Below are 72,089 nucleotides of genomic sequence, written 5' to 3'. Positions count from 1 at the left end.
CAAACTAAACAGTATAACATGCAGGTACATGCATTTGAAAATAAAATTTAGTGATTATTTCACATGATTTCTCACTGTGTAAAGCTCAATATCTGACCAATTTCTGTTCGCGCCTGCAGCGCCATTCAATATGATCATGGCTGATCATCCAACTCAGCATCCTGTACCTGCTTTCTCTCCTTACCCCCTGATCCCTTTAGCCACAAGGGCCACATCTAACTCCCTCTTAAATATAGCCAATGAACTGGCCTCAACTACATTCTGTGGCAGAGAATTCCAGAGATTCACCACTCTCTGTGTAAACAAATGTTTTTCTCATCTCAGTCCACATCTGCGCCACGTGCATCGAGATGGGGCTCCTAAGGGACCTTATTAGGAACCTGGAGCAGCAGCTCCATTACCTCTGTCTGGTCAGGGAGAGTGAGGAGGTCATAGAGAGGAGTTATAGGGAGGTGGTCACTCCAAAACCACGGGAGACAGACAAGTGGGTAACGCTTAGGAATGGCACGGGGCAGAGGCAGGGACGAGTGAGTACCCCAGTGTCTGTACACCTTGAAAATAAGTACTCCTGTTTGAGTACGGTTGGGGGAAGGACAGCCTGCCTGGGGGTAACGACAGCGGCCTGGCCACCGGCACATAGACCGGCCCTGTTGCTCAGAAACGTAGGGAAAAGAAGAGGAGGGCAATAGTAATTGGGGACTCTATAGTTAGGGGGTCGGATAGGCGATTCTGTGGACGCAGTCGGGAGATCCGGATGGTAGTCTGCCTCCCTGGTGCAGGGGTCTCGGATGTGTCTCAACGCGTCCAAGATATCATGAAATCAGAGAGAGGGGAGCCTGGCGTCCTGGTACATATAGGTACCAATGACATAGGTAAAAAAGAGAAGAGGTCCTGAAGGGAGAATTTAGGGAGTTGGGAGGAGAGTTAAGGAAAAGGAACAAAAAAGTAACAATCTCAGGATTACTGCCTGTGCCACGCGATAGTGAGAGTAGGAATGGAGCGAGGTGGAGGATAAATGCGTGGCTGAAGGACTGGTGCAGTGGGCAGGGATTCAAGTTTCTGGATCATTGGGACGTCTTTTGGGGAAGGTGTGACCTGTACAGAAAGGACTTGAACCCGAGGGGGATCAATATCCTGGCGGGGAGATTTGCAAAGGCTACTGGGGAGACTTTAAACTAGAATGGTTGGGGGGGACTCAAATAGAGGAAGCTAGTAGACGGAGTGTGAGGCAGGAGGTAGAGAAGGGAAGCACTCGGACCCAAAATCTAGAGGAGAAAGAAGAAAAATAAAATAAACAGAGAATAAGAGGAGGTGGGTTTCTTAAACGTGCATATTTTAATGCTAGGAGCGCTGTAAGAAAGGTGGATGAGCTTAGAGCCTGGATTGACACTTGGAAGTATGATGTTGTGGCGATCAGAGGAACATGGTTGCAGGAGGGCTGTGATTGGAAACAAAAGATTCCAGGATTTCGTTGCTTCAGGTGTGATAGAATTGGAGGGGCAAGAGGTGGATGTGTTGCATTGCTGTCAGATAAGATATTACAGCAGTGCTTTGGCAAGATAGATGAGAGGGCTCGTCTAGAGAGGCTATTTGGGTGGAACTGAGAAGTGGGAAAGGTGTAGCAACACTTATAGGGGTGTATTATAGACCGCCAAATGGGGAGCGAGAATTGGAAGAGCAAATATGTAAGGAGATAGCAGATATTAGTAGTAAGCACAAGGTAGTGATTGCGGGAGATTTCAATTTTCCACACATAGACTGGGGAACCCATTCTGTAAATGGGCTGGATGGTTTGGAGTTTGTAAAATGTGTGCAGGATAGTTTTTTACAGCAATACATAGAGGTACCTACTAGAGAAGGGGCAGTGTTGGACCTCCTGTTAGGAAATGAGAAAGGTCAGGTGGCGGAGGTATGCGTTGGTGAGCACTTCGGATCCAATGATCACAATACCATTGGTTTCAATATAATTATGGAGAGGGTCAGAACTGGACCTAGGGTTGGGATTTGTGATTGGAGAAAGGCTAACTTTGATGCGAAATGATTTAAAAGGAGTGAATTGGGACATTTTGTTTTATGGGAAGGATGTAGAAATGGAGGCCATTTAAAGGAGACATTTTAAGAGTACAGAATCTTTATGTCCCTGTTCGGTTGAAAGGAAATAGTAAAAATTGGAAAGAGCCATGGTTTTCAAGGGAAATTGGACACTTGGTTCGGAAAAAGAGATATATCTACTATAATTATAGGCACTATAGAGTGAATGAGGTGCTTGAGGAATATAAAGAATGTAAAAATAACCTTTAGAAAGAAATAAGAAAAGCCAAAAGATATGAGGTTGCATTGGCAAGTAAGGTGAAATTAAATCCAAAGGGTTTCTACAGCTATATTATAGCAAAAGGATAACGAGGGATAAAATTGGTCCATTAGTGAGACATAGTGGACAGCTATCTGCAGAGCCAAAAGAGATGGGGGAGATATTGAACAATTTCTTTTCTTCGGTATTCACCAAGGAGGAGGATATTGAATTATTTGAGGTAATGGAAACAAGTAGAGTAGCTATGGATACTAAGAGATTCAAAGAAAAAGAAGTACTGACACTTTTGAAAAATATAAAAGTGGATAAGTCTCCAGGTCCTGACAGGATATTCCCTAGGACATTGAGGGAAGTTAGTGTAGAAATAGCAGGGGCTATGACAGAAATATTTCAAATGTCATTAGAAACGGGAATAGTGCCCGAGGATTGGCGTACTGCGCATGTTGTTCCATTAAGAGTAAACCTAGCAATTATAGATCTGTTAGTTTGACTTCAGTGGTGGGCAAATTAATGGAAAAGATACTTAGAGATAATATATATAAGCAGCTGGATAAAGAGGGTCTGATTAGGAACAGTCAACATGGATTTGTGTCTGGAAGGTCATGTTTGACTAATCTTCTTGAATTTTTTTAAGAGTGGGAAATTTAGGGACATTTAGGGAAATTAATGAGGGTAAAGCAGTGGATGTTGTCTATATGGACTTTAGTAAGGCCTTTGAAAAGGTTCCTCATGGAAGGCTGGTTAAGAAGGTTCAATTGTTGGGTATTAATGCAGGAGTAGCAAGATGGATTCAACAGTGGCTGAATGGGAGATGCCAGAGAGTAATGGTGGATGGCTGTTTGTCAGGTTGGAGGCAGGTGACTAGTGGGGTGCCTCAGGGATCTGTGTTGGGTTCACTGTTGTTTGTCATGTACATCAATGATCTGGATGAAGGTGTGGTAAATTGGATTAGTAAGTATGCAGATGATACTAAGATAGGTAAGATAGGGAAGATTCAAACAAGGGGACATGACTTGAGAATTAAGGGACTGAAGTTTAGGGGTAACATGAGGGGGAACTTCTTTACTCAGAGAGTGGTAGCTGTGTGGAATGAGCTTCCAGTGAAGGTGGTGGAGGCAGGTTCGTTTTTATCATTTAAAAATAAATTGGATAGTTATATGGATGGGAAAGGAATGGAGGGTTATGGTCTGAGCGCAGGTATATGGGACTAGGGGAGATTATGTGTTCGGCACGGACTAGAAGGGTCGAGATGGCCTGTTTCCGTGCTGTAATTGTTATATGGTTATAGGTAGTGTTGTGAATAATCACGTAGATTTCCAAAGTCTACAGAGAGATTTAGGCCATTTGGAAGAATGGGCTGAAAGATGGCAGATGGAGTTTAATGCTGAGAAGTGTGAGGTGCTACATCTTGGCAGGACAAATCAAAATAGGACGTACATGGTAAATGGTAGCGAATTGAGGAATGAAGTTGAACAGAGTGATCTAGGAATAACTGCGCATAGTTCCCTGAAGGTGAAATCTCATGTAGATAGGGTGGTAAAGAAAGCTTTGGGTATGCTAGCCTATATAAATCAGAGCATTGAGTATAGGAGTTGGGATGTAATGTTAAAATTGTACAAGGCATTGGTGAGACCAATTCTGGAGTATGGTGTACAATTTTGGTCGCCCAATTATAGGAAGGGGGTCAACAAAATAGAGAGAGTACAGAGGAGATTTACTAGAATGTTGCCTGGGTTTCAGCAACTAAGTTACAGAGAAAGGTTGAATAAGTTAGATCTTTATTCTTTGGAGCGCAGAAGGTTAAGGGGGGACTTGATAGAGGTCTTTAAAATGATGAGAGGGATAGATAGAGTTGACGTGGACAAGCATTTCCCATTGAGAGAATGGAAGGTTCAAACAAATGGACATGACTTCAGAATAAAGGGACAGAAGTTTAGAGGTAACATGAGTGGGAACGTCTTTATTCAGAGAGTGTTAGCTGTGTGGAATGAGCTTCCAGAGGATGTGGTGGAGGCAGGTTCGATTTTATAATTTAAAAATAAATTGGATAGGTATATGGATGGGAAAGGAACGGAGGGTTATGGTCTGAATGCAGGTAGATGGGACTAGGGGAGAATAAGTGTTCGGCACGGACTTGTAGGGACGAGATGACCTGATTCCGTGCTATAATTGTTATATGTTTTTATGGTTATCCTTGAACTGTGAACCCCTTGTTCTGGATTCCCCAATATCGGGAACAATCTTCCTGCATCCAGCCTACCCTTAAGAGTTTTGTAAGTTTCTATGTGATCCCCCCTCAATCTTCTAAATTCTAGTGAGTACAAGGCAAGTCTATCCAGTCTTTCTTCATATAAAAGTCCTGACATCCCAGGAATCAATCTGGTGAACCTTCGCTGTACCCCCTCTATGGCAAGAATGTCCTTCCTCAGATTAGGAGCCCAAACTCTACGCAATATTCCAGGTGTGGTTTCACCAATACCCTGTACAACTGCAGTAGAATCTCCCGGGTCCTATACTCACATCCTTTTGCTATGAATGCAAACATACCATTCGGTTTCTTCACTACCTGCTGCACCTGCGTGCCTACTTTCAATGACTGGTGTACCATGACACCCAGGTCTCGTTGCATCTCCCCTTTTCCAAATCGGCCACCATTCAGATAATAGTCTAGTTTCCTGTTTTGCCACCAAAGTGGATAACCTCACATTTATCCACATTATACTGCATCTGCCATGCATTTGCCCACTCACCCAACCTACCCGTCACCTTGCAGTCTCCGTTTAGAGGGTTTTAAACGGTTTAGAGATGTTTAGAGAGCTTCAGATGGGTTCAGATGTGTTTAGAAGTGTTTTGAAGTGCTTAGAAGTGAATAGAAGGGAACAGAAGTGAATAGAGGGGTTCAGATGGGGTTTAGAGGGGGTTTAGAGGGGGTTTAGAGTCCAGGGGGTCCCAGAGGGGTTTAGAGACGGTATAAGCCCCCCCGTGGGAAATTGTATTTCTCTGAAATTGAAGATAGACATAAAACTGGAGTAACTCAGCAGGACAGGCAGCGCAGCGACTCTGGAGAGAAGACCCTTCTTCAGACTGAACTGAACTCTCGTCGGTGAGAGTACTTGTGATTGTCTCAAGAAGGGTCTCGACCAGAAACGCAACCCTCTACCCAGAGCCCATGCCCGTCCCACTGAGCCACATTCAACTTCAGAGCCAAACAAAAAAACACAGAGTGCTGGAGGAACTCAGCGGGCAAGGCGGCTGCCTCACCCGCTGGGTTTCTCCAGGATTTTTTCCACCGCAAAACGTCAATGATTCCGGGAATGCCGAGGCGACAGGGTGAGAGAGAGGGAGTGGGAGAGCTAGAGAGAGACGAGATGGGGAGCGGGAGAGAGAGCGAGAGAGAGAGAGCAAAACACCGAGAGACACAACGTGGATCGGTAGGTGAATGACTAACCTGCACACCAAGAAGAAGCCCCTTCTCGCGGTCCGGGGCCCTCACTCATGATGGTGAGTTTAATGAAATTCTCAATGTGTCATCGATCTATATTCCTCAGTAAATGTAATTGTGTTTTAAACCAGTATTAATGCCGCCGCGTGAATTTTATTCAAAGGACTACGGCGTCATTAATATTTGTTCAAAACACAATAACATTTACTGAAGAATGTGGATGGATGCATTGATTACTTTGTATAACAACTTGTTAACTACTTGCTGTTAAGAAGTGCTAACAGTACTAGTTAACAGCTCGTTTGTGTCTGATGGCCGTCCAGCGGTTCTTATGCATGTTCGTTCAAAAAAAAATCCGGATGGCGAATTAAAAAAAAACTCTATTTAACAAAGAAAATTCGTATCTCCGTACGAAATACGGAACATTAGTTCGCCCCCCCCCCCCCCCCCTTAGGCGCGGGGCCTAATTGGGAGCAATCGGTCAAATCGGCTTAAGGCCGGCCCTGCTCCCTGCCACAGAGGGAACAGTCATTGGATGGATTTAAGAAAGAGTTAGGTAGAGCTTTAGGGGCTAGTAGAGTCAAGGGATATGGGGAGAAGGCAGGCACGGTTTATTGATAGGGGACGATCAGCCATGATCACAATGAATGGCTGTGCTGGCTCGTAGCGCCGAATGTCGTCTTCCTGCACCTATTTTCTATGTTTCTATGTTTCTATCCCAACTGCTGCTCGAACCGAGCATTGCCGGAAGCAAGTGTTAATATACACGTTATATTGGGGTGGGGTTAGTGATGCTAACTTATTTGTGATTGGTTGACATGCGTAATCAATCTACACCCGCTTTAATTTTTCCTGTTGATAAGGAATTCTTCCGAGAAGGTTGTATAACTTTCGGTGTCATGGAAGGTTGAATGTCTCGTCACAAAGTTTGAATTCTGTGAGACTATTAGAAATCCAAGATGGCGGCGCCCAGCGGGTACATCGGACGATTGGGTGAGTTCCAGCAAAGCCGGGAAACGTTCAGTGCGTATACCGAACGTTTAGAGATGTTTTTTGCTGCTAATAACATTAGAAGCTTCTGATGCGGACTCAAGACGTTTGAATGAAGCAACTCATGCTTGGAAAATAACATTTTTTCTCACTGAAATTGGTGCCGATGTTTATGATATGGTAAAGATTTTTTTTAGCTCCAGCCAAACCAAAGGATACGTCCTTGAAGGATATTCTTAAGAAGTTAACCGAACATTATGACCCGAGGCCCTTAGAAATAGCTAAAAGCTACCGATTTGACACGAGATGCCAACTTCCAGAGTCATTTTATTATGGCACTGAAGAGGTTATCAATTCATTGTAATTTTTGAAATTTCCAAGATCGGACGTTAAGAGACCGTTTCGTGTGTGGACTGCGAAGTGAGCGGATCCAAATTAAGCTGATGGCGGTGTATGACCTGGCATTTGAAACTGCTTTTAAAACTGCTTTGTCGATGGATATGGCAGAGAAGGGTTCCAGAGAAGTCTGGACAACTTCTAGACAACCAGCGGAAGTGTTGAACAAGCTGCAGTCCAGCAAACTAATGACGCAGAAGTCGACAAGGGCGCCAGAGAAAACGTTATCCATGGATAACAAGACCACTGCAAAGTCATGCTATCGCTGTTTGGGCTCACATCTCGCACTTCAAGGCGGAGAATTACTCGTGTCACAAGATGGGACATCTGGCGAAGGCTTGCCACAAGGCTAATGTTTCTGTCCCACTTAGGAAAGCTGACCGGAAACCTCTGTAGACTTTGCGCCCCACCCAATGTTTCCGTGCGGTTCCCGGAGGTTGCTGGTGGTTGCCAGCGGTTGCAGGTAGGGAGACTGACAAAAACCTCCGGGAACCGCACGGAAAACGTGGATGGGGCGCAAGGTCTCCAGTGGTTTCCGTTCAGGTTTCCTAAGTGGGACAGAGGCATATGCAAAGAAAAGGATCAACAACAAGTAAGCACCTTCATTCTGTGGATCAACTGCTGGCAGAGGAAGAGCATCTCGACATATACACCATCTGCAGCAACGACATAGCGAACCGGAAGACAAATAATGTGTCCGTGCAAGTCCAGTTGAATGTAGCTCATGTTAGCATGGAAGGCGACACATGAGCATCTGTGAGCGTGATTCCAAAATCTGTGTATTGGGAGAAGCATAATCTAATTAATTTGGAAGCGAAGCGAATCGAGCTACGTAGTTATTCTGGAGAGATGATTCCAGTGTTAGGATGCGTACAGATACAAGTTAGGCATTAGGAGCAACAAACGGAGTTCCCTCTCGTAGTTGTAAATGGAGATAAGCCTGCTTTGCTAGGTAGGAATTGGTTGTAGATCTTGAAGCTAAACTGGAACGAGATATTCCTCGTTAGCGAAGAATTCAAGCGTCAGGAGGATGTAATTGAGCAACCTCCGAAGGTGTTCAGTGACCAGGGAGAGCCAATCAAGGGGAACAAGGCGAAAGTACGCATGAAGCAGGATGCGACACCAGTGCATTGCAAACCCCAGCTGTGCCGTATGCACGTAAGGACAACCTTGAGAAAGAACTGAAAATAGTAAATGGGCAACACCCATTGTAGTTGTACCTAAGCCTGATGGTAGTGTTAGACATTGTGGGGATTATAAAGTAACCGTAAATCAGGTACTTGTAGGTCGAATACCAACGGCAGATGATTTGTTTAGCACCCTCCAGCCCTTTATCTTCATTTCCAATCTGCTGGGAACGTGTGCTGTCTTTGGGCATGAAGAGGAGGGTTCTCATTGAAATCTTCCGATTAACGAAAGGAAATGAGAGAGTGAATGCGGTGACCATTTCTAATAGTGGGACAGTGTAGACCCAGAGTGCATAGCATCAAAATTAAAGAACGTACATTAGAATGCGGATGAGGAGTCAGACAGTGGTGAACCTGTTGAGTTATTTGCCATACACGGCTGTGGAGGCCCAGTAATTTTGTATTTTTAAGTTAGCGATTGCAAAATTTTGGTTCGTAAGGGCGTAAATATTTATGGATGTAATGCAGGAGAATGTCGTTGAGAGAAAAAACAATGTTTAGCCATGATCCCATGGTGGAGCGGCGTCGACGGACCGAAGGGCTTCATTCTGTTCCTTAGTTTATCGATTGCATGATCAATGATGAGTGGAGATGGGCTGGAATCTAGAAAATAGACTAGGACAGTGCAGGAGCCAGCCGTTCGCCCCACAATACGCGGGCCGAACATGATGCCATATTATACTGGTCACTTCTGCCTGCATATGATCTATATACGCCGAAACATGCACATCTATCAGACTATCTAAAAGGCCCTTAAATGACAATCGTGCAAGTGCTTCCACTAGTATTCCATATAGTCACTACTATCTGTGTAAAAAAACTTGCCCAGCACGTCTTCTTTTAACGTTGTCCTTCTCAATTTAAAACTTTGCCCTCTAGTCAGGAGAAAAGTGCCTGACTGTCTACACCACGTGATTTGAGGATAGCTGGAATTACGACATACAGCGAGGGTTCCAGCACATATAACCATATAACCATATAACCATATAATAATTACAGCACGGAAACAGGCCATCTCGGCCCTTCTAGTCCGTGCCGAACACGTATTCTCCCCTAGTCCCATCTACCTGCACTCAGACCATAACCCTCCATTCCTTTCCCGTCCATATGACTATCCAATTTATTTTTAATGATAAAATCGAACCTGCCTCCACCACCTTCCACTGGAAGCTCATTCCACACAGCTACCACTCTCTGAGTAAAGAAGTTCCCCCTCATGTTACCCCTAAACTTCTGTCCCTTAATTCTCAAGTCATGTCCTCTTGTTTGAATCTTCCCTACTCTCAGTGGGAAAAGCTTATCCACGTCAACTCTGTCTATCCCTCTCATCATTTTAAAGACCTCTATCAAGTCCCCCCCTTAACCTTCTGCGCTCCAAAGAATAAAGCCCTAACTTGTTCAACCTTTCTCTGTAACTTAGTTGCTGAAACCCAGGCAACATTCTAGTAAATCTCCTCTGTACTCTCTCTATTTTGTTGACATCCTTCCTATAATTAGGCGACCAAAATTGTACACCATACTCCAGAATTGGCCTCACCAATGCCTTGTACAATTTTAACATTACATCCCAACTTCTATACTCAATGCTCTGATTTATAAAGGCCAGCACACCAAAAGCTTTCTTTACCACCCTATCTACATGAGATTCCACCTTCAGGGAACTGTGCACAGTTATTCCCAGATCCCTCTGTTCAACTGCATTCCTCAATTCACTACCATTTACCATGTACGTCCTATTTTGATTTGTCCTGCCAAGATGTAGCACCTCACACTTATCAGCATTAAACTCCATCTGCCATCTTTCAGCCCACTCTTCCAACTGGCATAAATCTCTCTGTAGACTTTGAAAATCTACTTTATTATCCACAACACCACCTATCTTCGTATCATCTGCATACTTACTAATACAATTTACCACACCATCATCCAGGTCATTCATGTACATGACAAACAACAGTGGACCCAACACCGATCCCTGTGGCACCCCACTAGTCACTGGCCTCCAACCTGACAAACAGCCATCCACCATTACTCTCTGGCATCTCTCATTCAGCCACTGTTGAATCCATCTTGCTACTCCACCATTAATACCCAACCATTGAACCTTCTTAACCAACCTTCCATGAGGAACCTTGTCAAAGGCCTTACTGAAGTCCATATATACAACCTCCATTGCTTTACCTTCATCAATTTGCCGAGTAACCTCTTCAAAAAATTCAAGAAGATTCGTCAAATATGACCTTCCAGGCACAAATCCATGTTGACTGTTCCTAATAAGACTCTGTTTATCCAGATGCTTATATATATTATCTCTAAGTATCCTTTCCATTAATTTTCCCACCACTGACGTCAAACTAACAGGTCTATAATTGCTAGGTTTACTCTTAGAACCCTTTTTAAACAATGGAACAACATGCGGATTACGCCATCCTCTGGCACTATTCCCGTTTCTAATGACATTTGAAATATTTATGTCATAGCCCCTGCTATGTCTACACTAACTTCCCTCAATGTCCTAGGGAATATCCTGTCCGGACCTGGAGACGTATCCACTTTTATATTTTTCAAAAGTGTCAGTACTTCATAGTTTCCATAGCTACTCTACTTGTTTCCCTTATGGGGCTTTTTCACGGGGCGAGTTGACGCAAGATGTCACCAGAGTGAAGAGGTCGTGGTCCAGCACGAGACTCGCACGATATAACGGAGGTAGATAAAGAGTTCCCACGGTACTCGGCATTTCTGTTATTTGTGCGAGTGACTTGTCCGTTTCCCGAGCTTTCGCGTTAAATCTTGAATGAACATCGTGAACTACACGTGACACAAATGATGTAACTTTTTTTTCACACACTATATATATCCTCCCTTGGTTGAATTGGCTCATTTGGAGACATATTTTACTGTGTATGTGGGAGACACAGATGGACTGAGCACAGTACCTCGGTCTTACTGTGTGTGGGAGAGGGGGAGAAAGAGACGTACACTCACAGAGGCAGAGTCTCTCAGCCTGTGTAAGAGGGAGGGAGAGAGAGAGAGAGGCACACACAAGGTGGATGTGAAATCTCACCTGCCTGTTTCAGTGACAGACACCCGCCGCCAGTAAATGAAGACACCCCCATCTGTCTCCCCCTCCTCTCCCTCGACTCCCCCACCTTTCTCTCCCAACTCCAGTCCCGTCTCGACCCCCAGGGAAACTGAATAGAGCAACAATATAGATATAGAAACTGAAACAATATAGAAACTGAATAGCGCAACATGGCAAAAACATCTCTGACACGCTTTACCCCCTTTCTTTGAGATTTTCTGGGAGTCATCTCTGCAAGTGTTCCTGTTAAAAAGATTATCCAACAATGACAATTAGGTGGGACGTCCTCGAAGGACACATGTTCCCTTGTCGATATTGAGACCACCTGTTTTACTCACCTTCTGTCCCCTCTGTCCAGCTTCCGGGTTTACCGTTCGCAGGAGTTCCCACGCGCTATATCTCTAAAATCTGAATTTAGGTAATGTCTAAAGGAACTGCAGACGCTGGTTAATGCTGGTTAATACGCACAGAAGGACACAAAATGTTGGTGTAACTCAGCAAGTAAGTCAGATCTGGGAAGAAAAACATAAAAAGCTGGAGTAAGTCAGCGGGTCAGTCAGCATCTCTGGAGAAAAAGAATAGGTGACGATTCGAATCGGAGCCCTTCTTCAGACAGCCTAATCGGAATTGAGTCTGAAGATGTGTCTCGTCCCGAAACATCAGCTTTTTTTCTCCAGAGATGCTGCTTGACTCGCTGAGTTACTCCAGCTTTTTGTGTCTGTCTTCGGTTTAAACCAGCATGTGCAGTTCACTCCTTACACGGGTCTCTGTACAACATTGATTGGTAGCGTTCCGGACCCCTGGACCCGAGGACTCCGACCTGTATCGCTCAAAGAAGTACATGTGAAAAATTTCTCACGGACCATAAAAATGCGTAACCTTTCAGTGAAGTCCCTTTTAAAGTCCCTTTTAAAGATTATAGTTATTTTCTTGAATCTCATTAACATAACTCATGAATAAGTTGATGTCCATATGCGGATGCAAATCTTTATTTTTATTTATTTTTTAAATTCAATCCCACAGAAGATAATTTTTACTCACCTTCTGTTCCCTCTGTCCAGCTTCCGGGTTCACCGTTCGCAGTAGTTCCCACGGTACCCGCAAGAGTTATTACGGATATCGCACTGGCCACTACGTTCATATAATGTTGCAATACTCAACCACAAGTGCAAAAGTCAATCTTGGAGAAATTCAAACTTTCTTGAATTTTCTCCCGAGTGACCAAGTTACACGATGACCTGCCGTTAGCGCTACGGTGGTCCACGGTGGTCCACGAATGCCGTACTGTTATCGCACGAGGTTCCCACGATGTTAAACTCCGGTTAACTCTTGCGTCAAGTCGCCCCGTGAAAAGGCCGCTTTACCTCACATAATTCAATATCCTTCTCCTTGGTGAATATCGAAGACAAGACATTGTTCAATATCTCCCCCATCTCTTTTCACTCTGCAGATAGCTGCCCACTCTGACTCTCTAATGGACCAATGTTATCCCTCGTTATCCATTTGCTATTAATATAGCTGTAGAAACCCTTTGGATTTACTTTCACCTTACTTGCCAAAGCAACCTCATATCTTCTTTTAGCTTTTCTAATTTCTTTCTTAAGATTCTTTTTACATCCTTTATACTCCTCAAGCACCTCATTTACTCCATGCTGCCTATCATTATTGTAGTTCTCTCTCTTTTTCCGAAACAAATGTCTAGTTTCCCTTGAAAACCATGGCTCTTTCCATTTTTTCAACCGAACAGGGACATAAAGTTCTGTGCTCTTAAAAGTTCATCTTTAAATGTCCTCCATTTCTCTTCCACATCTTTCCCGTAAAACAAAATGTCGCAATTGACTCCTTTTAAATTCTTTCGCACCTCCTCAACGTTAGCCTTCCTCCAATCAAAAATCTCAACCTTAGGTCCAGTTCTGACCCTCTCCATAATTATATTGAAACTAATGGTATTGTGATCACTGGACCCGAACTGTTCCCCAACACGTACCTCTATCACCTGACCTGACTCATTTCCTAACAGGAGGTCCAGCACCGCCCCTTCTCTAGTAGGCACCTCTATTTATTGCTGCACAAAACTATCCTGCACACATTTTACAAACTCAAAACCATCCAGCCCATTTACAGAATGTGTTTCCCAGTCTATGTGTGGAAAATTGAAATCTCCCACAATCACTACTTTGTGCTTACAACTAATATCTGCGATATCCTTACATATTTGCTCTTCCAATTCTCGCTCCCCATTTGGCGGTCTATAATACACCCCTATAAGTGTTGCTACCCCTTTCCCTTTTCTCAGTTCCACCCAAATAGCCTCCCTAGACGAGCCCTCTAATCTATCCTGCCAAAGCACTGCTGTAATATCTTCCCTGACAAGCAATGCAACACCTCCACCTCTTGCCCCTCCAATTCTATCACACCTGAAGCAACAAAATCCTGGAATATTTAGTTTCCAATCACATCCCTCCTGCAACCATGTTTCACTGGTCGCCACAACATCATATTTCCAGGTGTCAATCCATGTTCTGAGCTCATCCACCTTTCTTACAATGTTCCTAGCATTAAAATATACACATTTTAGAAACTCACCCCTTCTTATTCTCTGTTTACTATTTCTTATTCTTTCTCCCCTACATTTTGGATCCGAGTGCTACCCTTCTCTGCCTCCTGCCTCACACACTGACTGCTAGCTTTCCCTATTTTAGTCTCTCCCCCCAACCGTTCTAGTTTAAAGTCTCCCCAGTAGCCTTTGCAAATCTCCCCGCCATGATATTGGTCCCCCTCATTCTTCTATCTATTATGGGAAATTCGTTCTAAATTCAAAAGTGTCGAAGTAAATTCATAAGGTCATACGTGATAGGTACAGAGTTAGACCATTCGGCCCATCAAATCTACTCATTCAAGCTGATTTATCTCTCCCTCCTAACCTCATTCTCCTGCCTTCTCCCAATAACCCCTGACAACCCGTACTAATCATTAATCCACATATCTCTTTAAGTGCAAGCGTTAACACATTTATCACAACGTCTCGTCTCAATAAGCGATCTAATATGCCTCTTCTTCACTGCCTTCAATTCGGTGCATTCACATTCATGAATGTTGGGGCCCATCATAATCTGGGACGGATTGATGACTGCGGGAATTGATCATTACATGACCGATGAAAATTGGGTGTTGTGACCCAGTCACTGAACGATTCCCGACCTGCTGGCTCCCGGCATAGATGGCAGAGATGATCTATCATGCGCTGCAGTGGTGCCAGAATTGCGACGGCAGTAGATATGCTGATTTTTCAGCGATCGCAGAAGATACGTTGCCTATTGAACATGTAGCCGATAGGTGGCCCCATGACAGATGCGGCGAATATCCGGGATTCAAATCTGCACCTCGTATATTGCAACTGACTTTTGGTTTCGTTTAGGAAACGACTTTATTTATGAACAGAAACAACGAGGTTACAGGATATTTTACAGCGCTTATCATCTGCTCCCTAAACTTGGACTGGGTGACAGCGTAAATAATGGTGTTCGTACAGCAGCTAAGATTCTTTAGCAAAGACCCAACTTGGTGAAAAATGTATTCATAATCGTTTAACTCTGAGCCTGTGATCTGATAATAGAAATACTCTATAACGTTAGTCAGCCACAGGAGGATGAAGCTGCCGGATAGCGTGAGAAGCAAAACTATTGACCTCCGCCTGCTCTCCATCTCCGGATCACTGCAGTTCCCCCCCTTGGACTGACCCCTCAGTCCTTTACGGACCCGACTGGCTACTAAAATGTGCCGGACTGTAAAGGCGTTTAGAAGCTGGATTACAACGAAAGGGATGAGAGGTGTTATAATCCTATCGAAGCTGTCCAATCCCACCCAACCAGGCTCCGTGTAATAACTTGGTTTCAAGTAACAGAACCACGATACGTTGTCGATTATCTGTCCCGCCTGATATGTGAAGGCGAATGGGACGTTTTTCAGACAGAACAGAACGCCGGTGGTTGCGAGAACCGCAGCCGCTGTTTGCCGGGTGCAATATTTTGTTTTCAGCTTCTGGCAACAAATAGCGACATAACGGTCGAAGGTGAAAGTGACGGTGAACCAAACGGAACAGTCCGTGGAGACACGGCGTAGCAGACGGCGTAGAATGCACACGGCGGTGAGGTCCAGGAAATTCACCGGGAAGTAGTGAGAGTGGATCTGGCGTAATATGACCTCAGCGACAATGACTAGCAGATCCGCCGCTGCCATGGCCACCAGGTAGCGAGTCGTGCAGGTGGAGAGACCACATTTCCCCCGCGATAGGATCACGATTGCTATTAAATTGACTAGGTAAAAACAAACACAAGGCATATGGAGATAACTGAACATGTATATTCCGGCGGTAGACACAAAATGCTGGAGTAACTCAGCGGAACAGGCAGCATCTTTCGAGAGATGGAATGGGTGACGTTTCCGCTCGAGACCATTCCTCAGACTGATGTCAAGGGAGTGGGCGGGACAGTGATAGAATGTAGTCGAAGACAAAAATACAATAGACAATAGACAATAGGTGCAGGCGTATGCCATTCGGCCCTCAAGCCGGCACTGGTGGCTCAACTGGGACGGGGAGGGGATGGAGAGAGATGGACAGCAAGGGCTATTTGAAAAATATTCCGGTTCCAGAGAGAGGCTCAAATTTCTCATCTAGAAAATCATTGCAGAGTTGCCTGGCACCAGAGGGGCAGCGCCATTAATGATGATAATATTAGGGGATATTAGGGATAATTATTAGGGGCTCCGCCTATCCAGCATCTAGAGCATAGAACCTAGAAAGGAACAGCGCAGAACATGCCTTTCGGCGACAATGTGTGTGCCGAAGATAACGATGTTACATTTATTTCATCTACCTACATGTCTTACATATCTATCCATCGCAAATTGGAGAAACAACACCTCATATTTGGCTTGGGAAGTTTGCACCGCAGCGGTACGAACATTGACTTATCTAACTTCAGGTAAACATTGCCCTCCCTCTCTCTCTCCATTCCTCCCCTTCCCTGTTCTTCGACAACACAACACAAATTATCTGTCCAAGTTCATGTGAAATTGGATAGCACTCTGGAAAACCGACTCTGCACCCACTCCACTTTCCACCATCCTATAAGAGGGAGACCGGAACTGCATAAAATACTCAAAAGTTAGACGATGTTCTATTACCAGTCCGTTGTACAAAATCTAGATTTTTTTTGTTTGCATGACACAAAAATTAACAAGGTTAATATAAAATATATGAATTGAATTAGGCGGCCAAAGAACCAAATAGTTTAAGCAGCTTACAGGACGACGTTACGCCGTAGCCGCAAACATCAAGAAAAAATGTGTTTATTAGTCCGCTTTTCTGTCAGGAAAAGTATATGAAACATGCTAGAGGGTCCTCTGAGTTACAAACAGGGACCCTTAACAGCCCTGATACTACGTGACGGAGATAAAGTTGCAAAGAAGGCATACGATATGCTTGTCTCCAGAAATTGCGGCGTTGAGTATAAGAGTCAGGCGATCATGTTGCCGCCTTATATGGCATGCGTTTGGTAGCGTTAAAGCATTGTTCATCTATGAGCTTTGGAGAGGGTGCAGTGTTAGTTTACCAGAATGCTCCTGGATTCGAGGATATGAACTATGAAATGAGTTTGGACCTACTTGGAATATTTTCTCTGGAACGTCAGAGGTTGAGGGGAGACCCAATAGAATAATTTACAATGATGCGAGGCAGAGATAGGATAAACAATCAGAACCTATTTCACTGGATGGAAATTTCAAAGACTAGGGTTCATAGCTTTTACGTGAGGGTGGTAACATTTAAATGTTGGGGAGGGGGCATGCTGTTTACTCAGAGAATAGTGGGTGCCTGGCATTCGCTGTCAGGGGTGGTGGAGAAGGCAGATACGACAAGGGGCAAATGAATCAAGAGCACATGAAGCATATACTGTAGATCACAAGGTGGGTGAACAGATCAATTTAACCTCCTCACGTACATTGTGGATCCACGGGAATCCACCGTTGCCGTACCGTTCCACCTTTTAAAGAGCAGTGGGCATTTAACAAAGTTTCCGTTAGGATCGGGTAGGTGACAGGGCATATTGTTAACCGTTCATTCAAGAACAGTGAAGAAGCTTATTATCCGAATGGTGTCAGGTTAAGTAAAGCGGAGGTGCAACGAGAGCTGGATTTCATTGAACATTAGACACTGAAAGTAAGCATACAGGTACAGCAGGCAGTGAGGAAAGCAAATGGCTCATTGGACTTCATCTCGAGAGGATTTGACTATAGGAGCAAGGATGTCCTACTGCATGTGCACATGGCCCTGCCACATCTGGAGTATTGTGTGCACTCTTGGTCTCCTAATTTGAGGAAGGACATTCTTGCTATTGAGGGAATGCAGCACAGGTTCATCAGGTTAATTTCCGGAATGGCGGGACTAAAATATGATGAAATAATGGATCGACTGGATTTGTATTAACTGGAATTTAGAAGGATGAGCGGTAATCGTATATAAACATAAAATTCTTAAGGGATTGGACAGGTTAGATGCAGGAAAATGTTCCCGATGTTGGTGGAGTCCTGGACCAGGAGTCGCAGTTTAAGAACAAGGGGTATGCCTTTAGGACTGAGATGAAGGAAAACGTTTTCACCAAAAGAGTTTAGAATCTGTAGAATTCTCGGCCACAAAAGGCAATGGAGACAAATTCACCGAATGTATTCAAATGAGTTAGTTATCGATCTTAGGCCTAACGGAAGCAAGGGAAATGGAGAGAAAGCATGAAAGCATCGTTTTAGATGATCAGCGGGGTGGGAGATTGCAACCTTCACGTGGTCCGCCATGTTTCGAGGAATGCAATCATCCTGGCGTGCACAATCAAGTAAGATCAAATAGAACAAGTTATCATAGAAACATAGAAACATAGAAAGTAGGTACAGGATGAGACCATTCGGCCCTTCGAGCCAGCACTGCCATTCATTGTGATCATGGTTGATCATCTCCTATCAATAGCCCGTGCCTGCCTTCTCCCCATATCCCTTGATTCCACTAGCCCCTAGAGCTCTATCTACCTCTCTCTTAAATCCATCCAGTGACTTGACCTCCACTGTCCTCTGTGGCAAGGAATTCCATATATTCACAACTCTCTTGGTGAAAACGTTTTTTCTCACCTCAGTCTTAAATGACCTCCCCTTTATTCTCAGACTGTGGCCCCTGGTTCTGGACTCACCCAATATTGGGAACGTTTTTCCTGCATCTAGTTGGCCAGTCCTTTTATAATTGTATATATTTAACATAGGAACCCCCCTCATTCTTCTAAATCCAGTGAATAAGCCTAGTCTTTTCAATCTTTCCTCATATGACAGTCCCCCCATCCCAGGGATCAATCTCGTGAACCTACGCTGCACTGCTTCAATCACAAGGATGTTCTTCTTCAAATGAGGAGACCAAAGCTGTACGCAATACTCCAGGTATGGCCTCACCAGAGCCCTATACAACTGCAGAAGAACCTCTTGACTCCTGTACTGATATCCTCTTGTTATGAATGCCAACATTCCATTAGCTTTCTTCACTGCCTGCTGTACCTGCATGCCAACTCACTCTACCCCCCTCCCCTTACCTAATCTAACCCCATTGAGATAATAATCTGCCCACTTGTTTTTGCCGCCAAAATGGATAACCTCACATTTATCTATATTATACTGCATCTGCCACGCATCTGCCCACTCACTCAACCTGTCCAGGTCACCCTGTAACCTCATAACATCCTCTTCACAGTTCACACTGCCACCCAGCTTTGTGTCATCCGCAAACTTGCTAGTGTTGCTCCTAATTCCCTCTTCCAAATTATTAATATATATGGTAAACTGTTGCGGCCCCAACACCGAGCCTTGCGGCACTCCACTCGGCACTGCCTGCAACTTTAGGCTGTGCATGCCATACACAAAAAGAAGAAGAAGGGATGATCAGCCATGATGATATTGAACGGCGGTGTGGCTCGACAAATCGAATGGCCTACCCCTGAATTTATTTTCTATGTTTCTATTTTTCTATGCTTCTCTGCCACAAAAATGAACAACACCTTCTCTTACAGGGAGTGGATAAATTTGAATCGTCGCCGTCACTTACCGGGTACTCCAATGACCGCAATGATCAGGTACAGTATCTTCTCCACGCTATAATATTTCTCCCGCATTGTCTGTGCCAAACGGAGTGTACACCGGTGTTGCAGGCAAGCGATCGATATTGTGTCGCGCTCATTCACAATCCCAGAGTTTTTGTACCTTATCAGATCTCGACAAGGATAGCGAGTTTGCAACATCTTCCAAAATTAGCAACATGGAAAAAAATTACCGAATATCCTGAGGGATTGATATTGCAAAACTCTGCAAAGATACCTTTTGAAATTTGCGAAGAAAACAACAAATGACGACAGTCCCCCGCAGTCTCTGCTTTGGCTGATTTGTTTTAACTCACAGATTTCATTGAGAGACTCAAATGAATGAAACATCGGACCACACTCCCAAGTGGGAATTATGTGCAGATGGACCAAGGGCACTTCATCCCGGTCATTCCCTCTTAAAGTCATAGAATTATAGTGTGAAACAACGCGGAAACATGCCCTTCGGCCCAACTTGCCCACACTGACCAACATGTCCAAGCTGCGCTCGTCCCACTTGCCCGCGTTTCGGTCCATATCCCTCCAAACCTGTCCGATACATGTACCGGTCTAACTGTTTCTTAAACGTCGCGATAATCTCAGCCTCTACAACCTCCACCGCCAGCTCGTTCCACCAGCCTTTGTGTGAAAAGTTACCCCTCAAATTCCCATCAAATCTTTCCCCTTCTCCTCAAAACTATGGTCCTCGATCTGTTCATCTCATGATTTGAAAAGCGGACTGATTTCAAGTCACAAGTTTGGTTAACAGACTGAAATGATTTAAACATCAGATCACATTCCCAATTGGAAATTATGTGCAGATGATACATGCGGTACTGTAATGTCCGAAACCGAAAGACCCAACTGCTAGCATGTCATGCATAATACTGTATTTCACTGGAGAGCACACAAACAAAAGCGTTTTGCTTTACCTCGGTCTACTTGCCAATTTGCTTTACCTCGGCCTACTTGCCAATACAATAACAGCCAAACTTCATCCGGCTTGGGTAAAGGAGCCAACATAATCAAGTGCACTTCATCCCGATTATCCCCTCTTAGAGTCAAGTTCAAGTGAGTTTATTGTCATGTGTCCCTGATAGGACAATGACATTCTTGCTTTGCTTCAGCACAACAGAACATAGTAAGCATTTAACCATATAACCATATAACCATATAACAATTACAGCACGGAAACAGGCCATCTCGACCCCTCTAGTCCGTGCCGAACACATAATCTCCCCTAGTCCCATATACCTGCGCTCAGACCATAACCCTCCATTCCTTTCCCATCCATATAACTATCCAATTTATTTTTAAATTATAAAAACGAACCTGCCTCCACCACCTTCACTGGAAGCTCATTCCACACAGCTACCACTCTCTGAGTAAAGAAGTTCCCCCTCATTTTACCCCTAAACTTCAGTCCCTTAATTCTCAAGTCATGTCCCCTTGTTTGAATCTTCCCTACTCTCAGTGGGAAAAGCTTTTCCACGTCAACTCTGTCTATCCCTCTCATCATTTTAAAAACCTCTATCAAGTCCCCCCTTAACCTTCTGCGCTCCAAAGAATAAAGCCCTAACTTGTTCAACCTTTCTCTGTAACTTAGTTGCTGAAACCCAGGCAACATTCTAGTAAATCTCCTCTGTACTCTCTCTATTTTGTTGACATCCTTCCTATAATTAGGCGACCAAAATTGTACACCATACTCCAGAATTGGCCTCACCAATGCCTTGTACAATTTTAACATTACATCCCAACTTCTATACTCAATGCTCTGATTTATAAAGGCCAGCACACCAAAAGCTTTATTTACCACCCTATCTACATGAGATTCCACTTTCATGGAACTGTGCACAGTTATTCCCAGATCCCTCTGTTCATCTACATTCTTCAATTCCCTACCATTTACCATGTACGTCCTATTTTGATTTGTCCTGCCAAGATGTAGCACCTCACACTTATCAGCATTAAACTCCATCTGCCATCTTTCAGCCCACTCTTCCAACTGGCATAAATCTCTCTGTAGACTTTGAAACTCTTCTTCATTACCCGCAACCCCACCTATCTTAGTATCATCTGCATACTTACTAATCCAATTTACCACACCATCGTCCAGATCATTGATGTACATGACAAACAACAGTGGACCCAACACAGATCCCTGTGGCACCCCACTCGTCACTGGCCTCCAACCTGACAAACAACCATCCACCATTACTCTCTGGCATCTCCCATTCAGCCACTGTTGAATCCATCTTGCTACTCCACCATTAATACCCAACCATTGAACCTTCTTAACCAACCTTCCATGAGGAACCTTGTCAAAGGCCTTACTGAAGTCCATATACACAACATCCACTGCTTTACCCTCATCAATTTCCCGAGTAACATCTTCAAAAAATTCAAGAAGATTAGTTAAACATGACCTTCCAGGCACAAATCCATGTTGATAACAAAACAGACCAGTGTGTCCATATACCGCAATATAAATATATACACACATGAATAAATAGACTGATAAAGAGCAAATAACAGATAATGGGTGATTCATAATCAGTTTTGTCCGAGCCACGTTTAATAGCCTGTGACGACCTCCAGCCCGTCACAATGAGATATCCCTCACATTTCTATTATCGTCCCATCTCCCATCAACACCGCCCTGGGACTAATAGTTTTATGTCCCTCCGTAGTGAGGGCACGTCTGTGGTACACACCGTTCAGGGACAATCGTCCCATTTCCCTCCACGCTTCAGATCTACATCCTGAACATGGTCCGTGCTGTAAAAACCATCCCCAGAATGATCGTCCGATCTGCCTCTTGGAACTGACCTTCTCTCAAGGACAACTGTCCGATCTCCCTAGTGAGGGTGGTCCACCTTTTGCAACCTCTCCCGACACCGGGCATCGTTGCTTCAACCCTAAGATCTCACACTCGACCTCACACTCCCGACACTTACGCAGCCCCCGTTTCCACATTTAGTGAGTACGCACCCGTCCCCTCTCCGTGCCCACATCCCCACACCTCTCACGCGCCGCGGAACACCAGTACGTCAACAGGGTCTGTAAAATAAATCGGTGGCTGGTGTATCCTGAGCACGAGACTCTGGTTAAAATAAATGTAGTCCAGGTCTTGCGCGAGGCACAGACTTTCTTGTGATTTTATTTCACCCAACTATTGTGAAGAGGGGGAAATTGCGATGAGAAGGGGAGAGGGGGAACGTAGTGATGGGGAGAGAGGGACCGGAATGATGGCGTGGTAGGAGGGAACGGAGTGATGAGCAGCGGGCGTCGAGGCGGAGAGAGACGAAGCGTAGGGATGAAAGATAAGGAATGGCCGGCCCTGTCGCTCAGAAACGTAGGGAAAAGAAGAGGAGGTCAATAGTAATTGGGGACTCTATAGTTAGGGGGTCGGATAGGCGATTCTGTGGACGCAGTCGGGAGATCCGGATGGTAGTCTGCCTCCCTGGTGCAGGGGTCTCGGATGTGTCTCAACGCGTCCAAGATATAATGAAATCAGAGAGAGGGGAGCCTGGCGTCCTGGTACATATAGGTACCAATGACATAGGTAAAAAAGAGAAGAGGTCCTGAAGGGATAATTTAGGGAGTTGGGAGGAGAGTTAAGGAAAAGGAACAAAAAAGTAACAATCTCAGGATTACTGCCTGTGCCACGCGATAGTGAGAGTAGGAATGGAGCGAGGTAGAGGATAAATGCGTGGCTGAAGGACTGATGCAGTGGGCAGGGATTCAAGTTTCTGGATCATTGGGACGTCTTTTGGGGAAGGTGTGACCTGTACAGAAAGGACTCGAACCCGAGGGGGATCAATATCCTGGCGGGGAGATTTGCAATGGCTACTGGGGAGACTTTAAACTAGAATGGTTGGGGGGGACTCAAATAGAGAAAGCTAGTAGACGGAGTGTGAGGCATGAGGTAAAGAAGGGAAGCACTCGGACCCAAAATCTAGAGGAGAAAGAAGAAAAATAAAATAAACAGAGAATAAGAGGAGGTGGGTTTCTTAAACGTGCATATTTTAATGCTAGGAGCGTTGTAAGAAAGGTGGATGAGCTTAGAGCCTGGATTGACACTTGGAAGTATGATGTTGTGGCGATCAGAGAAACATGGTTGCAGGAGGACTGTGATTGGAAACAAAAGATTCCAGGATTTCGTTGCTTCAGGTGTGATAGAATTGGAGGGGCAAGAGGTGGATGTGTTGCATTGCTGTCAGATAAGATATTACAGCAGTGCTTTGGCAAGATAGATGAGAGGGCTCGTCTAGAGAGGCTATTTGGGTGGAACTGAGAAGTGGGAAAGGTGTAGCAACACTTATAGGGGTGTATTATAGACCGCCAAATGGGGAGCGAGAATTGGAAGAGCAAATATGTAAGGAGATAGCAGATATTAGTAGTAAGCACAAGGTAGTGATTGCGGGAGATTTCAATTTTCCACACATAGACTGGGAAACCCATTCTGTAAATGGACTGGATGGTTTGGAGTTTGTAAAATGTGTGCAGGATAGTTTTTTACAGCAATACATAGAGGTACCTACTAGAGAAGGGGCAGTGCTGGACCTCCTGTTAGGAAATGAGAAAGGTCAGGTGGCGGAGGTATGCGTTGATGAGCACTTCGGGTCCAATGATCACAATACCATTGGTTTCAATATAATTATGGAGAGGGTCAGAACTGGACGCAGGGTTGGGATTTGTGATTGGAGAAAGGCTAACTTTGATGCGAAATGATTTAAAAGGAGTGAATTGGGACATTTTGTTTTATGGGAAGGATGTAGAAGAGAAATGGAGGCCATTTAAAGGAGACATTTTAAGAGTACAGAATCTTTATGTCCCTGTTCGGTTGAAAGGAAATAGTAAAAATTGGAAAGAGCCATGGTTTTCAAGGGAAATTGGACACTTGGTTCGGAAAAAGAGACATATCTACAATAATTATAGGCACCATGGAGTGAATGAGGTGCTTGAGGAATATAAATAATGTAAAAATAACCTTTAGAAAGAAATTAGAAAAGCCAAAAGATATGAGGTTGCATTGGCAAGTAAGGTGAAAGTAAATCCAAAGGGTTTCTACAGCTATATTATAGCAAAAGGATAACGAGGGATAAAATTGGTCCATTAGTGAGACATAGTGGACAGCTATCTGCAGAGCCAAAAGAGATGGGGGAGATATTGAACAATTTCTTTTCTTCGGTATTCACCAAGGAGAAGGATATTGAATTATTTGAGGTAAGGGAAACAAGTAGAGTAGCTATGGATACTAAGAGATTCAAAGAAAAAGAAGTAATGACACTTTTGAAAAATATAAAAGTGGATAAGTCTCCAGGTCCTGACAGGATATTCCCTAGGACATTGAGGGAAGTTAGTGTAGAAATAGCAGGGTCTATGACAGAAATATTTCAAATGTCATTAGAAACGGGAATAGTGCCGGAGGATTGGCGTACTGCGCATGTTGTTCCATTAAGAGTAAACCTCGCAATTATAGATCTGTTAGTTTGATTTCAGTGGTGGGCAAATTAATGGAAAAGATACTTAGAGATAATATATATAAGCATCTGGATAAACAGGGTCTGATTAGGAACAGTCAACATGGATTTGTGCCTGGAAGGTCATGTTTGACTAATCTTCTTGAATTTTTTTAAGAGTGGGAAATTTAGGGACATTTAGGGAAATTAATGAGGGTAAAGCAGTGGATGTTGTCTATATGGACTTTAGTAAGGCCTTTGACAAGGTTCCTCATGGAAGGCTGGTTAAGAAGGTTCAATTGTTGGGTATTAATGCAGGAGTAGCAAGATGGATTCAACAGTGGCTGAATGGGAGATGCCAGAGAGTAATGGTGGATGGCTGTTTGTCAGGTTGGAGGCAGGTGACTAGTGGGGTGCCTCAGGGATCTGTGTTGGGTTCACTGTTGTTTGTCATGTACATCAATGATCTGGATGAAGGTGTGGTAAATTGGATTAGTAAGTATGCAGATGATACTAAGATAGGTGGTGTGAATAATTACGTAGATTTCCAAAGTCTACAGAGAGATTTAGGCCATTTGGAAGAATGGGCTAAAAGATGGCAGATGGAGTTTAATGCTGAGAAGTGTGAGGTGCTACATCTTGGCAGGACAAATCAAAATAGGACGTACATGGTAAATGGTAGCGAATTGAGGAATGAAGTTGAACAGAGCGATCTAGGAATAACTGTGCATAGTTCCCTGAAGGTGGAATCTCATGTAGATAGGGTGGTAAAGAAAGCTTTTGGTATGCTAGCCTTTATAAATCAGAGCATTGAGTATAGAAGTTGGGATGTAATGTTAAAATTGTACAAGGCATTGGTGAGACCAATTCTGGAGTATGGTGTACAATTTTGGTCGCCCAATTATAGGAAGGATGTCAACAAAATAGAGAGAGTACAGAGGAGATTTACTAGAATGTTACCTGGGTTTCAGCAACTAAGTTACAGAGAAAGGTTGAATAAGTTAGATCTTTATTCTTTGGAGCGCAGAATGTTAAGGGGGGACTTGATAGAGGTCTTTAAAATGATTAGAGGGATAGATAGAGTTGACGTGGACAAGCATTTCCCATTGAGAGAATGGAAGATTCAAACAAATGGACATGACTTCAGAATAAAGGGACAGAAGTTTAGAGGTAACATGAGGGGGAACGTCTTTAATCAGAGAGTGGTAGCTGTGTGAAATGAACTTCCAGAGGAAGTGGTGGAGGCAGGTTCGATTTTATCATTTAAAAATAAATTGGATAGGTATATGGATGGGAAAGGAACGGAGGGTTATGGTCTGAGTGCAGGTAGATGGGATTAGGGGAGAATAAGTGTTCGGCACGGACTTGTAGGGCCGAGATGACCTGATTCCGTGCTATAATTGTTATATGTTTTTATGGTTATCCTTGAACTGTGACCGCCTTGTTCTGGACTTCCCCAATATCGGGAACAATCTTCCTGCATCCAGCCTGCCCAACCCCTTAAGAGTTTTGTAAGCTTCTATGTGATCCCCCCTCAATCTTCTAAATTCTAGTGAGTACAAGGCAAATCTATCCAGTCTTTCTTCATATAAAAGTCCTGACATCCCAGGAATCAACCTGGTGAACCTTCGCTGTACCCCCTCTATGGCAAGAATGTCCTTCCTCAGATTAGGAGCCCAAAACTCTACGCAATACTCCAGGTGTGGTTTCACCAAGACCCTGTACAACTGCAGTAGAACCTCCCGGGTCCTATACTCACATCCTTTTGCTATGAATGCAAACATACCATTCGGTTTCTTCACTGCCTGCTGCACCTGCGTGCCTACTTTCAATGACTGGTGTACCATGACACACAGGTCTCGTTGCATCTCCCCTTTTCCTAATCGGCCACCATTCAGATAATAGTCTAGTTTCCTGTTTTGCCACCAAAGTGGATAACCTCACATTTATCCACATTATACTGCATCTGCCATGCATTTTCCCACTCACCCAGCGTATCCGTCACCTTGCAGTCTCCGTTTAGAGGGTTTTAAACGGTTTAGAGATGTTTAGAGAGCTTCAGATGGGTTCAGATGTGTTTAGAAGTGTTTAGAAGTGCTTAGAAGTGAATAGAAGGGAACATAAGGGAATACAGGGGTTCAGATGGGGTTTAGAGGGGGTTTAGAGGGGTTTTAGAGTTCAGGGGGTCCCAGAGGGGTTTAGAGACGGTATAAGCCCCCCCGTGGGAAATTGTATTTCTCTGAAATTGAAGATAGACATAAAACTGGAGTAACTCAGCAGGACAGGCAGCGCAGCGACTCTGGAGAGAAGACCCTTCTTCAGACTGAACTGAACTCTCGTCGGTGAGAGTACTTGTGATTGTCTCAAGAAGGGTCTCGACCAGAAACGCAACCCTCTACCCAGAGCCCATGCCCGTCCCACTGAGCCACATTCAAATTCAGAGCCAAACAAAAAAACACAGAGTGCTGGAGGAACTAAGCGGGCAAGGCGGCTGCCTCACCCGCTGGGTTTCTCCAGCATTTTTTCCACCGCAAAACGTCAATGATTCCGGGAATGCCGAGGCGACAGGGTGAGAGAGAGGGAGTGGGAGAGCTAGAGAGAGACGAGATGGGGAGCGGGAGAGAGAGCGAGAGAGAGAGAGCAAAACACAGAGAGACACAACGTGGATCGGTAGGTGAATGACTAACCTGCACACCAAGAAGAAGCCCCTTCTCGCGGTCCGGGACCCTCACTCATGATGGTGAGTTTAATGAAATTCTCAATGTGTCATCGATCTATATTCCTCAGTTAGGTAGAGCTTTAGGGGCTAGTAGAGTCAAGGGATATGGGGAGAAGGCAGGCACGGTTTATTGATAGGGGACGATCAGCCATGATCACAATGAATGGCTGTGCTGGCTCGTAGGGCCGAATGTCGTCTTCCTGCACCTATTTTCTATGTTTCTATGTTTCTATCCCAACTGCTGCTCGAACCGAGCAGTGCCGGAAGCAAGTGTTAATATACACGTTATATTGGGGTGGGGTTAGTGATGCTAACTTATTTGTGATTGGTTGACATGCGTAATCAATCTACACCCCGCTTTAATTTTTCCTGTTGATAAGGAATTCTTCCGAGAAGGTTGTATAACTTTCGGTGTCATGGAAAGTTGAATGTCTCGTCACAAAGTTTGAATTCTGTGAGACTGTTAGAAATCCAAGATGGCGGCGCCCAGCGGGTACATCGGACGATTGGGTGAGTTCCAGCAAAGCCGGGAAACGTTCAGTGCGTATACCGAACGTTTAGAGATGTTTTTTGCTGCTAATAACATTACTGATGTAGAAGCTTCTGATGCGGACTCAAGACGTTTGGAAAATAACATTTTTTCTCACTGAAATTGGTGCCGATGTTTATGATATGGTAAAGATTTTTTTTAGCTCCAGCCAAACCAAAGGATACGTCCTTGAAGGATATTCTTAAGAAGTTAACCGAACATTATGACCCGAGGCCCTTAGAAATAGCTAAAAGCTACCGATTTGAAACGAGATGCCAACTTCCAGAGTCATTTTATTATGGCACTGAAGAGGTTATCAATTCATTGTAATTTTTGAAATTTCCAAGATCGGACGTTAAGAGACCGTTTCGTGTGTGAACTGCGAAGTGAGCGGATCCAAATTAAGCTGATGGCGGTGTATGACCTGGCATTTGAAACTGCTTTTAATACTGCTTTGTCGATGGATATGGCAGAGAAGGGTTCCAGCGAAGTCTGGACAACTTCTAGACAACCAGCGGAAGTGTTGAACAAGCTGCAGTCCAGCAAACTAATGACGCAGAAGTCGACAAGGGCGCCAGAGAAAACGTTATCCATGGATGGATAACAAGACCACTGCAAAGTCATGCTATCGCTGTTTGGGCTCACATCTCGCACTTCAAGGCGGAGAATTACTCGTGTCACAAGATGGGACATCTGGCGAAGGCTTGCCACAAGGCTAATGTTTCTGTCCCACTTAGGAAAGCTGACCGGAAACCTCTGTAGACTTTGCGCCCCACCCAATGTTTCCGTGCGGTTCCCGGAGGTTGCAGCTGGTTGCCAGAGGTTGCAGGTAGGGAGACTGACAAAAACCTCCGGGAACCGCACGGAAAACGTGGGTGGGGCGCAAGGTCTCCAGAGGTTTACGTTCAGGTTTCCTAAGTGGGACAGAGGCATATGCAAAGAAAAGGATCAACAAGTAAGCACCTTCATTCTGTGGATCAACTGCTGGCAGAGGAAGAGCATCTCGACATATACACCATCTGCAGCAACGAGATAGCGAACCGGAATACAAATAATGTGCCCGTGCAAGTCCAGTTGAATGTAGCTCATGTTAGCATGGAAGGCGACACATGAGCATCTGTGAGCGTGATTCCAAAATCTGTGTATTGGGAGAAGCATAATCTAATTAATTTGGAAGCGAAGCGAATCGAGCTACGAAGTTATTCTGGAGAGATGATTCCAGTGTTAGGATGCGTACAGATACAAGTTAGGTATTGGGAGCAACAGACGGAGTTCCTTCTCGTATTTGTAAATGGAGATAAGCCTGCTTTGCTAGGTAGGAATTGGTTGTAGATCTTGAAGCTAAACTGGAACGAGATATTCCTCGTTAGCGAAGAATTCAAGCGTCAGGAGGATGTAATTGAGCAACCTCCGAAGGTGTTCACTGACCAGGGAGAGCCAATCAAGGGGAACACGGCGAAAGTACGCATGAAGCAGGATGCGACACCAGTGCATTGCAAACCCCAGCTGTGCCGTATGCACGTAAGGACAACCTTGAGAAAGAACTGAAAATAGTAAATGGGCAACACCCATTGTAGTTGTACCTAAGCCTGATGGTAGTGTTAGACATTGTGGGGATTATAAAGTAACCGTAAATCAGGTACTTGTAGGTCGAATACCAACGGCAGATGATTTGTTTAGCACCCTCCAGCCCTTTATCTTCATTTCCAATCTGCTGGGAACGTGTGCTGTCTTTGGGCATGAAGAGGAGGGTTCTCATTGAAATCTACCGATTAACGAAAGGAAATGAGAGAGTGAACGCGGTGACCTTTTTTAATAGTGGGACAGTGTAGACCCAGAGTGCATAGCATCAAAATTAAAGAACGTACATTAGAATGCGGATGAGGAGTCAGACAGTGGTGAATCTGTTCAGTTATTTGCCATACACGGCTGTGGAGGCCCAGTAATTTTGTATTTTTAAGTTAGCGATTGCAAAATTCTTGATTCGTAAGGGCGTAAATATTTATGGATGTAATGCAGGAGAATGTCGTTGAGAGAAAAAACAATGTTTAGCCATGATCCCATGGTGGAGCAGCGTCGACGGACCGAAGGGCTTCATTCTGTTCCTTAGTTTATCGATTGCATGATCAATGATGAGTGGAAATGGGCTGGAATCTAGAAAATAGACTAGGACAGTGCAGGAGCCAGCCGTTCGCCCCACAATATGCGGGCCGAACATGATGCCATATTATACTGGTCACTTCTGCCTGCATATGATCTATATACGCCGAAACATGCACATCTATCAGACTATCTAAAAGGCCCTTAAATGACAATCGTGCAAGTGCTTCCACTAGTATTCAATATAGTCACTACTATCTGTGTAAAAAAACTTGCCCAGCACGTCTTCTTTTAACGTTGTCCTTCTCAATTTAAAACTTTGCCCTCTAGTCAGAAGAAAAGTGCCGGACTGTCTACACCACGTGATTTGAGGATAGCTGGAATTACGACATACAGCGATGGTTCCAGCACATATAACCATATAACCATATAACCATATAATAATTACAGCACGGAAACAGGCCATCTCGGCCCTTCTAGTCCGTGTCGAACACTTATTCTCCCTTAGTCCCATCTACCTGCACTCAGACCATAACCCTCCATTCCTTTCCCGTCCATATGACTATCCAATTTATTTTTTAATGATAAAATCGAACCTGCCTCCGCCACCTCCACTGGAAGCTCATTCCACATAGCTACCACTCTCTGAGTAAAGAAGTTCCCCCTCATGTTACCCCTAAAACTCTGTCCCTTAATTCTCAAGTCATGTCCTCTTGTTTGAATCTTCCCTACTCTCAGAGGGAAAAGATTATCCACGTCAACTCTGTCTATCCCTCTTATCATTTTAAAGACCTCTATCAAGCCCACCCCCCCCCCCCCCTTAACCTTCTGCGCTCCAAAGAATAAAGACCTAACTTGTTCAACCTTTCTCTGTAACTTAGTTGCTGAAACCCAGGCAACATTCTAGTAAATCACCTCTCTCTATTTAGTTGCATCCTTCCTATAATTGGGCGACCAAAATTGTACACCATACTCCAGAATTGGCCTCACCAATGCCTTGTATAATTTTAACATTACATCCCAACTTCTATACGCAATGCTCTGATTTATAAGCCAACACACCAAAAGCTTTCTTGACCACCCTATCTACATGAGATTCCACCTTCAGGGAACTGTGCACAATTATTCCTAGATTCCTCTGTTCAACTGCATTCCTCAATTCACTACCATTTACCATGCACATCCTATTTTGATTTGTCCTGCCAAGATGTAGCACCTCACACTTATCAGCATTAAACTGCATCTGCCATCTTTTAGCCCACTCTTCCAAATGGCCTAAATCTCTATGTAGACTGAAAATCTGCTTCATTATCCACAACACCACCTATCTTAGTATCATCTGCATACTTACTAATCCAATTTACCACACCATCATCCAGATCATTGATGTACATGACAAACAACAGTGGACCCAACACCGATCCTTGTGGCACCCCACTAGTCACTGGCCTCCAACCAGACAAACAGCCATCTACCATTACTCTCTGGCATCTCTCATTCAGCCACTGTTGAATCCATCTTGCTACTCCACCATTAATACCCAACCATTGAACCTTCTTAACCAACCTTCCATGAGGAACCTTGTCAAAGGCCTTACTGAAGTCCATATATACAACCTCCACTGCTTTACCCTCATCAATTTGCCGAGTAACCTCTTCAAAAAATTCAAGATGTTTCGTCAAATATGACCTTCCAGGCACAAATCCATGTTGACTGTTCCTAATAAGACTCTGTTTATCCAGATGCTTATATATATTATCTCTAAGTATCCTTTCCATTAATTTGCCCACCTCTGACGTCAAACTAACAGGTCTATAATTGCTAGGTTTACTCTTAGAACCCTTTTTAAACAATGGAAGAATATGCGGATTACGCCATCCTCTGGCACTATTCCCGTTTCTAATGACATTTGAAATATTTATGTCATAGCCCCTGCTATGTCTACACTAACTTCCCTCAATGTCCTAGGGAATATCCTGTCCGGACCTGGAGACTTATCCACTTTTATATTGTTCAAAAGTGTCAGTACTTCATAGTTTCCATAGCTACTCTACTTGTTTCCCTTACCTCACATAATTCAATATCCTTCTCCTTGGTGAATATCGAAGAAAAGACATTGTTCAATATCTCCCCCATCTCTTTTCACTCTGCAGATAGCTGCCCACTCTGACTCTCTAATGGACCAATGTTATCCCTCGTTATCCATTTGCTATTAATATAGCTGTAGAAACCCTTTGGATTTACTTTCACCTTACTTGCCAAAGCAACCTCATATCTTCTTTTAGCTTTTCTAATTTCTTTCTTAAGATTCTTTTTACATCCTTTATACTCCTCAAGCACCTCATTTACTCCATGCTGCCTATCATTATTGTAGTTGTCTCTCTTTTTCCGAAACAAATGTCCAGTTTCCCTTGAAAGCCATGGCTCTTTCCATTTTTTCAACCGAACAGGGACATAAAGTTCTGTGCTCTTAAAAGTTCATCTTTAAATGTCCTCCATTTCTCTTCCACATCTTTCCCGTAAAACAAAATGTCCCAATTGACTCCTTTTAAATCCTTTCGCACCTCCTCAACGTTAGCCTTCCTCCAATCAAAAATCTCAACCTTAGGTCCAGTTCTGACCCTCTCCATAATTATATTGAAACTAATGGTATTGTGATCACTGGACCCGAACTGTTCCCCAACACATTCCTCTATCACCTGTCCAGTCTCATTTCCTAACAGGAGGTCCAGCACCGCCCCTTCTCTAGTAGGCACCTCTATTTTTTGCTGCACAAAACTATCCTGCACACATTTTACAAACTCAAAACCATCCAGCCCATTTACAGAATGTTTCCCAGTCTATGTGTGGAAAATTGAAATCTCCCACAATCACTACTTTGTGCTTACAACTAATATCTGCGATATCCTTACATATTTGCTCTTCCAATTCTCGCTCCCCATTTGGCGGTCTATAATACACCCCTATAAGTGTTGCTACCCCTTTCCCTTTTCTCAGTTCCACCCAAATAGCCTCCCTAGACGAGCCCTCTAATCTATCCTGCCAAAGCACTGCTGTAATATCTTCCCTGACAAGCAATGCAACACCTCCACCTCTTGCCCCTCCAATTCTATCACACCTGAAGCAACAAAATCCTGGAATATTTAGTTTCCAATCACATCCCTCCTGCAACCATGTTTCACTGGTCGCCACAACATCATATTTCCAGGTGTCAATCCATGTTCTGAGCTCATCCACCTTTCTTACAATGTTCCTAGCATTAAAATATACACATTTTAGAAACTCATCCCTTCTTATTCTCTGTTTACTATTTGTTCTTCTTTCTCCCCTACATTTTGGGTCCGAGTGCTACCCTTCTCTGCCTCCTGCCTCACACACTGACTGCTAGCTTTCCCTATTTGAGTCTCTCCCCCCAACCGTTCTAGTTTAAAGTCTCCCCAGTAGCCTTTGCAAATCTCCCCGCCAGGATATTGGTCCCCCTCGGGTTCAAGTGCAACCGGTCCTTTCTGTACATAAAGTGTGATATCATTGTTGAAGGGAATTTTGAGAATTATAAGGAAGATGGGTCGGTCATAATATGGTTACCTCTCGAGCTCACATACTGGGGAAGCATGATGGGAAAAATGCCCACGAATGTGGTCAGAATAGCAAAGCTGGAACATTCTGCTGAAAAGCAGGCTTTCATATCTATTGGTGGGAGGATAGTCCTTTGTAGTTCTGTTTAGATTCGTATCTTTTGCTTTCTAGCGATTACAGCTGCGCTTTGTCACTGCGTTTAACAAACAAGCCTCCCCTGGGTTAAAAACGAAGGGACCCCATTTAACGGGTAGAATCAATCCTCCCTACAGAAGCTTGATATTAATGGCATCTACGTTAGATATATGAGGAGAGTTTCAAACCACCAGGAAACGTAAGATTAGAGCTAACTCTGGGGAAGACAAAGAAGGAAGGTCACAGGATACAATGCTTAGCGTTTATTTCAACTCCACGCGTGACCATTGTGTTATCAGGATATAAGAATATTCTGTACTATGTCTTGGTAATGCTTTGTGGACTTGTTCGCACTGCTTCTCGATGTGCCTCGAAATGGCCTTTCAATAAACCGACTTGTTCGATAGACTGATCTAAGAGCTTAGTTTATTTCCGTGTCTCCCTGAGTAAAGTCAGGAATGGGCTACGGATAAAGTACACCATTCCCGCCTACACGATAATGTGATTATATAGGCTAATCGGGAGATTCCAAGAGCGATCTAAATATGTAACTACTGGAAGTTTCTCGAACAAAAAGCAAACATGTCCTGTTGATTTAAAGAGTGTCAGGAATGCTCAATTGATTTATTCCAGGAACGACACGTTTCTGCTGCGGAAGGCTGCTTTGGAAGGTCAGGGAACGCTGCGTTGGAAGATTAAATCGCTTGGCACCCAGGGGAACAAGGTGGCAGGATAGAGAATTGGCTTGTTGGAAGAAATCAAACTTTGATGGTGGATGGTTGTTTAATCAGACTGGATCCCAATGATCTAGGAATGCTGGGGTCAGCGATTAGGGGTCGCTGCGCGGCTCGCGGCCGTCTGCGATTATATCAACGATTTGGATGACAATGTACAAGGCAAGAATAGTACATTTGTAGATGGCGCGATGTTGTCTTGTACAGCAGGGAAGTTGATTATCTAAAATTGCCGAAAGGCCTTGATCAGCTGGCCAAGTCGAATGGGGAACGGTTAAGGGGATTTAATGCAGATATGTGCGAGGATTAGCACTTTGGCAAGATGAATCTAGGTAGTATTTTTACAGGGCGTGACAGGGCCCTTTGGGAGTGTTGTAGAGCAGAACAATCTAGGAGTGCATGTGCATATTCTCCCGAAAGTGGAATCACAGATAAACATCGTGGTTAAAACGCGTTCGGTGCATCTGTCTTCATTAATCAGAGAATTGAGAAAATAAGTTGTGTTATTATATTGCTGTTGTACAGCACATTGTTTGAAAATTGTGCTCAGCTTTCTTCACTCTGCTATAGGAAGGGTGCTGTTGGGCTGGAACAAGTGCAAAGAGGATTTACGGTGATGTTGGCAGGACTTCGGGGCTTGAGCTATAATGAGCAGTTTGACAGGCTAGCACTTTATTCACTGGGACCCATGAAGCTCGAAAGCGTCCGTGTATAGGTGTATAAAATTATGAGGGTGAATGATAGAGACGTTTATCCAGAATACGGTAGTTAAGGCCCGGAGGGTATGAGTTTAAGATGAGAAGGGAAAGATGCTATAGGAGCCTGTGGTCAATTGTTGAGACAGGGGGTAAGTGTATAGCCAGAATTGATAGGTCAGACAGGTAGGAAAACAGCATTTAAAATATATTTGGATGTGCAGGTGGATAGGAAACTTTTAGATGGGCAATCACTTGCAGGTGGACACACAATGCTGGAGTAACTGATCGGAACAGGCAGCATCTCTGGAGGGGATGAATTGGTGACGTTTCGAATCGAGACACTTATTCAGTTTGACATCAGTGGGCAGGCGTATACGTAGACAAAGATAAGGAAGTGTGAAGATGTGTAGACAGGTCAAAGGGAATGGAGATCAAGGAAATGCAGAATAGACCGTTGTTAGCTGGGAGAAGGCAGCAACATTGTCAGCAGAGATAAAATGTAGTTGGAAATAGTAAGACTTGTCGGAGAACGGGGAAGGGGGGGGGGGGGGGGGCGAGTGAGGGAAGGCTATAGTTACTTGCAGTTAGAGAAGTCAATGTTCGTACCGCTGGAGTGTAAACTTCCCAATACAAATATGAGGTGTTTTCCTCCAAATTGCGCTGGCCATCACTCTGACAATGGAACGGGCCCAGGACAGAACGGTCAGTGCTAGAATGGGAAGGGGGGGGGGGGGTGTTAAAGAGTTGAGCAACCGTGAAATCAGATAGGTTTAGACGGACTGTGCGGGGATGTGCAAAGACACGTTCACCGGGCTTGCCCTGGGTCTCGTCGGTATCTAGGAGTGTTTAGGCGGAATGAACATGATGTAACTGGGTTATATGGAATGTCTCGGTGCCCACGGCTGGCTGGATTGGAGAAATGAAACAATGTCAAAACATACCGAGATACAACATTTCTCATCATCTTCACTGGATATCTACAAGGCCTCATTCTGAAACGATGCGCCGATCATTACAAACGCGCATTAGGTCTGACACGGGCAAGTATCCAACCAGAGTGGAGGACAGTGAGAGGACCGTCTTTGCACAATGTCTGTGCCGAACATGATGCCAAGTTAAACTAATCTCGTCTCCCTGGAGATGATCTGTATCTCTTAATTCCTTGGTATATCCTTTTGCCTACCACAATGTCTCCATGATACCTACCACGCCTGACAGCGCGTTCCAGACACTTCACCTTCAAACTTTGCCCCTCTTATCTCAACGCGACGCAATCTAGTCATTGACTTTTCCACCCGGGCGAAATAAAGATTCTGGTGGTCTATCCTATGCATGCCCCTACCAAGGTATTACCTCCTGAACTCCTAAGAAAACAGTCTACGTTTATCCAACCCCTGCTTATAGATAATAACCTCCAATGCAGGCAGCAATCTTGAAAACCTCTTCAGCACACGCTGCAGAGACTCCTTGCTCCATCTTCAATAGGGTGACAAGAACTGCGCAAAATACTCCAAATTCGACATAAACACAGTTTTCTAAAGCAGCAGAATAGCTTACTCATTCTTCTATCTATTATGGGAAATTCCTTCTAAATTCAAAAGTGTCGAAGTAAATTCATAAGGTCATACGTGATAGGTACAGAGTTAGACCATTCGGCCCATCAAATCTACTCATTCAAGCTGATTTATCTCTCCCTCCTAACCTCATTCTCCTGCCTTCTCCCAATAACCCCTGACAACCCGTACTAATCATTAATCCACATATCTCTTTAAGTGCAAGCGTTAACACATTTATCACAACGTCTCGTCTCAATAAGCGATCTAATATGCCTCTTCTTCACTGCCTTCAATTCGGTGCATTCACATTCATGAATGTTGGGGCCCATCATAATCTGGGACGGATTGATGACTGCGGGAATTGATCATTACATGACCGATGAAAATTGGGTGTTGTGACCCAGTCACTGAACGATTCCCGACCTGCTGGCTCCCGGCATAGATGGCAGAGATGATCTATCATGCGCTGCAGTGGTGCCAGAATTGCGACGGCAGTAGATATGCTGATTTTTCAGCGATCGCAGAAGATACGTTGCCTATTGAACATGTAGCCGATAGGTGGCCCCATGACAGATGCGGCGAATATCCGGGATTCAAATCTGCACCTCGTATATTGCAACTGACTTTTGGTTTCGTTTAGGAAACGACTTTATTTATGAACAGAAACAACGAGGTTACAGGATATTTTACAGCGCTTATCATCTGCTCCCTAAACTTGGACTGGGTGACAGCGTAAATAATGGTGTTCGTACAGCAGCTAAGATTCTTTAGCAAAGACCCAACTTGGTGAAAAATGTATTCATAATCGTTTAACTCTGAGCCTGTGATCTGATAATAGAAATACTCTATAACGTTAGTCAGCCACAGGAGGATGAAGCTGCCGGATAGCGTGAGAAGCAAAACTATTGACCTCCGCCTGCTCTCCATCTCCGGATCACTGCAGTTCCCCCCCTTGGACTGACCCCTCAGTCCTTTACGGACCCGACTGGCTACTAAAATGTGCCGGACTGTAAAGGCGTTTAGAAGCTGGATTACAACGAAAGGGATGAGAGGTGTTATAATCCTATCGAAGCTGTCCAATCCCACCCAACCAGGCTCCGTGTAATAACTTGGTTTCAAGTAACAGAACCACGATACGTTGTCGATTATCTGTCCCGCCTGATATGTGAAGGCGAATGGGACGTTTTTCAGACAGAACAGAACGCCGGTGGTTGCGAGAACCGCAGCCGCTGTTTGCCGGGTGCAATATTTTGTTTTCAGCTTCTGGCAACAAATAGCGACATAACGGTCGAAGGTGAAAGTGACGGTGAACCAAACGGAACAGTCCGTGGAGACACGGCGTAGCAGACGGCGTAGAATGCACACGGCGGTGAGGTCCAGGAAATTCACCGGGAAGTAGTGAGAGTGGATCTGGCGTAATATGACCTCAGCGACAATGACTAGCAGATCCGCCGCTGCCATGGCCACCAGGTAGCGAGTCGTGCAGGTGGAGAGACCACATTTCCCCCGCGATAGGATCACGATTGCTATTAAATTGACTAGGTAAAAACAAACACAAGGCATATGGAGATAACTGAACATGTATATTCCGGCGGTAGACACAAAATGCTGGAGTAACTCAGCGGAACAGGCAGCATCTTTCGAGAGATGGAATGGGTGACGTTTCCGCTCGAGACCATTCCTCAGACTGATGTCAAGGGAGTGGGCGGGACAGTGATAGAATGTAGTCGAAGACAAAAAGACAATAGACAATAGACAATAGGTGTAGGCGTATGCCATTCGGCCCTCAAGCCGGCACTGGTGGCTCAACTGGGACGGGGAGGGGATGGAGAGAGATGGACAGCAAGGGCTATTTGAAAAATATTCCGGTTCCAGAGAGAGGCTCAAATTTCTCATCTAGAAAATCATTGCAGAGTTGCCTGGCACCAGAGGGGCAGCGCCATTAATGATGATAATATTAGGGGATATTAGGGATAATAATAAAGGGGCTCCGCCTATCCAGCATCTAGAGCATAGAACCTAGAAAGGAACAGCGCAGAACATGCCTTTCGGCGACAATGTGTGTGCCGAAGTTAACGATGTTACATTTATTTCATCTACCTACATGTCTTACATATCTATCCATCGCAAATTGGAGAAACAACACCTCATATTTGGCTTGGGAAGTTTGCACCGCAGCGGTACGAACATTGACTTATCTAACTTCAGGTAAACATTGCCCTCCCTCTCTCTCTCCATTCCTCCCCTTCCCTGTTCTTCGACAACACAACACAAATTATCTGTCCAAGTTCATGTGAAATTGGATAGCACTCTGGAAAACCGACTCTGCACCAACTCCACTTTCCACCATCCTATAAGAGGGAGACCGGAACTGCATAAAATACTCAAAAGTTAGACGATGTTCTATTACCAGTCCGTTGTACAAAATCTAGATTTTTTTTGTTTGCATGACACAAAAATTAACAAGGTTAATATAAAATATATGAATTGAATTAGGCGGCCAAAGAACCAAATAGTTTAAGTAGCTTACAGGACGACGTTACGCCGTAGCCGCAAACATCAAGAAAAAATGTGTTTATTAGTCCGCTTTTCTGTCAGGAAAAGTATATGAAACATGCTAGAGGGTCCTCTGAGTTACAAACAGGGACCCTTAACAGCCCTGATACTACGTGACGGAGATAAAGTTGCAAAGAAGGCATACGATATGCTTGTCTCCAGAAATTGGGGCGGAGGTGCAACGAGAGCTGGATTTCATTGAACATTAGACACTGAAAGTAAGCATACAGGTACAGCAGGCAGTGAGGAAAGCAAATGGCTCATTGGACTTCATCTCGAGAGGATTTGACTATAGGAGCAAGGATGTCCTGCTGCATGTGCACATGGCCCTGCCACATCTGGAGTATTGTGTGCACTCTTGGTCTCCTAATTTGAGGAAGGACATTCTTGCTATTGAGGGAATGCAGCACAGGTTCATCAGGTTAATTTACGGGATGGCGGGACTAAAATATGATGAAATAATGGATCGACTGGATTTGTATTAACTGGAATTTAGAAGGATGAGCGGTAATCGTATATAAACATAACATTCTTAAGGGATTGGACAGGTTAGATGCAGGAAAATGTTCCCGATGTTGGTGGAGTCCTGGACCAGGAGTCGCAGTTTAAGAACAAGGGGTATGCCTTTAGGACTGAGATGAAGGAAAACGTTTTCACCAAAAGAGTTTTGAATCTGTAGAATTCTCGGCCACAAAAGGCAATGGAGACAAATTCACCGAATGTATTCAAATGAGTTAGTTATCGATCTTAGGGCTAACGGAAGCAAGGGATATGGAGAGAAAGCATGAAAGCATCGTTTTAGATGATCAGCGGGGTGAGAGATTGCAACCTTCACGTGGTCCGCCCTGTTTCGAGGAATGCAATCATCCTGGCGTGCACAATCAAGTAAGATCAAATAGAACAAGTTATCATAGAAACATAGAAACATAGAAAGTAGGTACAGGATGAGACCATTCGGCCCTTCGAGCCAGCACTGCCATTCATTGTGATCATGGTTGATCATCTCCTATCAATAGCCCGTGCCTGCCTTCTCCCCATATCCCTTGACTCCACTAGCCCCTAGAGCTCTATCTACCTCTCTCTTAAATCCATCCAGTGACTTGACCTCCACTGTCCTCTGTGGCAAGGAATTCCATATATTCACAACGTTTTTTCTCACCTCAGTCTTAAATGACCTCCCCTTTATTCTCAGACTGTGGCCCCTGGTTCTGGACTCACCCAATATTGGGAACGTTTTTCCTGCATCTAGTTGGCCAGTCCTTTTATAATTGTATATAGTTAACATAGGAACCCCCCTCATTCTTCTAAATCCAGTGAATAAGCCTAGTCTTTTCAATCGTTCCTCATATGACAGTCCCCCCATCCCAGGGATCAATCTCGTGAACCTACGCTGCACTGCTTCAATCACAAGGATGTTCTTCTTCAAATGAGGAGACCAAAGCTGTACGCAATACTCCAGATATGGTCTCACCAGAGCCCTATACAACTGCAGAAGAACCTCTTGACTCCTGTACTGATATCCTCTTGTTATGAATGCCAACATTCCATTAGCTTTCTTCACTGCCTGCTGTACCTACACGCCAACTCACTCTACCCCCCCCCCCCCCCTTACCTAATCTAACCCCATTGAGATAATAATCTGCCCACTTGTTTTTGCCGCCAAAATGGATAACCTCACATTTATCTATATTATACTGCATCTGCCACGCATCTGCCCACTCACTCAACCTGTCCAGGTCACCCTGTAACCTCATAACATCCTCTTCACAGTTCACACTGCCACCCAGCTTTGTGTCATCCGCAAACTTGCTAGTGTTGCTCCTAATTCCCTCTTCCAAATTATTAATATATATGGTAAACTGTTGCGGCCCCAACACCGAGCCTTGCGGCACTCCACTCGGCACTGCCTGCAACTTTAGGCTGTGCATGCCATACACAAAAAGAAGAAGCAGGGATGATCAGCCATGATGATATTGAACGGCGGTGTGGCTCGACAATTCGAATGGCCTACCCCTGAATTTATTTTCTATGTCTCTATTTTTCTATGCTTCTCTGCCACAAAAATGAACAACACCTTCTCTTACAGGGAGTGGATAACTTTGAATCGTCGCCGTCACTTACCGGGTACTCCAATTACCGCAATGATCAGGTACAGTATCTTCTCCACGCTATAATATTTCTCCCGCATTGTCTGTGCCAAACGGAGTGTACACCGGTGTTGCAGGCAAGCGATCGATATTGTGTCGCGCTCATTCACAATCCCAGAGTTTTTGTACCTTATCAGATCTGGACAAGGATAGCGAGTTTGCAACATCTTCCAAAATTAGCAACATGGAAAAAAATTACCGAATATCCTGAGGGATTGATATTGCAAAACTCTGCAAAGATACCTTTTGAAATTTGCGAAGAAAACAACAAATGACGACAGTCCCCCGCAGTCTCTGCTTTGGCTGATTTGTTTTAACTCACAGATTTCATTGAGAGACTCAAATGAATGAAACATCGGACCACACTCCCAAGTGGGAATTATGTGCAGATGGACCAAGGGCACTTCATCCCGGTCATTCCCTCTTAAAGTCATAGAATCATAGTGTGAAACAACGCGGAAACATGCCCTTCGGCCCAACTTGCCCACACTGACCAACATGTCCAAGCTGCGCTCGTCCCACTTGCCCGCGTTTCGGTCCATATCCCTCCAAACCTGTCCGATACATGTACCGGTCTAACTGTTTCTTAAACGTCGCGATAGTCTCAGCCTCTACAACCTCCACCGCCAGCTCGTTCCACCAGCCTTTGTGTGAAAAGTTACCCCTCAAATTCCCATCAAATCTTTCCCCTTCTCCTCAAAACTATGGTCCTCGATCTATTCATCTCATGATTTGAAAAGCGGACTGATTTCAAGTCACAAGTTTGGTTAACAGACTGAAATGAATTAAACATCAGATCACATTCCCAATTGGAAATTATGTGCAGATGATACATGCGGTACTGTAATGTCCGAAACCGAAAGACCCAACTGCTAGCATGTCATGCATAATACTGTATTTCACTGGAGAGCACACAAACAAAAGCGTTTTGCTTTACCTCGGTCTACTTGCCAATTTGCTTTACCTCGGCCTACTTGCCAATACAATAACAGCCAAACTTCATCCGGCTTGGGTAAAGGAGCCAACATAATCAAGTGCACTTCATCCCGATTATCCCCTCTTAGAGTCAAGTTCAAGTGAGTTTATTGTCATGTGTCCCTGATAGGACAATGACATTCTTGCTTTGCTTCAGCACAACAGAACATAGTAAGCATTTATAACAAAACAGACCAGTGTGTCCATATACCGCAATATAAATATACACACACATGAATAAATAGACTGATAAAGAGCAAATAACAGACAATGGGTGATTCATAATCAGTTTTGTCCGAGCCACGTTTCATAGCCTGTGACGACCTCCAGCCCGTCACAATGAGATATCCCCCACATTTCTCTTATCGTCCCATCTCCCATCAACACCGCCCTGGGACTAATAGTTTTATGTCCCTCCGTAGTGAGGGCACGTCTGTGGTACACACCGTTCAGGGACAATCGCCCCATTTCCCTCCACGCTTCAGATCTGCATCCTGAACATGGTCCGTGCTGTAAAAACCATCCCCAGAATGATCGTCCGATCTGCCTCTTGGAACTGACCTTCTCTCAAGGACAACTGTCCGATCTCCCTAGTGAGGGTGGTCCACCTTTTGCAACCTCTCCCGACACCGGGCATCGTTGCTTCAACCCTAAGATCTCACACTCGACCTCACACTCCCGACACTTACGCAGCCCCCGTTTCCACATTTAGTGAGTACGCACCCGTCCCCTCTCCGTGCCCACATCCCAACACCTCTCACGCGCCTGGTGGCTGGTGTATCCTGAGCACGAGACTGGTTAAAATAAATGTAGTCCAGGTCTTGCGCGAGGCACAGACTTTCTTGTGATTTTATTTCACCCAACTATTGTGAAGAGGGGGAAATTGCGATGAGAAGGGGAGAGGGGGAACGTAGTGATGGGGAGAGAGGGACCGGAATGATGGCGTGGTAGGAGGGAACGGAGTGATGAGCAGTGGGCGTCGAGGCGGAGAGAGACGAAGCGTAGGGATGAAAGATAAGGAATGGGAGGGGTGAAAAGGAGAGAGGGAACAGTGTCATGGGGCGAGAGAAAGATAAGGGAAACTATAGTGTTGTGGAGTGAGTAGGAGGGGATAGGGGGTGGAGGAGCTGAGAACAGGTTGAGTGGGAGGAGAGAGGTTTGGAGCAGTGGGAAGAGAAGGGGCTTCTGAAGTAGGGAGGTTAGCGCCAGAGAAGTGGGGAGAGATGGGGACAAAGTAACGGGGATAATGAGGGATAAAATCCACCGGGTGGCACCGTCAGTGATGGCTGCCTCGTCAACGGTCTTTTCGTCTTGTTTTGTTATTTTTAGTGTTTTTTAATGTTTGTGTTAATGTTCTCTAGTTTGTTTCACGTGGTGGGGAGAGGGAGGAGGTCGGGAAACACTGTTTTTCAATCTCATACCTTGCCGGAGATACGATTGTATTTCCGGATGGTATCTCCGGTCGCTCTGCGGCCAAACATCATGGAGCTGGCGGCTTTGCTCAAGACTGACTTGATCGCCCCGATGCGGAGGACCCGAACCCCGGCCACGTGAGCCAAGATCGTCCCGTCAACGGAAGGCTCGAGACCCCCGACCGCGGGGGAGCAAAGAAGACTGAACTTTTTTTCGCCTTCCGTCACAGTGAGGAATGTGGAGGAGTCGCTGAGTTGGATGTTTATGTTAAAATGTATTTTGTGTGTCTTGTTTCTTTTTATTGGTATGACTGCATGGCAAGTAAAATGTATCGTATGTTGCAAAACATACTTGGCTAATAAAGTATGATTATGATTATGATTATGATTCTAATTAGATTAAATAAAAGGAATGGCGGGTAAGTGGAAGGCCGGATGAATGGGGATAAAATTGTCAGAGTGTTGGGCGAGAGGTGCCGAGGTGGCGGATAGAGGACCAGCATATAGGTAGTGGAGAGAGGGGATGAAGGCCAATAGATTTGGGGGGCGGGGGGGGGGGGGGGGGGGCCTGGGTGGGAGGATGGAGGGAGAGGGGTGGAGATAGGGAACAGGGGAGGAGGGGAGGAGGAGAGAATGCCTGGGAATAGATAGGGAGCGCCGGAAGATGGCGAGAGCGGAGGGCAGAAGAAGGGAACAGAGAGGACCGGAGTATGGAAGGAGCGGGGCGAATGGAGAGAGATAGGGCCAGAAGAGGTAAGGAAAGGGACTGAAAAAGGGGGAGTGAGGGCCGGAAGAGAGGTGAAGAGGGCTAGAGTAGTGCGGCTCAAGAGTAGGGTGAAGGGCTGGGAAAATGGGTTTTAAGTGTGTGGTGAAATGGCCGGTAGAGTGGCGAAAGTGTTCCTGGATTTGACAGAGGAGGGAGGTCTAGCGGGCCCCAAGAGGGAAAGAGAGTTCCAGTAGAGCCGGAGAAATGAAGGCCAATAGGTATGGTGGACAGTGGGCCAGATAAGAGAGAGTCCTGAAGTGTAGGGAAAGAGAGAGATGTCCGGAGTGGGAGTGAGAGCGCCAAAAGTGAGGGATTGGGGGCCGAAGAAGGGGTCGATAAAGTGAAGGCGGAGAGGGAGAGAGAGAGAGAGCTGGTCGATGTGGCAGAGGAGGCCGGCGACGGGGTGGAGCGGTGGGAAATGGTGTGTGGCTGCAGAGTTCAATAACAACATCACGGCAGTCACTACACATGGGTGATCAAGAATGATGGGGTTTGATTTTCTATCATCGCAGCCATCGCCGCCAGAGCTCTCAAGCAGGGTTACATACCATTTACTACAGCTGGTAAAGCCACGGAATAACAGGCAACCGGTCTTTTCCCCAACCATTCATTTCGTCTCCTCACTTTCGGAATTGTCAGAATAGGAGTAGTACACGGACTTTACGTTTTCACCAATACTCCTTGTGGGTAGGCAAGTCAAGTTAAATCAAGAGAGTTTATTGTCATGTGTCCCAGATAGGACAATTAAATTCTTGCTTGCTGTAGCACAACAGAATATTGTAGGCATTAATACAGAACAGGTCAGTGTGTCCACCATAGAATATATAGTTACACACATAAATAAACAGATAAAGTGCAATAGGCCGTTATAGTTGTGAGTTTGTTTGAAGTTGTGTTTAATAATCTGGTGGCTATGGGGAAGAATCTGTTCCTGAACCTGGATGTTGCAGATTTCAGGCTCCAGTACCTTCTACCTGATGGCAGCAGAGAGACGAGTGCGTGGCCAGGGTGGTGTGGGTCCTTGATGACGGTGGCATCCTTTTTGAGGCAGTGGCTGCGATAGATCCGCTCGATGGTGGGGAGGTCAGCGCCGATGATGGACTGGGCAGTGTTTACTACTTTCTGCAGCCTTTTTTTGCTTCTGTACACTCAAGTTTCCGAACCAAGCCACGATGCATCCGGTCGGCATGCTCTCTACTGTGCACATGTAGAAGTTAGAGAGAGTCCTCCTTGACATACTGCGTCTCCATAATCTTGTCAGGAAATAGAGGCGATGATCTGCTTTCTTTATAATTGCATCAGTGTTCTCGGACCAGGAGAGATCTTCGGAAATATGCACGTCCAGGAATTTGAAGTTATTGACCCTTTCCTCCATCGACCCGTTGATATAAACGGGACTGTGGGTCCCCATCCTGACCCTTCTAAAGTCCACAATAAGTTCCTTGGTTTTGCTGGTGTTGAGGGCCAGGTTATTGTTGTGGTACTATTTGGTCAATCGGTCGATCTCACTTCTATACTCTGATCGTCTCCATCAGTGATACGTCCCACAACAGTGGTGTCGTCGGAGAACTTGATGATGCAGTTCGCACTATGTGTGGCTACGAAGTCATGAGTATAGTGTGAGTACAGCAGGGGGCTGAGTACGCAGCCTTGATGCGCTCCCGTGCCGATTGTTATCGAGGATGACACATTTCCACCAATACGGACAGACTGTGGTCTGTGAATGAGGAAGTCGATGATCCAATTGCAGAGGGATGCGCAGAGAATCAGATCTGATACTTTAGTAACCAGTTTGGAGGGGATGATGGTATTAAATGCCGAGCTGTGGTCAATAAATAACAACCTGCCATATGAGTTTTTGTTGGCCAAGTGGTCCAGAGCGGAGTGGAGAGCCAGTGAGATCGCATCCACCGTTGATCTATTGTGGCGGTAAGCGAACTACAGTGGGTCCATGTTTTTGTCGAGGTATGAGTTGATTTGCACCATGATCAGCCTCTCAAAGCACGTCATCACAACAGATGTTAGTGCCACCGGTCGATAATCATTGAGGCACGTCACCTTGCACTTCTTGGGCACCGGTATAATTTATGCCTTTTTAAAGCAGTTGGGAACCTCTGACCACAGAAGTAAGAGGTTGAAAATGTCCGTAAAAGCTCCAGCCAGTTGGTCCGCACAGGTTTTTTAAAACACGCCCGGGAATACCATCAGGTCAATGGACAATAGACAATAGGTGCAGGAGTAGGCCATTTGGCCCTTCGATCCAGCACTGCCATTCAATGTAATCATGGCGATCATCCACAATCAGTACCCCGTTTCTGCCTTCTCCCCATAACCCCATGACTCCGTTATTTTTAAGAGTCCTTCCTAGCTCACTCTTGAAAGCATCCAGAGAACCTGCCTCCACCGCCCTCTGAGGCTGAGAATTCCACAGACTCACCACTCTTTGTCGAGTTCTCTGTGTTTCCTCGTCTCCGTTCTAAATGGCTTACTCATTATTCTTAAACCGTGGTGTTACGGCCGCCAAAATCAAATACCTCAAAGGCCAATAACATAATACAAAACCAGGGTCAAATGGAAAAATTATTTATTTTTCACTAACAAAAAGAACTAAACCTGGATCAAACAAACAAAGAGGGGTCGGAGGAGCTAGCAAACAAAAGATAAAGGGTGCTCTGGCCGACCACTCAATGGGCCGTCGGACCAGAGACTCTAAACCTGCCTCAGTGTGAAAATAAACCTGAAACAAAGCCACGAAAACAATAATGCCAGTCCCATCCTTCCCAAGCAAACTAAGTTAATACAGAATGAAGAGTTACATAAAGAACACTATTCAATCAAACAAACTAAACCAACACCAGACTGCTGCCACCAGTCTGGGGGGGGGGAAGAGAGAGACAGAGAGGGGGACTGTCAGTCACATGGTCTTTTTAAGCTGAGGCTCCGTCATCAGGTTCACGTGATGCAGCTTGGGCCAGGAGCCTCCAATCAGGTCAGGAGCAGCCAGGTAGCAGGGGGTACTAATGGTAATCAGAGAAACAGGTTAGTACATAATTAACACCAGCAGAGGGAGCGCATAACACCCCCACCCTAAGTTACTGAATATGTAGAAACTATTTAGTAGCTCAGACATCACTGGCGCGACAATGCGTCAGCCAAGACATTATCCCTGCCACGGATATGCCTGACTTCCAGATTGTAGCCCTGCAACTGTAAACTCCAGCTCATTAATCGTCGGTTTTTATTTCTCATCCTATTTAAGAACACCAGCGGATTGTGATCTGTGTATACGACGACGGGAACATTCGAGGAACCAACATAGACCTCAAAATGATCTAGAGCCATTAACATCGCAAGAGTTTCTTTTTCGATGGTAGAGTACCATTTCTGATGGCGATTAAACTTTTTAGAAAAGTATGAAACTGGATGTTCCACCCCATCAGAACCATCTTGGAGAAGAACTCCACCAACTCCACTGTCACTAGCATCAACTGCCAACTTAAACGGCCGCTCAAAATCGGGTGCTGCAAGCACGGGTGCGCACACAAGAAGGCTCTTTGTTTGTTCAAAAACAGTTTGACACACCTCGGACCACTCAAACACGACTTTCGGACTTAACAGATCCGTTAAAGGAGCAGCCACCACAGAGAAATTTGGACAGAACCCTCTATAGTATCCCACCATTGCCAGAAAAAGACGGAGCTCAGTCCTAGAGGTAGGAGCTGGAAACGCGACAATATGCTCTATCTTTGCCTGGAGAGTGCGAACCTGACCCCGGCCCACCACTTTACCAAGATACGTTACCGTGGCCTGGCCAAATTCACACTTTCCAAGATTGATGGTTAAGTTTGCATGAGCGAGTCGTTTGAATACCTCTGTCAAGTGGTCGATGTGGTCGATCCACGACCTGGAGCACACAACCAAATCATCAAGGTATGCCTCACAATAAGACAGACCAGACAACACTACGTTTACCAACCGTTGAAAAGTTGCCGGCGCGTTACGCATACCAAAAGCCATGACAGTATATTGAAGGAAATCATCAGGTGTAATAAATGCAGAGATTTCTTTTGCACGTTCAGTTAGAGGGATTTGCCAATATCCCTTCAATAAATCCAATTTTGTGACAAAAGAGGCAATACCGACACGATCCACGCAATCCTCCATACGTGAGAGAGGATAACAATCGGTTTTGGTTACGCTATTAACCTTACGAAAATCAGTACAGAACCGGTCGTCACCATTAGCCTTAGCAGCCAACAGACAAGGAGAGCTCCATGAACTACAGCTAGGCTCGGCAATGCTATGCTGCAGCATATAGTCAACCTGACTCTTTATACGGCGGCGCTTGTCTGGATTGATACGATATGGGTGTTGCTTAATTGGCTTAGTATCAGCCACGTCAATGTCATGTTTTAGAATGGAAGTTTGAGACGGCACATCAGAAAACAGCGACTTATTTGACAACCAAAGCAATCAGATCTCTCCGATGACTCCCAGTCAAGTGAGACAAACGCAATAGAAGTGTTTTCAACGCCTCAGAATTGGACAGTTTACCATGCGTCACAGCCACAGACAAACGTGCCTCACCCACTTCAGCACCAGTGTCAGGGGGCAGCACCATCGCAGTCAAAACAGGCTTGGACGATAGTGTGGGACACAGCGTCTCCGATTCAAAACCCACAGCCTTTTTCTCGTGATATTGTTTTAGCATGTTTACATGGCAAAGCTGATTTTTACGCCTCCGATCAGCAGTGGCAATTAGGTAATCTCTCTCACCCATTTTCTTTTCTATCAGATAAGGGCCGCTATAACGAGCCTGCAGACTAGACCCAGGAATTGGCAACAATACTAAAACTTTGTCACCTGGCAAAAAGTCTTTGCTCGCGTTCTTATCGAACCATTCTTTCATTTTTGTCTGGGCAGTTTCAAGATTTTCCATAGCCAATTCACATGCCCGCCGCAGTCTAAATCTAAAGTTACTGACGTGTTCCAAAACATTTTGTTTAGTTTCTTCCTGTAACCACTTTTCTTTTAGGACTCTTAAAGGACCACGTACTGTATGGGCAAAAACTAAGTCAGCAGGACTAAAACCCAAAGATTCCTGCACGACCTCTCTTACTGCAAACATCACCAGATGAACGCCATCATCCCAGTCCTTCTCAAATTCCAGACAGTACGTACGCAACATAGACTTTAATGTCTGATGGAAACGCTCGAGAGCGCCCTGGCTCTCAGGATGATAAGCGCTTGAATGACAATGTTTGATGTCTAGTTGTTTCAACACTTGAGCAAATACTTTAGACATAAAGTTTGATCCCTGGTCACTTTGTATCACCTTAGGTAGACCAAACAAGGAAAAAAACTTAGTAAGAGCTTTCACTATAGTGGGAGCAGTTATCTTCCGTAATGGAATCACCTCTGGAAACCGGGTAGATGCACACATTATGGTTAACAAAAACTTGTTGCCAGCTTTCGTTCGAGGCAGTGGACCCACACAGTCTATCATAATACGTTCAAAAGGTTCACCAACTACAGGTATCGGGTACAAGGGTGCAGGAACGATAGTCTGGTTTGGTTTACCTGCTACTTGGCATGCATGACAACATCCCACTACATCCCTCTGTAACCCAGGCCAAAAGAAATGTCGTAATATACGGTCGTATGTTTTATTAACTCCTAAATGGCCAGCAAGAGGATTATCATGAGGCAAAGTAAGTATTTCATTCCGATACCTATGTGGCACTACAATCTGCTTAACAACGCTCCAGTCATCCTGACCAGATGCATTCAAAGGAGACCATTTACGCATTAGCAAGTTATCCCTCAGAAAATATCCCTTTGACAAGGAATCCACTTCCACCTCTGACACTGCTCTGTCAATCAAAGCAGACAAATCGGCATCACATTTCTGCTCAGTAACCAACTGGTCACGTGACAACGACACCGGTTTAGTCTGAGACATTTCACCAACTTGTGATGCAGACACACTCTGCGCAACACAGGATCCACCATCCTGCTCCACAAGGAAACACTCACTCAAGTCAATTTCATCATCAAACGTAGCTTGGTTTCTAGCCATAGCGCGAGTGACAGCACATGATGCAAAAACCTTTGGATGCTGCTCAGCAAGTTTATCTGGACATTGCAACATAGGAACCGGCGTCACTTCAGGAGTGACCAAAACTTTTCCCCCAGCCAAATCGTTACCCAGAATTAACAACACTCCCTTTATGGGAAAACGTGGCCGTATCCCCACAGCTACTTGACCCGAAATAAGCTCAGACTCAAGGTTAACAGTATGCAATGGCACTCCCATGCCCTCCATACCAAACCCTACAACTGGGACACTAGAACCAACAGATGATTCAGCTGAAAATGGTAGCACATCTTCCAAAATGAAGGACTGAGAGGCAGCAGTCTGGTGTTGGTTTAGTTTGTTTGATTGCATAGTGTTCTTTATGGACTTTTCCATATTTTCCAAGGACCTATGGTTCTTTATGTTTGCTTGGGAAGGATGGGACTGGCATTTTTGTTTTCGTGGTTTTGTTTCAGGTTTATTTTCACACTGAGGCAGGTTTAGAGTCTCTGGTCCGACGGCCCATCGAGTGGTCGGCCAGAGCACCCTTTATTTTTTGTTTGCTAGCTCCTCCGACCCCTCTTTGTTTGTTTGATCCAGGTTTAGTTCTTTTTGTTAGTGAAAAATAAATAATTTTTCCATTTGACCCTGGTTTTGTATTATGTTATTGGCCTTTGAGGTATTTGATTTTGGCGGCCATAACATAATTATGGGGGCTCGTTCAAACTTTTGAGTAAACCCTAGACGTTTTGTGTACTTTGATAGGCTTCTTGTGGCAGTGGTTGTCTGTTTGTGTAATCATTTTTTTCTGCTTTGTGGTTCTAGTAACCTGTTGTTTTGGCTATTTTTGTAGCATTTGTGAGCAGGAAAAATGGAATTTAAGGTGGAAGAGTTTGTTGTGGCTCCTAGCCTAGAGATGTTTCATCAATGTACTAAGGAAAATTTAGTGTTGCTTGCAGATAATTATGGCGTTTCTATTAATAAACAAGCAAACAAACAGTCAATTAAGACGTTGTTATGGACTGCTTTGGTTGACCAAGAGGTGTTGCCTAGTAGTCCTGACAGTCATAAATCCATACAGCCAGTTCAGAACATGGAGGCCATCATTAAACTGAAGGAGATGGAGCTTGAGTCACAGAAAATGGCCTTAAAAAAGGATGAGCTCATGCATGTTCTTGAAATGAAACGGCTTGAGGAGGAAACCAAAAGGGCTGAGGAGGAAACCAAAATGGCCTTAAAAGAGAAAGAGCTCATGCATGTTCTTGAAATGAAACGGCTTGAGCTTGAGGAGGAAACCAAAAGGGCTGAATTTCAGCTGCGGGAGAAAGAATTAGATACTTCCCGGTTCTCTTCTAAAGAGCGTGAGTTTGATGTGAGCAGAAATATTCGTTTGGTTCCACCGTTCAGTGAAAAAGATGTTGATAAATATTTCACTGTGTTTGAGCGTGTGGCTATATCACTGAAATGGCCTAAGGGCGTGTGGACATTGCTGTTGCATTGCGTCCTTGTTGGTAAAGCGCGTGAGGTATATTCGTCATTGTCGGTAGACAATAGCCTTGACTATGAAATTGTAAAATCTACCGTCCTCAGAGCGTATGAGTTGGTTCCCGAAGCGTACCGCCAATAATTCCGACGTTTCAGAAAATATGATAACCAAACATATGTTGAATTTGCTCGTGAAAAGGAGGCTCTGTTTGAACGCTGGTGTGCTTCTCAGGGGTAAAAGATTTTGCCCAGTTCCTTGATGATAATGGAGGATTTTAAAAACTGTCTTCCTGAAAGAGTGACAACATATCTTAATGAGCAGAAAGTCTCAGACGTGTCTAAGGCCGCTGTATTGGTGGATGAATATGTGCTCACTCATAAGGCAGTTTTTGGGGAGCGATCCTCTGGTTTTAGTGGGAGACCAGTTGATCGTGGTGGTGTTGCTGGTAACAGTATAAAAACTTTTTCTGTGTCAGTTGATAGCAGCACTTCAAAGCAGTGGGAAGTCAAACCTGATAAAACTGACAGTGATTTGGGGGCTAAGGACAGTCCAATGTGTTTCTACTGTAAGGAGAGAGGGCACATTTGTAAAACGTGTCCCATTCTTAAAAAGAAAAAAGCGAAGCCGGTGGCTTTGGTCAACACACAGAAGGCACATGCAATCCCTGTGGTGCCTGAGACTGATGATTTGGTGGATTTTTCTCATTTTGTCATGAGGGGTTTTGTGTCTATGGAGGATGGGGACAGTAAAGTACCTGTGACAATCTTGCGTGATACTGCTGCCTCTCAGTCCTTCTTTTTGTTATTGAAAAATAAATAATTTTTCCATTTGACCCTGGTTTTGTATTATGTTATTGGCCTTTGAGGTATTTGATTTTGGCGACCGTAACATAATTATGTGACAATAAACCAATGACTAATTAATCACCTTTATGCTTTATCTATGCACTGTGGACAGTTTGATTGCATTCATATATAGTCTTTTCTTTTACTGGATAGCAGGCAAACAAAAGCTTTTCACTGCACCTCAGTACAATTGACAATAATAAACTAAACTAAGACTTGGAGCCGTGAGCTTCATTGTTAGTGTCTTTTATTTAAAATCCTGTATGTTGTGTAAAGCTGCACAACTGGCCTGAGTGAAAATATCATATGCAAAATCCTTCATTATCCACTGCAATTATAAATGAGCATACCAATAATATTTGGAATTGATTAATAATTAATAACGCTCCAGGTTCCGGTGTTGATCTAGGTTTCTATATTGATCTAGGGATTGCCTGCAATAATATCCTGCTGGGCATTGAGGGTCTTTGTTATCTGTTCCAAGCTGCATTTATTCCACAGCTCTGTCTTACAAAGAGGCCTCATTTTTTCAAGGCCGCAGGGGTCTAAGGCCTGTGGAGATGGCAAATAGTGCCCACATAATGTGAAGGACACGCTGCCACCTGCAAAAATGTATTTTACTCTTGTCTCATTCTCTAGCTTTGAGCCTTAGCTTCAGACAGACGCCATGAATTCAAATTCCACTGCGTGACCTTGGCACGCTGAGCACTGCAGGTTCTATTTTTGGATGAGATGTTGAATTGAAACTTTTATTGTTCGTTCAAGTGGAGGTAAACAATCTTATTGTACTGTTCCTGGAAGAGCAAAGCTGTTTGCTCAGTATGCTGGTTGTCATTTATCATTCAACCAACCATTGGAAACACATTCATTCATTTTAGAAATTCATTTCACGGTTCTTTATTCAGAGCTGCTGGTGAGCAATGTCTTCTGTCTAATGCACTATTGGCATAGTAGAAAGAATAGGAAAGTGAGATAGAATTGTAGCTGTTTAAGAAAGAACTGCAGATGCTGGAAAAATCGAAGGTAGACACAAATGCGGGAGAAACTCAGCGGGTGAGGCAGCATCTATGGAGCGAAGGAATAGGTGAAGTTTTGGGTTGAGACCCTTCTTCAGACTGATGTGGGGGTGGGCGGGAAGAAGAAAGGAAGAGGTGGAGATAGTGGGCTGTGGGAGAGCCGGGAAGGGGAGCGGAAGGAGTGAGAAAGCAAGGACGACCTGAAATTAGAGAAGTCAATGTTCATATCGCTAGGGTGTAAACTACCCAAGCGAAATATGAGGTGCTGCTCCTCCAATTTGCGGTGGGACTCACTCTGGCCAGGACAGAAAAGTCGGATACTGAATGGGAGGGGGAGTTGCAGTGCTGAGCCACCGGGAGATCGTGTTGGTTAATGCGAACTGAGTGGAGGTGTTGGGCGAAGCGATCGCCAAGCCTGCGCTTGGTCTCACTGATGTAGAGCAGTTCACACCTAGAGCAGCAGATGCAATAGATGAGGTTGGAAGAGAATTGTAGCTGTTAATGATCTTTAAGCTTTATGCTTGTACCTTTACAGCTGTTGATAACATTTGAAAACCAAAACAATGGCCTAGATTCAAGTTGTTGCTCTGCTCTGAGATTCTGGAGTCCCTTCATTCGGCAAGGGATTGAGGGTAGGAATAAGTGCTGTTTCGGACGACAGTCATTAGTTTGGTTTAGTTTAGAGAATCAGAGGGGAAACAGGCCCTTTGGCACACCAAGTCCACGCCGACCAGTGATCCCTGTACACTAGCACTCTCCTACACACTAGAAACAATTTACAATTTTTATTGAAGCCAATTAACCTACAAACCTGTCCGTCTTTGGAGTGTGGGAGGAAACCAGAGCACCTGGGAAAAACCCACATGGTCACAGAGAGAACGTACAAACTCCGTACTGCCAGCACCTGCTGTTAGGATCGAACCTGGGCCTCTGGCACTGTAAGGCAGCAACTCTATCGCTGCACTACATTGCTGCCCCAAAGACATGGTCCTTCTTACTTCAGATGACAATTAAAACCCCAACATATTGTTCCTGAATAATGTAGGTATGTTGTAAAACGTACCTGAAGCGTCGCTGAAAATCTGTCCTAGCCCATGTGCGCGATTTTGGCGCCGCTTAGAGGGGGGCGGGTTTAAAACGCGATTTTCCCTAGGCTGTTCAAATCGAGGATGTTCAGCCTAGTTAATTATTAACGATAAATCGCTGGAAGATTCCGTCGCTTGAGCTATTTTTAGTTTTAAGGGGTTTATTTACTTGTTATAGTAGGTTAAAAATTAACCTCTAAACCCGCGACCGCCGACAACGGGCCGGATCTCATACAGGGGACAACGGAAGATAGGTTGTTTATTTTTACGTTAAAAAGGGCTTCTTAAGATCCCTTTATACAAAATTTAATGTTGCGAGTAGCTAATTTAGGGCCCATTATATCCCGCAGTATTTTTCTGGGCATTTGGGGGCACAAATCTACCGCAATGTGAACGTTCTAAACCAGCGCGTTCCACAGGATTCCCCACTCGAAAGCTGATTTAAATGCCATTAATTTACAGCAATTGAACACTAAATTCCTTCCATTTGGCCTATAAATTAATGTCAATGAGATTTAAAAATCATGTTTTATTGTGAATTCTTTGTGAATATTATTTGGACACTTAGGCTATTTAAAAATGTTAATCTTTTCTTAAGAAATGGATAGATGTTTAGATCTAGTTATTGAAGTTTGGAATTAGCTACAATTGGGTAACTAACTAACTATATGCTTTAATTTCAGGTCATCCAAGTAAGATTATTTTACTGAGTCTGAAGAAGGGTTTCGGCCCGAAACGTTGCCTATTTCCTTCGCTCCATAGATGCTGCTGCACCCGCTGAGTTTCCCCAGCAATTTTGTGTACCTAAGATTATTTTATATTTGTTTCAGAATGCTTCAATCTATGATAACTGAAAATTTCATTCAGTTCTCTTAATTTTTAAGAAAGTTATGGGCTTTTGACTGTCCACGATCACAGCTTTTTTGTTATGTCCATAGAAAATCAATAGGGAACAAGATGCTAATTTCCAAATATGAAAATGGCCATAACATTTTTAATACTTGAGATATGAAAGTGAATTAGGTGTCAAATTAAACTTCTTTTTATGCTTTATCTGATGGGATAAATTGCAGACTTGATTTTTTAAATCTCAAAATTTTGTAACATTGCTAAATAATGGCAGGGAAATTACCCTACCTCCTGCCTCTCCTTGCTTGACTTGAACTGTAGCATTTCCTTATTTAGCTGACGACACGTGTCCTGAAGTTCGATTACTTGCCGACGACATAAATCCTTGTCTGTGATCGTTTTGCTAATATGCATTTGGGCTTCATCCCTCGCCCCATATGCCTGCGGTAAATAAGAAAAATCATGAATTTTCATTAAAAAATCAGAAAGTTTGACCAGACATTTCTATACCTTTTCCGCACTGGTGCTGTTGATGAAATTGTATTAATACATCACATTGTTTTGGTCTGAAGTCCCGAGCCGAAACATCCCGCACCCTTTTTCTCCAGAGTTGCTGCCTGACCCGCTGAGTTACTCCAGCACTTTGTATCTAACATTGTTTTCATGGTTATCTTTCGGCTATGCTGAGTTGGTCACAATTACGTCTATTTAAATATTCCAAGGAATGGACAAAAAAAGAAACAGAAGGCAGAATTCTTGATCCAAACCACATTCCAATAGTGGAGGCACAAGATACTGCAGATGTTGGAATCTGGAGCAAAAGTGCATGAGTGAAATCAAGATTATGTTAGGAATTTCTCGCTATACCCAACAACATGAACATTGAAGATAGACGCAAAGGGATGGAGTACCTCAGTAGGTCAGGTAGCATCACTGGGGAAAAAGGATGGGTGTCGTTTCAGGTCGGGACCTTTCTTCAGACATTCTACACAATATGAACTTTAAATTCTTCAATTTCAGGCATTGTCCCTCTGCTCCGATTCTCTTCCCCTCCCACACACCAAACTCCCTCCTACATTCATGCTCCCACTACTTCTGTCACCCGGTTCCTTTCCTCTCCTCCTCATGCTCATCTCCCACCCATCCCATCTCTGTCCCCTATTTCCATTTCATCACCCCCTCCTTTCCCTCCCCCCTTCCATCCAAATCCATCCCCCCTGCTTCACATTTCACTCCCCCTCTTCTTTCCTTATCTGATACCCTTTTGTCTCCTTTTCACCTCCAGCATTGTCACTATCTCCACCTATCTGCCAAATACTTTCACCCCCTCACCTGTATCTATCTATCATTTGCGAGCCTTTCCCCCACCCCTATCTCTCTTTTGCCACTTTTCTCCCCCTACTTAATCAGTCTGAAGATGGGTCCCCACCCAAAGCATCATCTGACTTGCTGAGTTCCTCTAGCGCATTGTTTTTTGCTCAAGATTACAATATTTGCAGTCTCTTATGTCTCCAGGATTACGTTTCAATTTGATTTGCCCAAAGACTGAAGATGGAACTTAATACAAATTGCAGATTTAATTAATTTAGTCATTTGACTTTTCCATGATCTACCTCCCTCTAACCCTGAGTACATTTCACAAAAATATATCCATTAAAAATTGAAAATAAACTGAATAAACTGCCAATAATAAAAGGTCTCAAATCTGACATTTGATCATTTGCCTCTTCATTGGTCAAATCAATGGACTTCACTGGACTGTCTTATTGTAGGTATGTTGCAAAGCCTACCTGAAGCGTCGCTGAAAATCTGTCGCTGCGGGTGTGCGCGATTTTGGCGCCGTTTAGAGGGGGGCGGGTTTAAAACGCGATTTTCTCTAGGCTGTTCAAATCGAAGATGTTCAGCCTAGTTAATTATTAACGAAAAATCGCTGGAAGACCCCGTCGCAAAAGCTATTATTAGTTTTAAAGGCCTCGTATAATAGTTATAGTAGTTTAAAAATCAATCTCTAAACCCGCGACCACCAGCAACCGCAGGGTCTCATAAAGCAAATAACTAAAGGTATGCTGCATATTTTTACATTAAAAAGGGCTTCTAAAGATCCCTTTATACAAAGTTTAATATTGCGAGTAGCTCATTTTGGGCCCATTATATCCCGCAGTATTTTTCTCGGCATTTGGGGCACAAATTTACCGCAATGTGAACGTTCTAAACCAGCGCGTTCCACAGGAACCCACTAGAAAGCTGATTTAAATGGGCATTTATTTACAGCAATTGAACACTAAATTCCTTCCATTTGGTCTATAAATTAATGTAAATGAGATTTAAAAATCATGTTTTATTGTGAATTATTTGTGAATATTATTTGGACATTTAGGCTATTTAAAAATGTTAATCATTTATTAAGAAATGGATAGATGTTTAGATCTAGTAATTGAAGTCTGAAATTAGCTACAATTAGGTAACTAACTAATTATATGCTTTAATTTCAGGTCATCCAAGTAAGATTATTTTATATTTGTTTCAGAATGCTTCAATCTATGATAACTGAAAATTTCATTCAGTTCTCTTAATTTTTAAGAAGGTTATGGGTTTTTGACTGTTCACGATCACAGCTTTTTTGTTATGTCCATAGAAAATCAATAGGGAACAAGATGCTAATTTCCCAGTATGAAAATGGCCATAACTTTTTAAATACTTGAGATATGAAAGTGAATTAGGTGTCAAATTAAACTTCTTTTTATGCTTTATCTGATGGGATAAATTGCAGACTTGATTTTTAAAATCTCAAAATTTTGTAACATTGCTACTTATTGTTACAGGTGCCGAAACAGAATAATTAAATTCTTACTTGCAGCAGCACAACACGTAGGTGAACATAGCACTCATTAGATACCGCAATAGACAACAAAAAGAAGTTCAATAAATTAAAAATATATATAGTGCAAAAAACAAAAACAAAGCCTGAAGTACCTAGTGCAACCCAGGCAGTTTGTTGTTTACAGTTTAGTTGGAGTTTATGGTATTCCATAGCCTGATGGCTGTTGGGAAGAAGTTGTTCCTGAACCTGGACATTACAGGACAGGTAATGTCAGATTTAATTACACTAACCTCATCACGCTCCTTCTGTAGTTCGAGGACTTGTGACTGGAGTGAGCTAATTTTATCTTTGTACATATCACAGTCAATCTTCAGAGTGGCGCATTCCATGAACATATTTTCCTTTTCGTCCAAATACTGGCAGATAGAAGAAAGTAAAACAGTTTGAATATTTTGATACTAATGCAGGTGCCAGAGAAACAAAGGTTGAGTCTAGAGGAATCAAGATGAAATATAATTTGGGAGTGTGAAGTTCGTAAAACAAAACCGGATAAGATCTAAATGGAGTCAGTAGAAAATAGTCAAACTGTGGTGTATGTAACTTTGGGACATCTTTCCACTTTACAGTTTTATAAATGTGAACAAATGTGGTAGATTTCCTTTATCAGTCAGTTTCTTTGCTGAATTTGATTTTTTTTTTGCCATTTTAAGTATAATTTGTTTCCAATCTGTAATCTGAAAACTATTCATGCGATACTCTCAGTTTCATTAACTAAATAAATCCTCAGCAAAGACAAGTTTAATTTTAAGATCAGGGATAAGGATGTACTGCAGAGACATATGCAGCAACATAATGATTTCTTTATGTCTCTGAGAGCATTTTATTTATCATTTCATCAGAAATATTAACTGCAAGAAATTTTTATTCTGAAATAAATGTGAAAATTGGTAGAAATACAATGAAATCTTGTTGACAACTGTAAAGTGGGGAACATATATAAAGAGTTAATCTGTCTTTCTTCTTTCCAGATGCTTTGTAGTCGAGTTTCTGGTTTAATGTGATTTTCAGCATTTTCATCTTTTGTTCATTTTTCCACTGTTTCACCCCCCCCCCCCCCCTTCCCAGATCCCCATTCGTATGGAAATATTGCCTTCTTACAAACTATTGCTTTTTCATTTTACTTTAGAGATCATTTTTTTCGCTTGACATTGACTCTAATGATTTCCAGTTATAGTATTTTCTGCTGGTGACAAATGACAACTTTTCTTTTGCTTTTGTGTTAAGTTATCATCACTGATCTGTTTTCATTAATGAATGGGAGCTAGATAGGGCTCTTAAAGTCATGGGATATGGGGAGAAGGCAGGAACGGGGTACTGATTCGGGATGATCAGCCATGATCACATTGAATGGCGGTGCTGGCTCGAAGGGCCAAATGGCCTACTCCTGCACCTATTGTCTATTGTCTATTGAATGTGTAGGGCAAAAAAACATCTACATGGATGGATACCAATCAAGTTAGGGTTCAAATGTATGCTTCACATACTGTATGTCTTCACAATAGAGTTGAAGATACACATTAAACAAAAGGAGAAAATGTGCAAAATATTAGGTATGATAAAAATTGGAAGAGATCTAGAATCTTTAGAATCAGATAAAATTACTAGGCATGGATAGAGTGTTTCCCAGACACGAGTTTTGACCATTGATATTGAATCATCTTCTTTGGCCACACATGTGATACCAAGGCACTGGAAGGTTGATGTTGTTTGGAAAGGATCAAATAATTGCTGGTGATTGATGATTAAAAATAGTGGAACAGATTCCAAGGGTTTGCATTAATTATTATTTGGAAAGGCATATTCTATTCAAGGACAGAGAGCATGAATTTGAGAAGATAATTAATGTTGTTGCCTTAATAGAGAAGGTATCAAAGTGGGTTGAGGAAGTGAGTGCACTTAATGTAATCTACATGGATTTACCAAGGTTTCAAATGGCGGAATAGTCAACAAAACACCTGTATAAGGCCTATCATGGAGAGAGTTGCAAACTGTATCCAAAACTGCTTCTGTGCCAGAAAGCAAAGGGTGTTTTAATGACAGGCCGGCTATTTTTAGTGAGGTCTCTTGCTAGACTTCAACAATTTAGACAAGTATAAAGGGTATCATTATGACGTTTGCTGATTATTTACAACATACCCTACCGAGGGAATGTCCCTGGAAAAGGGGAAGATGTGGTCACTTGCAGTAACTTGGAGATCATGCCCAAGTCGACAAATCTTGGCAAATCAAATAAATTGTCAGCGGCTCCTGGGTAAATTGGAAACGTTCTCAGACACAAATATCCAAGAGAGGAAACCACATTGTGGCTACAATGAACTCACCAAGTTGTCATCTTTAAACGTATATTCAGGTCTTTTATATCTGTAGGCGACACCTTGGCCAGTTTCAAACCACCAGATTGATGGGACCAAAGGTGAGTAATAGCACTCAGCCTGATCCGAGCCCTTTGTGTACATCATTCTCACCACATGAGATGAGTGGAATAGGATTCAAGTCAAGCTCAGAGTACGTATGCATGTATGTGTTCAAAGTAGGCAGGGACATTACTTGTAATGACTAAGACTAAATGTTGAAGATGTTAATTACTAATCTGCTGCTTTCTTGTTTTCTAATGACCCCTTCAAACAAAGTCTATTTACAGTCTGAAGTGCACGCGCTCACCTCGTTCCTTAGTCGTTCAGCTTTATCTAGTTCCAAGCGCAGTGAATTCATTACTTTCATTAGATCTTGACTTTCTTCCAAAGCTTCTACACGATCCTGTTCCAAGATATCTATTGTCACCTATTTTTAAAAATTGAACATCTTCAGAAATTTATGTGAAAAGCAAAAGTAAAAAAGTATTTTTTTCCCCCAAACATTTTGTTGTTCTGAAAAGCAAGCTCCTCCAGAAATAGGCGAAATAGAAGTGACATTTTAATGGTAAACGCTACAACAGCGACAACATTGCAAAGTCATAAACTATACTGATGATTCTATGTGATCATCATTTTCTAAAGTGCTTTTCTGTCCTCCTTAAGATTAAATTATTAGCTATCTGTGATCTAATTTATCAGAAAGCAAACATTTATATCCTTGCAATGATACGGTGACTTAAAAGAAAATTTCAAATTATGACAGAGAGTGAAAGTTATAGGAAGCATTCAAAAAAGGACACAAAGTGCTGGAGTAACTCAGCAGGACAGGCAAAATCTCAGGAGAACATGGATAGATGACATTTTGGGTCGAGACACTTCTGAGATGCAGCATGGAACATACCCTTCGGCCTAACGGGTCCACGCCGACCACTGATCGCCCATTCATATTAGTTCTTTTTTAACCCACTTTCACAATGACTCCCTACACACTTGGGGCAATTTTACAGAGGCCAATTAACCTACAAACCCACACGTCTTTGCGATGTGTGGGGAGACCGGAATACCTGGAGGAAACCCACACAATCACTGGGTGAGCGTGCAAACTCCGTACAGACAACACCCAAGGTCAGGATCAAACCCGGGTCTCTGGCACTATCAGCTGTGCCACTGTGCCACCCATTAATTAGTTAGTGATAAACACATCACGTAGTGTGAAGAATCTAAATTCCAGCAATATTTTGATTAGTACGGGTGTCAGTGGTTATGGGAGAAGACAGGAGAATGGGGTCGGGAGAGAAAGATAGATCAGCCATGATTGAATAGCAGAGTAGACTTGATGGGCCAAATGGCCCAATTCTGCTCCTTTAACTTATGAACCTATATTGGGAATCTGAAATAAAAACAGAAAATGTTGAAACTGCGCAGTAGGACAGACAGCAACTTAGTGTTAACATCTCAGGTTGAAAATCTTGACGATAGCTTATCCCTTAGTAATCATAGTGCCATACAAAATCATAACGCAAAATATTCCACTAAAGTCAATAGAAATGAATTTCAAATGCAGAAAACAGAGTGCTGATAGTACTAAACAATAAGCTGTTGAATGAATAAATTAATGAACAAAAAAATCTGTGTGCAAATATATGTACTCAAACAAAATGCAGTGGCTGCCTCGCCAACAGTCTGTCCTTTCTTCTTTTTGTTATTTTTAGTTAAAAAGTATGTTTTAGTGTTGCTTGGTTTGTTTTATATGGGGGGTGGGGGGGGGGGTTTCGGGGAAACTTTTTTTCAATTTCTTATCTCGACAGAGATGCGATTTGTTTCATATCATATCTCCGTCCCAACTGCGGCCTAACATCGTGGAGTTGGCGGCCTTTCCTGGAGACCGACCCGGCGCTCCAAGCCGCAGGAGTCTGAGGGACTTTAACATCGCGGGGCCTGTAGACTCTAACATCGTGAAGCCCGCGGTCTCTGGTAAGAAGAGGCCGACTCGGGAGCTCCAAGCCGCGGAGAGAGTTTCAACCCCGACGGGGGCTTTGATCGTCGGCTGCAGGCGCTTTGATCGCCCTGACTGTAGATGGTTTTGACTGACCCGACCACGGGAGAACAAGAGGAAGAAGATTGAACTTTATTGCCTTCCATCACAGTGAGGAATGTGAAATCCGCTGTGATGGATGTTTATGTTAACTTTTATGTGGTTGTGTGTCTTGTTGCTTTTCACTTACAATACAACAATACAATACAATTTATTTGTTGTCATTTGAACCCAGAGGTTCAAACGAAATTTGGTTTCTGCAGTCATACACACAAGAAGAAGAACCAAGACACAACACAATTTACACAAACATCCATCATAGTGAATCTCCTCCTCACTGTGATGGAAGGCAAAGTCTTATCTCTCCCCTGCACTCCTCATGCTCCTCCCGATGTCAGAGTCAAAGCTCCCGGCGGGCGATGGTAAATAAGTCCCGCGGCAATTATAAAGCCGGGTGATGCAAGGCCCTGCTCCGGGTCTTGGAGTTGGCTCGGCGTGCGCTAGCAAGTCCCGCGGCCATTTATAGCCGTGCCGGGCGATGTAAGGCCCCACTCCAGGTCATCCTCAACCCCGCAACTCGGGCGGGAGAAGTCGCCGTTGCGGAAGTAGGGACCCGCGGGCTCCCTGTGTCACTGTCCACCAGACCTGCAGTTGAAGCCTCCGAATCTCCAGGGTCGGGCCACAGCAGCGTTCCACCACCGCTCCGAACTCGGCCAGCTCCGCGATGGTAAGTAAGTCCGCAGGCTCCGCGACTAGAGCCCCAGGTCGTTCCGGTTGGAGGCCACTCCACGGTGCTAGGCCCCAACGACAACGGAGACCCGACAGAGAAAAGGTCGGGTTCTCCGTGCAGGGGAAAGATTTAAAAGTTTCCCCCACCACCCCCCACCCCCCGCCCCCCACACACATATCCAGTTTAAAAAAAAAAAAAAACTACATTTAAACGAGACAAAAATTTTTTTTAAAAGACAGACGGACTGCAGAGGCCGCTGCGACGTGAGTCGTGCCGCCCACCCGTTGACTTGTGTATGGCAAATCAAATTTCACTGTACCTTGGCGGTGCTCGCTCGAAGGGCCGAATGGCCTACTCCTGCACCTATTGTCTATTAACTGGTACATGTGACAATAAACTGACCTTGAAACCTTGAGACCTTGAAAATGCAACATACTTACTGGGTTCATTTGTACTTCCTGGATCCTGAATCTTAGTTTATCAATTTCTTCTTTTAAATGTAAAAGTTCATCTTGTTTGGGTTTGAATGCTTCTCGTAGCTTCGATGACACTCTTCGTTCAACATCAAATTCCACTATTAATTTCTTATTCTCCATTATAAGATTATCGACCTTTAAAGGAATTCAAACAGGATTTGGCATGAAACCCATATATTAAAGGGAGATTTTCTTTGCAATATTATTTTAAATTCCATAAAAAGATATATAATAAATCACCAATGTGGAATCCTATATCATTTGCATCAACGAGTCACTATCAATTGCAAGTCATAGTCATACAGTATAGAACCAAGCCCTTTGGCCATGTCGACCAAGCTAGTCTCATTTGCCTGGTTCTGTTTTTTTTTTAATTAACATTTCTTAATTAAATATGAGGAACTAATGATAAGTGCAGCCAACATTGATAAAGTATTAACCAATGGGAATCAAATGCTACTAGTTTCTAATATCTATGCAAATCATCAATCATATGAATAATGTAGCATGTTTATATAATTTACGAAACATGAAAATCTGCTGTCACAGATGTGTAATCAAAAACCCAGGCAAAAATTTAAACAAAAATCAAAATACCCATTTTGTGTAGGAAGGAACTGCAGATGTTGGTTTACGCCAAAGATAGACACAAAATGCTGCAGTAACTCACGGGTCAGGCAGCATCTCTGGAGAAAAGGAATAGGTGATGTTTCAGGGCGAAACCCTTCTTCAGTGTGACCAGCTGAGTCAAAATATCTATTTATCCACAATTGTGATTTTTCACCCTACTTGAATCAATTGATTTTTATTCTATCAATTTCGATCATATGGTGCCAGGAATGTGATGTTGAGGTATGAGCTTATTTCATGATCTACTGCTTCTAGTAAAGTTTATTAAGTCGCGACAGAGGGAAGGTGAATGTGAGAGAAGTTTTATGTTGCATGTTTCCTGGATTTATGAAGGTATTCCTACTATAGCATCAGTAAAAAAGTCCTTCAACTGCTACACATGCAAACTCTGCAGGCAGCAGTTTAACAGTAGCCGTATCATGTACAAGGTCGAATGCAATTTCTCAAACTCAAACAATTGTTATATTCAAGCCAACATCTGTTCTGATATAGACCATCTCCCTGTTCGCAACTTTGACTGCCAATGGTCATTCATTTTCATTATTTGAGCAATTCAACAGTTATTTTTCTTCCTTTATAAATTTGAAATTGATCATCAAAGTCTTCTACTGAAACACGCTCCTGCTGATAGTTCATGCTAAGATAAAAGAAGATAAAAGAGGCTAAATTATTTTCTGGTTGCATCTGTGAATAAGATGATTGTGTTATCAAGCCTCTTGCTGGAGAATGTGGAACTGTATCGGACTGGTTTGTTGATATCAGAAAAGATCATCACATCACCTCCAAAACAGAAAAGACCCATGGATTGCACGCTTCTGTTGGGATGCCAACAAATTGCAACTCTCCATTCAAATATTTAAATTATTTCTCATGATTTAACTCTCTTATTTTCTGTATTCTGTATTTCTGTCAAAAACTCATGAGATTCTTTTTCCTGAAAAAGATCATGGAATCTGAACGAAGTTGAAGAGAAGGGTGGCACGGTGGCACAGCGGTAGAGTTGCTGCCTTAAGGGCCTGTACCAGTAGGCAACTGCCGGCGACTGTCATAGTCGTAGCAGGTTGCTAAAAAAACGGCAACTGGACTACCCTATGACAATGTCTACGACAATGTCTATGACAAGCTACAACAACCTACAACCTAATTGACGTCAAGCTAGCGCCAACCGGCGACCCATTTGGACGTCCACCTACGACCACACCTACGCCAACCTATGACCACACAGGCGACAACCAACGACAACCAAGTCAACCTACCTCCATCCACGACAAGCTACGACAAGCAACGACCCTGTCGGGGGACAACTGAAGACAACTGAAGACATTTCAGTCGCCGGTACCTGTCGCCAGTTGACGTAGGTTGACGTAGATAGTCGCCAAATGGAATTCACCGAAGTCAGCACCCGGTGACAACCTACGTCACCTGGTGACAACCCACGTCATCCTGGCGACAACCCACGTCATCCTGGCAACAACCTACGACAGCACCTACGCCAGGAGAAGACAAGTTACAATAAGCCCATGGTCGCCGACTGTCGCCAAAAGGTTTGAACATTTCAAAATCCAGCATCGACCAGACAAACGCTTAGTTGCCTATTTGCCGGCAGTCGCCTAAAAAATCGCCTAAATGGGACGGGACAGACCCTTTACAGCGCTAGAGACCCGGATTTGATCCTGACTACGAATGCTGTCTATACAGAATTTGTACGTTCTACCCATGACCTGCGTGGGTTTTCTCAGGGAGCTCTGGTTTCCTCCCACACTCCAAAGACTTATGGTTTGTAGGCTAATTGGCTTTGATAAAATTGTAAATTGTCACCAGTGTGTGTTGATGTGCGGGTCCGCTGGCCGGCGTGGGCTTGGTGGGCCGAAGGGCCTGTTTCCACTGTATCTCTAAACTAAACTAAAGGGTTCAAGGAAAACATTGGTGCAAGATTCAACAGTTTCTGCTGCTATTGGGAAGAACAATGGAGGACCCGGCATGGGGGAGACTGCCGTGAGGGAGGTAGGAGGAAGAACAATGGACGAGGGACAAAGGATGATGGAGACCCGACAATAAAGTATTCCTATTCCTGCTGTAATCATGAATCCAGGATGGATTGGGTTAAAACGCTGTTGACATTACTCTTCCCAACACAAGTTCATTATTGAAATGAGATGGATTAGGAGGCTGATTCAAAATCTCTTGTGGGCTTCACTTAATCTTTTATGCAGCCAAATGTATCAAGAAAATAAAGAAGCCCTTCTCGTCAGACACACCCTCCACCACGCAGCTCACAATTCCACAACCCTCCCATTCTCCCACTCACATGCTCCTCACTCCCTCTCACCCCACATCCTCCATCCCCAAAACCCTTCACAAATTACAGTCAAAGTTCTGGAGGTACAGTCTAAATATTGACCTTCATACCATTTAGAGCTGAAGTGTTGGGTATCACAACATAAAAAATAAAACATAGAACAGTACAGCATAAGAACAGGCCCTTTGGCCCACAATATTTGTGCCGAACATGATGCCAAGATCATCGCTTATCTACCTGCACGGTACCCATATCCCTCTATTCACATATGATACGAATAACTGATTGAACAATAAAGCAATACCTGTTGTCGTAACTCTCTGCTTCGTGTTACAGACATTTCCTTCTCCTGGAGAGTATTTGTATACCGCATCAGTATCTGATAATTTTCTTCCTTCAGACGAATCATTTCATCATGGTGACGATTCCAGTCCATTTTCATCCTACTTAAGTTAACCTCTGCTGCCTTCAAATTCGTGAGCTCAGTCTTGAGTTGTTGGTTTTGCTCTTCCATGCCTTGCATTTTTTCATTCAACCGATGCTTGATACATTTTTCTTCTCCTAACCATTTCTGAGCATTCATTACCTCATTCATTAAAGATTGAATCAAACTTAAATTTCCTTTTTCATCTGCAACCAAAGACAGTAAATTGAGTGATTTTCATCATTCTTTCTTTAAGGCTTCATGTTAGAGATTTATTGGTTAATATATATGCATTATATATCCATTTGACTTATCACTCTACCCGATATATTAGTGACTATGAGCAAACAAAAAGAAACTGGTTCCTGGGTTCCACTGCATATTCTGTTGTGCTGCAGCAAGCAAGAATGTCATTGTCCTATCTGGGACATATGACAATAAAACAGTCTTGACTCTTGACAATTAAATAAGATTTTTGTAGACCTCGCCTACAAATTCTAGAATTTTAAATTTCCTAAATGTTAATGAAATTACAAACACCATGTAAATATTAGGCTTGCTTATTGAACTGAGGTTTTATCTTCAGGCTTTACTTTATTCCAACTGTAATATTACCATTGCAGATCAGCTGTAATATTGCCTCATTTTATGTTCTTACAGCAATTGTCAGTGTAGCTCTTCCCACATGAGTAAAAAATAGAAGCCTTTTGCAACTTACAACATGTATTTAATTCTCAGCCTCTATATTTTCAAGAGAAATGGCTGTATTAATAGAAATTCATTGTGATTAGACGTAAACTAATTGTGCTACTAATTGGCATTAGGTGATCCAGATAAAACTCAGCTCAGGCGTTAGATGGGGTGCTGTCTGTACGGAGTTTGGACGTTCTCCCTGTGATGGCGTGGGTTTCCTCCGGGTGCTCGGGTTTCCCCCACACTCCAAAGACACGCCGGCTTGTAGGTTGATTGGCTTCTGTAAATTGTCCCTAATATGCAGGATAGAACTAGTGTACAGTTGATTGTTGGTCGGCGTGGATTCGGTGGACTGAAGGGCCTGTTTCCAATCTGTATCTCTAAAACTAAAACTATAAATAGCTGGTTTATGAACAGTGCACCATCATCTTCAGGCAGGGAAAATTTTTGTACACATTACAATAAAGACCAGCACATTTTATTGAGAATATACCCAAATGTGGTGAAGTTTCCCATGAACAGCACGTATTGTTAAATGCTGAAGCAATACAACAATCTGCAGGTGGCAGTGTGAGCTTGTGGAAGATGGTCTGTCGGCAGTGTGGCAGTGTTGTCACTGAAAGCTCAATATAAAAACAATGCTTTATCACCCAGCAGCTGGAGTTCAGCTCATTTGGGGGACAGGTAGCCTGATGACTGCATTCAAAATTCATCCACTGAAGTGGGCTTTGAAAGAAAAGAGCAAAGGAAAATAAAATAACAGGTTGCCTTGTGGATATGAACACTGAAAGTTGGATTTTCCCCCATAAATCATTTACTTAGATTAAATGAATTTAGAAATGTCATATCTACAAATGAGAACATGAAATAATACTCAATTTGGACTTGAGCCTACCATTATTAAAACAGTAGCACAGCAGTAGTGTTGCCTCCTTACAGCGCCAGAGACCCGGAGTTTGTACGTTCTCCCTGTGACCACGTAGGTTTTCTCTGGGTGCTCCGGTTTCCTTGCACATTCCAAAGACGTGCAGGTTTGTAGGTTAATTGTCTTCTGTAAATTGTCCGTAGTGTGTAGGATAAAACTAGTGTATGGGTGATTGCTGGTCAGAGTGGACTCGGTGGGCCGAGAGCCTGTTTGGACCCTATATCTAAAAACTGAACTAAATTTATTCATGACTGTTTTTGTACTTTCAGAATAATGCATGTATTTGAGGTTTTAGGTATAAAGCTAACTTTAGTGTAGAAAATCTTTTTCATTGAGTGCAGGACATTGAAAAAATATTTATTCCTATTGCTTGTATCCATACAAAGTTGTACATTACCTGTGAGAGTGAGTACTCTGTTTCCAGTGTTCATCTTACACTTTCTGAACTGACTTCTGTAAGATACCCCTCTGCATCTTCTCATTCTTTCTCTATCTTTCGCTTCCCATTTCTCTCTCTCTCTTTGCTGAAAGTGTTAGTTGAACTCTGGGAAAAGAGTACTCGCGCTCATAGATAATGTACAACTTTGTATGGATACAAGCAATGGGAATAAATAATCTGAGAAAATTAAATATGCAAACAAAAATCGATCTTACCGAGTATGCTGCTACAATCCTTGGTAGGTTCCTTCCCAGTTATTGATGTATAAATTTCAGGATTATAGAACCCTAAAGACTCCAGAAAGGCAACACCTCCTTTCTTTCCCCGAGTTCTTAATAGATCGAGCATATATCCTTGAAATAAAGATAGCACAAATGAACTAGACTGTGTTAAATAATCTTCTCACCGTAGCTACATCAAGGACCAATGTTTTAAAATGCAGGAAGGTAATTCTAAAAATAACAATGTTTTAATAATTCTAAATGGTTTGGCTGCTTCCACGACCTTTTGATGGGTTTGTATATGGCTAATTGCTGGAGTAAGCTGAACTCAGCTAGTACATCTCAAGCGCACTATCATTGATTTATGGAGAACAAAATGGGTGATCAATTCATGCTTGTATCCTTTGAACCTGCTGGAGCTTTGTGTAAATGTAGCACAGAGGGCCAGGAGTTAAAAAAAACCCTGGCAATTTTCAGAATTTTTTGATTAGTAAGGGTGTCAGAGGTTATGGGGCGAAGACAGGAGAATGTGTTTGAGAGGGAAAGATAGATCAGCCATGACTGAATGGCTCAGTAGACTTGATGGGCCGAATGGCCTAATTCTGCTCCTAGAACTTATGAATTTATGAATCCATGCGATTTGGGAATGATGGCCACAATTCCGCAGAACATGCAGTGAAGGCAAACACAAGAAACTGCAGATGCACAATGTTGATCTCAATGAAATAAAAATGCTCTGTTGTAACAGAAGAACGTTGCAAATAATAATTTTTCTCCACACAATCTATCTAACTTGTCTTACTTGCCTGGCACATTAACTCAAATTTGGAGCAGGGTTTTAGCTGCAGGAATCTGCATCGAGAGGCTTTGGAATGAAATTGTCCGTTTCACTCAGACATTGAAGGCAGCTAACGTGAAAGGTGTATCCCTTAAGTAGCTAATTGGCAACATCGGGAGAAGAAATGCTCCCTAAAGTGGGAAGTGTTCCATTTCCAGCCAAAACAATTAAAACCCCCTTGAAAGAAATGAAACAGCTGCATAAAATGAAGAGAAGAAAGCTTACCAGTTCTCATACACCGGTGTTTAAGGTGAGGGGCAAACAGAATCTCTTCCTCATCTGTCTCCCCGATGACATGACACTGGCGTAGGAAGGGTGTGATGTGGCAGGGTCGAACACTGTTGGTGATTATGTGGCGCTGGCTTTCAATCAGGTCCCAAATTGTTTCCTCATCCAGATCCTTTACTTCCATGACACTTGAGGCAATTTCATCCATGATAATAGCTAGGAAAGGAATGGTTGAACTGTTTACAAACTCACTTTTACTCATTTTCAGTTTGTAGGTGTCACTGGCTAAGTAAACATTTAATGCTCATTCCTAATTTCCTCATGAGAGAGCTGTGGTGAGCCACTTGCTTGAAAAGCGCTACAATCCCAGTGGTGAACGGTGTTGTGTTAAATAAGGAGTTTCAGGATCACAAGGGAACAGCTGTGTATTTCCAAAGTTAGGAGACTGTGCAACAAGGAGAGGATTTACAAAGGGTGATGTTCTCAAGTGCCTGCCCCCCTTAGCCTTAAGAAGGCAGATTATGGGTTTTCAATAAAACTCTCACTCTTCGTACCACTTGGTATATGGAATGTGAGTTTCAATAAACGTCCATTCCAATAACCTGCTGAGAGGAGGTA

At 43.6% G+C, this 72,089-nt stretch overlaps 2 protein-coding genes across 2 annotated transcripts in view; both read right to left on the bottom strand.

Annotated features, from left to right (window-relative positions):
* Positions 1–14,822: 14,822 nt before the first annotated feature.
* LOC116982258 (probable G-protein coupled receptor 139) lies at positions 14,823–19,609 on the bottom strand. The gene is made up of 2 exons (XM_033035538.1): positions 19,543–19,609; positions 14,823–15,724 (listed from the first exon to the last, which is right to left on the bottom strand). The coding sequence occupies exons 1-2, from the start codon at positions 19,607–19,609 to the stop codon at positions 14,823–14,825; spliced, it is 969 nt and encodes a 322-aa protein (XP_032891429.1).
* A 28,246-nt stretch (positions 19,610–47,855) lies between these two features.
* LOC116982257 (caspase recruitment domain-containing protein 11-like) overlaps positions 47,856–72,089 on the bottom strand; it is a 24,490-nt gene continuing 256 nt past the window's right edge. Inside the window, exons 2-11 of the mRNA XM_033035537.1 lie at positions 71,469–71,687; positions 70,400–70,537; positions 68,008–68,333; positions 64,739–64,909; positions 61,841–61,960; positions 59,410–59,535; positions 56,587–56,739; positions 50,674–50,954; positions 48,738–48,845; positions 47,856–47,958 (exon numbers count right to left, since the gene is read on the bottom strand). Of these exons, the coding sequence (XP_032891428.1) occupies positions 47,856–47,958; positions 48,738–48,845; positions 50,674–50,954; positions 56,587–56,739; positions 59,410–59,535; positions 61,841–61,960; positions 64,739–64,909; positions 68,008–68,333; positions 70,400–70,537; positions 71,469–71,679 (1,737 nt within the window). The 5' untranslated portion in view covers positions 71,680–71,687. The remainder of the gene's footprint in view (positions 47,959–48,737; positions 48,846–50,673; positions 50,955–56,586; positions 56,740–59,409; positions 59,536–61,840; positions 61,961–64,738; positions 64,910–68,007; positions 68,334–70,399; positions 70,538–71,468; positions 71,688–72,089) is intronic.

The sequence above is a fragment of the Amblyraja radiata genome, chromosome 16 (genome assembly GCF_010909765.2).
Source record: "Amblyraja radiata isolate CabotCenter1 chromosome 16, sAmbRad1.1.pri, whole genome shotgun sequence".
Lineage (NCBI taxonomy): Eukaryota > Metazoa > Chordata > Chondrichthyes > Rajiformes > Rajidae > Amblyraja > Amblyraja radiata.
This window is presented reverse-complemented; position numbering and strand designations above follow the sequence as displayed.

Excerpts from the sequence above, each read along its gene's own strand:
- LOC116982258 (XM_033035538.1), bottom strand. The coding sequence starts at position 19,609 with ATGCGGGAGAAATATTATAGCGTGGAGAAGATACTGTACCTGATCATT. Across the intron at positions 15,725-19,542 it reads TGCGGTCATTGGAGTACCCG|TCAATTTAATAGCAATCGTG; the intron begins GTAAGTGACGGC and ends GTTTTTACCTAG.